This window comes from Leptosomus discolor, chromosome 11 (genome assembly GCF_034619465.1).
Source record: "Leptosomus discolor isolate bLepDis1 chromosome 11, bLepDis1.hap2, whole genome shotgun sequence".
Classification (NCBI taxonomy): Eukaryota; Metazoa; Chordata; class Aves; order Leptosomiformes; family Leptosomidae; genus Leptosomus; species Leptosomus discolor.
In genome coordinates, this window is record NC_141401.1 from 11,988,222 (window position 1) to 12,060,310 (window position 72,089).

Below are 72,089 nucleotides of genomic sequence, written 5' to 3' on the forward strand. Positions count from 1 at the left end.
GGTTCCAAAAGACACCCGGAAGCACATGCATCTAAGTACCAGAGAGAACAATTAGAAATGGTGAGGAAAAGCTAGAAATTATCATGGACAATATCAGAAATTAAACTTTTGGCTCATATAATGCATGAAAAGTAGAATTTACTGATAATATAAAAAGATATGATTTTTAAAAATGTCTTGTTTCTCGTTAAATACAATGATTAATTAAATACTAACAAATAATACTTTATTCTGCATCCTAGTTTGAACCCTAAGTGAGTTTAAAGTACGTAATTTGTTGAAATCAGTATCCTCCAGTTCAGGCTTAACTGGGAACTTTGACTTATACATTGATGAAGCAAATTTTAAAGAAGTGAATTCCCCTATTGTTGCTACAGTTGCCTAAATTTTCACACAAATAATAAAAGGTTATACTGTTTGGTTTTTTTTTTTTTTAGCAGAATGGCTTTGCAATTATTGCAGTTCACTTGAATATTTTTACATTAACTAAAAAAATGTATTATGAAATGTCTTTTGTAGCCTTTTTAGATACAGTGTTCTTATTTTGGCAGGTATCTCCTGATTGTCACAAGTCATTTATGTTGCTTTCTATGAAGCATTTCTGGAATCTATTGAATGTTTTGATGATGATTTTAAGGATGGATTGATAGACTTAATTTTTCAGTGGATAGCAGGTACTGGTAGGTTTTTTTTTTCCTTCCTGAGGCATAGTTTGTCCAGGTCTGCATTTCAGTGAGACTGTTGCTTTTTCTCCTAGCAATTATATACATAGATATAAAATTCAGTACTAGGAATGCTATTGTCAAAGCTGCCTTTCTCTGCTCAATGTCAGTAATGAGGATGATGATGATATCTTAATTCTGATTGTTGGTATGTAAGTATGGATAAATATTTTAAAACACTAGCCTGGAAAGGAGACAAAGCATCTGAGCTGACTATCCATGGCATTATTTCTCTTTAACAAAAAAGAAAACTTGATCGGACATTTCAGAATGTTTTTGGCAAAAGCATGTCAAGCAAAGTATGTAACCTGCTTTAATTGTTAAACTACGCTGTATAAATCTGCCCTGACAAACCTGTTTAGTATCCCACAGCTGACACAGTGGAAGCTTACTGCTTTCCAATTATTTATTTGTGTAGCAAGATTAGCTGGGCTGGACCTCCCAGTGTACAATAGTGATAAAGTCTTACGGCAAATAGAAGATATTTCTGACAACCTGCTTGTGTTTCTATCTTTCTATCATGATACATGTTAGATCCAGTTTTGGAAATGTTGCTGTGTAAGACAGCTCAGGATGAAGCTAGATTGGCATTTTTCAGTTGAATTTAATTATATATTTTTCCCCATTAAATTAAGCTCTGATGTCACTCATGGTTAAAAGCTTATATGCCTCAGAGTTTGAGCGGAGGGGAACTGATAATCTCTTTAGAGTTAGTATCAGGATGATACTGAAAAGAAAGTATTGTATTTTTGAGGTTATATATAGGCTCTAACCCAGTCCAATGGTTGCCTTATTGCAGTGACTGTTCTGCAGTAGCTTTTTTAGCTGTAAAAGTACTTAACTATTGCAGAATTAGCCAGCAAGGATATAATCATACCCAAAGACATAACTCATAATTGAACTGATGAATGCAGATTTCATTTTACTGCTTGCTTTGTGCTACTGTGTAGGAGAAGCATTCTGGAAGAATCTATGGTAAGCACACAAATGCAGTCAGGAAGCAAGCCTTAAAATTCAAGCTGTAAGCAAAACTACACTAATTCCTGGGAAAGCTACTGAACATAGCGAGGATTTTTTTGTTGTTGTTAAAACAGAAGATGAGGAGATCTTCCCCAGTAACTGTTTGTAGGCGGCCTTGAAGTCTGTCTCTGTAAAAAATGGTAAAAAATTTGTAAGAATATTCTTACAGGATTCAGACTGTACCAGTCCTAGAAGTTTCTATTGGAAGTATTATTTTATTCCCATTAAATATCTGCATGTTTTAACAGTAACAGTTTATGATTTTTAGATTGTATATGCAATTTAATATCCATTCCAAAACTTAGATTTAGAGCAGATTTCTATCTTTAGTGCTCATTTATTTAGATCTCATTACAATGTGGATTTCATTATCTTGTATGTTGAAGCCAATTGACAAATGCAATAGAAATATGTTTTTGAAGTAGATATAAAATACAGAAATATTTTCTCAAAACATTTCTCTGTGTCAGTCACTGTTTGTTAGGCAGAATTTTCTTTTTAGTTACAGGCAGAGAAAATTGTATGTAGAAAAAGATCACCCTGAAAAATTTAATTTAGAGAAGGTTTACATACTTCAAAGTTACATGTGCACCAAGCTCCAAATGGGCCCTTAACTTGGAAGAGCTGGGTAAACCCACAATATACTCTGTAATGTGTAACCACTATGAACAGATAATGGATAGAATTAACTGAAATTTAGTCAGACCAGAAAAAAATCCCAAGAAACTAGGAGACCACTGCTATGGCACAGTTTCTGTATCTGCGTGAAACTTAGTGTGGGAGCTGTGCAAAATTCTACTGGAATGAATACTGAAAACCACAGAATAAAGTAAATTATGTGTTGCTGCCAGAATAATTCACAACCTCAACAAAACGTATGCAAATGTATTGAATTACCAGAATTGGAACAACCACAAAGTAAGGATATTCGCCCATGTGCAGAACCAAGCAGAAGGGAGATAGCAAAAACTATCCTGGTTAACTTTAAGTATATGAATATAATTTTTTCGGTTAACAGGCTTGGATCCCAAGCCTAAAGTTGACCAGGGGCAAATTTTTTTTTTCTTTATTTTCAGGTCTAAAACCAAGGAAATGTGTATTGGGGAAATGGAATCTCGAAAGCTTTAAGTCTGCCACAGTAAACCATACTAGTAAAGATGCTACAGCTAACAGACAAGCTAGTGCATCTGCCAGTTCTACAGCAGCCAGTAAGTCTTGCAAATATTTTTAAAAACATAATGCATGTTACTTTATGCATTTTGGAATGAAACTTATGGTACATTGCAAAATCTAATTGTCAATGAGAATGATTAGTAATATTTTCAGTTTGTTTTGCACAAAATCAAAATGTTGCAGCAATTAAAAATTAATTGTGGATTTTGATCGACTAAACATATATCCTCCCAATATACTGATACTTCCATTTGATTAAGCTATAAATGATATTACAAGGTATTTAAAGAAGCTGCTGATACTCTATCTAGAAAAATCTGATGGTTTTGATTTGTCAATTCCTCTAATACTAATGACAGCTGCTCTTTTTTTTACTCCTTTCTGTGATACCTGGCTCCCATTTTTGGTGTGTCTTGCATTCTGGCCTCTAACTTCTACCCCTTTGTCTTCCCTGTCCTGATGGATCAGATCTTGACTTTTATTCTTTCATACTGGCCTGCTTTTCTTTCTCAATGCCACTGTTCTAACATCTTTTCTCAAGGTTTTTGTTCTGATGTTGCTTCTAGTTTGCTCCCTTTCTGAATGTTATTAGTTTTGTTTCTTCAAGCTAGCCAGCTTTTCTCTTCCCCCTGCCTGAAATTACCTTTTTGCTTCTAACAACTACAGCCATTATTTTATGATACCAATCTTCTCTTACTCCTTTTTATCTTCCTTCTGCCCCAACCATAACCAAACAACTCTTCCCATGCTTGCCTTTTTTTTACCATCCTGTTTTCCATGGGGTCATATGCTTTTTCTGTATTTAGATCATTCCCCAGTCACCAAGGTAGGAAAACCTTATTTTTGTTGCAAAATAATTCAGAGGAAAATATCTGAGGGGAAACTCATGAATTTACATCGTAGATGTCATTTAAGGCAGTGAAGTCTCTGATTCTTTGATTTGTCCATTTTCTAGTGTATATTTGGCTATATAAAACAGGGATATTCATTGCCAGTCTTAATGATAAGCTGAAGAATGATTTTAGAAATTCTTTAATGATGAATCTACCTCAATGGGATAAAATATGTCTGTGCAAATTTCCAAGGCTACTCACCCCGCTCTGTTGATAACAGTCTTTGCACGCCCCAGCCCCTCCCATTTTCAATGATATCACTCGGATATGTTTTCTCTACAGTTATGTTAAGTGCTTAGGAGAAGATAGAGGTTGTCTCTTGTATCTGTCAATGTTAAGGAGAGAAAGTTTGGAACATACTGTACTCAGGAAGTCCTGAATTAGTGAAGTACTGCAGACATGTCAGAGGAAGGGAAGTGTTTTGGCATGTGCCATGATTCCCACAAAGCTTTCTCTTGTAATGTAGATGTAAGAGAACTGCGTGGGTTTTTCCTAGTGGAACAGGCTTTCTAAGTAAAGAGGAGAGTTGCTGTTCAGACCTAGCTGAAGGATTTGGTCTCTAGAAATGAATACAGCTTTGTAGAATCTTTATGGATAGGCTATGCACATCTGGCTTAATAAACTGAACGATCTTACTGGCTTTATGTATAGCCTGTTACCTTTCTTGAATAATTTCCCATTTTTACTTTAGTATTTTTTTCAAGTACAATTAAAAAAATTAAATGTGGGTTCTTTAAAGTTGAAAGTCAGTATTACTCTCATCAAATTACAGTCTTGAAAGGAAATTCTTGTTTGTAGAATCCATTTTTTATGTTGCTCAATTTGCAGTACAGTTTTTAGAAACAGAAATGTATCTATGTTTTTGAACAGAGGAACATTTGGGTTTAAAAAATAATATGCTTTTACAAAACCTAAAACCAGTGGAAACATTTGCATGATTTTTATAAATTCCAATGGTTTTATTCTGGTATAATCATATTTCCTTTTGGATCTGGGTCAGTGTAGCACTTTACTAGTATATTAAAACAATATGAAACCAAGTAGAAAGTGATTACTTGTGAAGCAGGTTCAGTAAATCACCTCAGCTGTTGATTATAATAACACTTCTGACCTATGTGAGTCTGTTTTAATGACAGTAATTTCTGAAGTCACCGAAGCTATTGTTATCTTGATGTGTCTCACCAAAATAGAATGACTTGGTTTTTTCCTATGATAATAAAATGAGAGAAGCCTTACTATTTTAGCTCTTCTAGTTAATATCCTATTCTGTGATCTACCTTACTGCTTCATACTTGCAGGACGCTCACAGTTTTGTTCAATAGTAATTTGTACAGCAATAAGTAAGTTTACAACCCTGGACTTCAGGATAGCAAACTTTGGCCTCTTCAAAGAGCTACTTGGAGGAATCCCATGGGTTAGGTCTCTAGAAGGTAGGGGAGTCCAAGAGAGCTGGTTAATATTCAAGCATCGCTTCCTCCAAAGTCAAGATCGATGCATCCCTATGAGGAAGAAATCAAGCAGAGGAGGCAGAAGACCAGCATGGATGAGCAGGGAGCTTCTGGAAAACCTCAAATGGAAGAAGGAAGTGTACAGAATGTGGAAAAAGGGACTGGCCTCTTGGGAGCAATATAGGAATGTTGTCAGAGTATGCAGGGATGCAATGAGGAAGGCTAAGGCCCACTTGGAATTAAATCTGGGAAAGAATGTCAAGGACAACAAGAAGGGCTTCTTCAAGTGCATTAGTAGCAAAAGGAAGACCAGGGAAAATGTGGCCCTGCTGCTGAATGGGGTGGGTGCCCTGGTGACAGAGGATACAGAGAAGGCGGAGTTGCTGAATGCCTTCTTTGCTTCAGTTGTTACTGCTGAGGCCAGCCCTCAGGAATCCCAGACCCTGGAGGTAAAAGAGGAAGTCTGGAGAAAGAAGGACTTTTCCTTGGTTGAGGAGGATCGGGTTAGAGATCACTTAGGCAAGCTGGACACCCACAAATCCATGGGCCCTGATGGGATGCACCCACGAGTGCTGAGGGAGCTGGCAGATGTTACTGTTGAGCCGCTCTCCATCATCTTTGAAAGGTCATGGCAAACAGGAAAGGTGCCTGAGGACTGGAGGAAGCCAGTGTCACTCCAGTCTTCTAAAAGGGCAAGAAGAAGGACCCAGGAAACTACAGGCCAGTCAGCCTCACCTCTGCCCCTGGAAAGCTGATGGAACAGCTCATTCTGGATGTCATCAATAAGCATGTGGAGGAAAAGAAGGTAATCAGGAGTGGTCAGCATGGATTCACCAAGAGGAATTCATGCTTGACCAACCTGATAGCCGTCTGTGATGGCATGGCTGGCTGGGTAGATGAGAGGAGAGCAGTGGATGTTGTCTACCTCGACTTCAGCAAGGCTTTTGACACTGTCTCCCATCACATCCTGAGAGGTAAGCTTAGGAAGTGTGGGATAGATGGGCGGACCATGAGGTGGACTGAGAACTGGCTGAAGGATAGAGCTCAGAGGGTTGTGATCAGCAGTGCAGTCTGGTTGGAGGCCTGTGGCTAGCAGTGTTCCCCGGGGATCAGTACTGGCTCTGGTCTTGTTCAACATATTCATCAACGACCTGGATGAAGGGACAGTGGTATCCTGGGGTGCATTAAGAAGAGTGTGGCCAGCAGGTCGAGGGAGCTTCTCCTCCCCTTCTACTCTGCCCTGGTGAGGCGATATCTGGAGTACTGTGTCCAGTTCTGGGCTCCCCAGTTCAAGAGGGACAGGGAACTTACTGGAGAGAGCCCAGCGGAGGGCTACAAAGATGATGGGAGGATTGGAGCACCTCTCCTATGAGGAAAGGCTGAGAGACCTGGGGCTCTTTAGCCTGGAGAGGACAAGACTGAGAGGGGACCTTACAACACATAAATATCTAAAGGGTAAGTGACAAGAGGATGGGGCCAGGCTCTTTTCAGTGGTGCCCAGTGACAGGACAAGGGGCAACGGGCACAAACTGGGGCACAGGAAGTTTTGCCTCAAGATGAGGAAAAACTTCTGTACATTAAGGGTGACGGAGCACTGGAACAGGCTGCCCAGGGGGGTCGTGGAGTCTCCTTCTCTGGAGGTATTCAAAACCTGCCTGGATGTGATCCTGTGTGACCTGCTCTAGGGTAACCTGCTTTAGCAGGGGGGTTGGACTTGATGATCTCCAGAGGTCCCTTCCAACCCCTGCCATTCTGTGATTCAGTCTGAAAAGACTGTAACCTTTATGTGATAAGTTTATGCATCTTCCTTCTAATTCCTCTGCTTTTCTGGTTAGCACTGAAGGAAAAGAGTTTATTCTCATGAGGAAGTAATTTCCTCTGAATTGAGTTGGGTTTTTTCCCTCTGTGTTAAGAGTCAATCTTTTCAAGTGCCAGGCCTCTAAATAAAAGACTTTTCTTAATGAAACAATCAATCTTGGTAAGCTAGGATCTGTCTTCCAAACAAAATTGAAGTCTCCCTTTTTAGGTCTGGAATGTAAGCGGTTAAATTTCGGTGTCTGGAATGCTTGAGATTTACAAGCTAGCTTTACTTGGCCAGGTATCATGAAGTTACTTACAGAGCTCAAGTTTTAACACTTGGTACTTTTAATACTAGATGATTGATTGGGGTTTTCTGCCTTTTTTTTTTTTAAATAAATTTTGCAGTTGTATTTTATGTAAGACTATGAATTTAAATGTATGGTCTTAAAAAACTTTTTTAGAAATTTTGCTGTGTGAATTTCATTAAAGTTAGTGTAAATTCATGTTAAAAACCTCATGCAACTCCTTGAATATTTTCCTATCTGAGTCTCTGCTTTAAAGACAGTCCTAATCTTCATTCTACTAACAGCACAGGGAAGTTAGCTTTTTTTTTCTGCTAATAGATTCACCTTCTTCCCTGTTTTAAGTAAACATGTGATTTTAATAACTTACCTTTGAAAACTTATCCAGTGATGTAAACAGTTGAACTTCTTTTTTTTTTTTTGTTATTAAGTGTTATTAAAAAAAAGTATAATATTGGTTCTAAGTATGGATCTCGACTATGATGATGACTATTTCCCTGATATGGGGAAAATCTTCTAACCTGTCACTTTCATTTTCTTCATATGTTAGATGTTATGAAATTACTATGTTTTTTAAAAAGTTAGTATTGAGGAGTCAGATTGCATAAGCTTATGAAATGTTTAGACTACTCAGATACTGGTCATTCAGTGCAGTGAAATACTATTGTTCTTACTTTATTGATTTAATGTTAACTTACATTTTGCTTCATTTCATTCAAAAACAGTATACATCTTTTCTTCAAAAAGTAGTTTAAAACACAGACAAGTTTATTTTCATAATTACTCCATTGATTAATCATTTAGTCAGCTGATTGTTACTGATGCTATGCACAGTGGTGTTTTAAAGTACTTGCAACAGAACTGAAAGTGAGACCATATTGTATCATATCATGTCTTTTAAAGGTCATGGAAATTGCCCTTTTGTCATGTTTTATTGTGTTATGGAATATGTTTACACCATTTTGCATACCTTTAATGACATACAAGTTATTACGGATAAACTGTGAGGCAAATGTGTAGTTATCCGCCTAACATGGAAAAAGCGTTTTGTGTAGTTGTTCAGAGAGGTTGAACTACACTCTAAATGGCTGTTTTAAAAAAAAAAAAAACTTTTATGTGGAATCATAGACTCATTTGTGTTGGAAGGGTGCTGCAGGTCTCTTGTCCAATCTCCTGCTTAAAGTAGGGCCTACACTCATTTTAGACTAATTTGCTTAGGGTTTTGTCCAGTCAGGTCTTGAAAACCTTGGGAATGGAGATTCTGCAGTCTTCTATGAGCTTCTGCAGATGAGATTACCTCATTTCTGTGCCACAGAGTATTTACCAGCACTAACACAAAAGATAAGTAAGTAGGACCTTGTTAATCAAATTTAAATAGCCTGCGTAATGGAGTAGTTTTAGGAAATGTGAATGGTTATTGAAGGTGGCTAAATCGAATGGCTATTTAAACCACAGAAGCTTGTATTTCAGTTTTAAACCACACTCTCTTAACACTTAGTAGTATCTGTGGTAAACAAAGAAAAAAGCTAGATGGAAGCAAATGCATCTGAAAGAAAACCAAATCAATTACAATTGAGAGTGGCTTTTATAGCCCACTTTGTTTGGATTTTCTTGAAACTTTAGTATTATAAAGGTTAGTAACGAGCCATACCCAGACAGGTATATCTGTTTCTTTTCATACAACACGTTTTCCTCCCATGTGGTGTGTTGCATGATTGGTGTTAAGATTGGATTGTGATATAATTGATATAAAAGGCTTTTGTGAGCATTTCCGACGTCTGTTTGAATAATACCTGTTAAAATATAATAGATTATTTTTTTATCCTTATCTTTTCATACTTTGCTACTGTAGATCATCACTATAAAATTTCTGATTATTATTCTGTTTTTAGCAGTAAACTGATGTTTTGAGTCAGCTGAAATGTATTTTATTTCAGAAGAGATTTTCTAAGTTAAAGATACACTGAAAATTGCTCAACGAGGATGATCTGATCTTCCTTTTCCATTATGTACTGGAATAGAAAAACCCAGGATATGTTCTAACCTTTAAGTCTGTTTGACTATTAAAATGCCAGAAGAAATTAATGAGAAAACATTAAAAAAAAAAGGCAAAATACCCATTTTTTCTCAAATACAGCCCCTCCTCTGCTAAGTCAGTGTAAGGAAGGTACTGCAACATGTAAGGCCATATGACTGTGGTACTGAAGGATTGTATCATTTGCAGTCAGGTGTCTTTTTCTGAGCCATTCACTCATAGGATGCATTTCAGATATGACAACTGTCAAATGTAAAGCAGCCTTGGCTTACCTGACAGTGGAGGTGATGTAGTGATCCATTAGATAAAACCTATAGCAGTAAGGGCTAATTACTGTGGGGGTTCAGGACTTGCTTGACTGTGTTCCTGTATTTTTGAATTACATACTCAAAAGCTCTTTAGAGGAGCTTGTCCATATCTGGATTTGATTTTAAGCATTTTTTGGCATATATATTCATATATTAATGTGCATATTCACATTTTAATTCAAACTTCAGTAAAGCTTTTAAGCACAATGAGGTTTTATTCTTTTAATTTTTATTTCAAAGCTTCAACTAACCTAGTCTAAATCTAGAAATTTTTGCTAGTATGTTAATGTTGACCATGAGTGTGAACTTTGTTTCAGTGTTTGTATATTCACAGAAAATAGCGCAGTTACCAGCAAAAAAGTTTCTTTGATAGCACAGTCTATTGTGTTCAGTGAAGAAACAGATGAACTAGCAAAAGTATAGTGAATGTTTACTGATACAGCTGTATTGGCAAATTTTTCTGCATAGACCTGTTTATATCTACATTTTGATGTTTGATATTAGCAAGTCAAAAATAAGAAATTATTTCCAAATTTCAGTATTTGTTAAACAAGTGTTTTTTTAAAAAAGGAAATATTTGTTAGAGAGAATTGTTGCCAATTTCTGTGAGTGCTGTTATAAAGAAAGCGTCTCATGCAGGAAAAGCGGTTGACTCTAGACACTTGTAATGAAAAGTGGAGCATTCAAGACCTTTAGTAGTTAACTTCACCCTATCCCAGTCATATAGCAGCTGTTTTAGCTAATTTTTTGGTATCTTTATCTACGTGCAATTATCACAATACCGAGAAAACTTGTAGGCAAACTGAACAGAATGAAACGGTGTAATGCATTAGTCGTGTAGGGCTTAGTTGAACACTAATAGCTAGAAAAATGAAGATGTCTTTGCTTTATCAGGTCACACTGATTTTAGCTGGAGTTTCAAACTAGTCATATAGGCTCTTACATGTTTCTCTATCTGTGAGTATAGGTTCTACCATCTGAGGATTAGTTCCAGTACCTGCTGGAACTGTAACCTTCTTTTACCTGGTGTAACTCCGAGCATACCAGTAATTCAATTAGCCAGAGTATGTGGCAAAGATTTTTTACATTTTTGCATTGTTTCTTTTGAGATGTCCATTGTGCGATTTGCTGCAGGCTGTCATTTTTGTCTGCCATCCAATGTATGTTGGCAAGAGGGTTGTGTACTAGTCTTTGTGTCTGGTTGCAGAAAAAAATTCATGCATCTCAGCCAGACCATTTTGTTATTCCTTTAGAATTAAAAGCATATGAAACAGATGCAGCTTAATAAGTATTTTTTTATAAATAACATTTAAATAACTTAGAACAATAAAGTTCAAATACAACTTAAAATAAAGTTTAATGCTGTAACAACAGAAAAAGCATGTATAAGGATGGAAAAACAATATTGAAAGCTGTATGCCCTAACAGGAATTATACAAAAGATAGGATATGTTACATAAAAAACCTTAATATGTCTGAATTTTTGCTTCATCGTTATATAAAATGTTAATTTGTGAAAAGTGAGATGAAGTAAAGTATTTATTCCTATTCTTATTTTACATACACTATTTGAAACATCTTTTAGAGCAGCATTAGGTATTTGTTTCATTAATAGATAGGAACATTTTGTAGTAGAGTAAACTTAATTTTTCCAAACTAACTCTTTTATCTGAATACAACAATAAACATTTACAAGATTATAATTTTTTTTTGATCATATAGTTTATGTGTAGGATATCAGTTTCCTGGGGGAAGTATTTAAAATACTGCTCAGCCTCCACATTTACTATTGACTTGATAATCTGACAACTCATTCCAGCAGCCTTAAAGTCTGACATATTTTACACAACATTATCATCTGCTTATTATTATTATAGCAGCCATATTTAAGAAGCAGATCAGTTTTTTTAAATAAAATATTATCAGATAATCAAGTAATGACTTATTCTTCAGGGTAAATTAATTTAAGAAACTACCCAGTTACAATGACTAAGATAATGATTGTACAACTCTTTAGAATTTTATACAACTTTTAGTTAGTAAATCTGGTTTTGTGTATATTTTCAAATCTTTTTCACGTAGTCTCTTAAAAATAAACATAAATGCGCAAGTCCAGCTTGTTCAGTTTCTCAGTAGTATTCCAGCCTCCTTTGATACCTTGTCAAATAGTCGTCTTAGAAATAATCTTCCTGCTGGAACTAGTTCTTTATAGATCACTTGTGATTAGGATATTGCCAGTGGAAGAAAGTGGGATGCTCTATGTTCTTTCTTTGTTTTTTTACCTTTCATGGGGACCCCTTTGTGGTTTAATGTAACAAACATCTCCTTTCCTTTGTGTGTCCATTTTGCAGAAGCGTATGTGTTATAATGGTTTTCTTCAATCAGTTCTATGAAGTTGCAGTCTTCATTGCATACTTTCTGTTGAGAGTAAATAATAAAATAGAGTAAAATAAGTACAAGTGTTTTTTTAATGCTTAGATTAGGGAAGATGGGAGAAGGATATGCATTATAAACCCCACGTATTATTAATATTTTTAATAAATAAATTTGGCTTCTGAAACCTGAGTACTGAATATTTTAGCTTTGTCTATTCCCCCTTAGTGTTCCATGTTTTTAAAAAGTATGTAAGCTCTAATCACTGAATTTATTAAATGGACATAAAAGCCTAGTATGGGATGTATGGGAAAAGTACAAGATACATTTTAATTTATTAGGAATCTATTTTATACAAACTGTACGGGTGCTACAGCTAAAAAAAGATTGTACGTGATGATTGTATACCCAGGAGAAGTTTTCATCCATACCTTTCCATAGAGTCTTCCTGACTTGTTCATTGCCAGAAAGTATTCACTTTCCACTCCTTTGATTGCCACTATTCCAACTGCCACTGTTCGGATTTCTAGAATACCTGCAAAGGCACACAGTAAGGGCTGTAAAATGGTTGTTTGTTCTCCAGTCAGCTTAGAAGGTTTGGTTGAGCTAATATTCGGTAACACTTCTGTTTGTAGAAAATCTGCAGCAATCGTTCTTAGAAAACAGAAAAATTATGTATTTATTCGTGTGAAGAAAGGGCTAGACTTTAAAAATTGTCTGTATGTGATCATATCTGCACACAGCCACTTAAAGTGTATGGTGGTAATTTTGAAGTATATTCTGAAGTTGTGATGTTAGCATAAGTCATTTTTCTATTTTCAAAGAATCTTAGAATTTATCAGGCTCAGGGTTTCATTTAGAAGAATTATATACATAGCCATCAAGGTTCACAGAATTTGTGTAAAGCCTTTATTTTGAAGACTAGTGTAGCAGTATCATCTCCTTGAAAGAGTGTAAACCTTAGAACTTGCGAGTGATAGAAAACAGACCACAATGTCTTAAATAAGATAAAGTATTTGCTTGACCTTTGTATGCTTTTATGACTGATCAGAGCTGTAAAGATACGTGTATTTGAAAATCATTAAAAGCTGCTCTGGGAACTTATTTTTTTCAAACCCAGAAAACGTTTAGAGTTGTTTTCTATAAATTTATTTTCATCTCGGTGATGTATATCTGCAATAGCTTTTTGTAGTCACTATGATACTTCTAAGTTACCTGCAACATAAAAAATATTCTTACATTAATAAAGAAAACAACAACTGAGCAAAGGCAGGGGGATGGTGCATGTTATTAAGGAACACCAGGTGGTTTTCAAGCTTAAATATTATTGTTGTTTTAAGGAGAAGTTTAGAGTTATGCTTCTGAGTTTGAGCCATTTCTTCCTGAGTCACCTGCAGAACTGTGTGCAGTAGCATCTGTACCGTGACTCGTTCTCCAAAATGGGGTCTTTCAAAGCCAGCCAACTCTAGGCAAATTCCAATAGCTAAGTATAGGGGAGAGAAGTGAGGGAGGGGGAGAGAGAGAGGCTTGTGTTAGTGTCGCCTGAAAGACGACCTTGCTCTTGAACAAAACATTTCCTTTTTTTAATCTTTCAAGTTTGTATTGACTCTTCACAGCTGCCACACGTGATAATAATTTTTCATTAATTAGGTTTTTTAGAAAGGCATGAAATATTTGTGTTTCTCATTGCTTATACTTTTTTTAATATCCTGATGTCCTTGGCTTTCTTTACTGTTGTTTTTCTTTCTGCCGTGGTGTTACTGATATTTCAGTCCTAGCCTGTATTGCTTACTTTTTTCTTCCTATTTTCCCTGCCAGAAAGTCAGTTACCTCTTCTCATGGTGTGTGTCCTGCTAGGTGTTCATCTCTGAACACTTATACTTCTGCACTTCTCTATAATGCTAAGCCAACTTTCAGTAAAGCTTTTACAATTCTTTGACAAGTACCACTCTGCTGCAGGCCTAGCAACAATTCTTACAAAGGGTAATTTCTAACTGAAACTTACAAAAATTACATTAACTTTCATTTAAATTTCACTTTAGAAAAACCACAGAGAGGCTGAAAAACAGATGAACATCTGCACAAGGCCAAACAAAGAACATAACAGTGGAAGGGATCTCTGGGTCATCAAGTCCAGTGCTCTGCTAGCCTGGGAATTGCATCAGATAATTCTCTTCATAAACTTTGCCAATACTAAATTGGAGTTGTTATTTCTTTGCCCCCAGTGTTTCCGCCGAAGGCTGTTCCAGAGTTTGATTTATTTTAATGGCTAGAGACTCTGTAGTAACTTGCAATCTGCATTTTTTCAGCAACAGCTTATATCCATTTGTCCTCTTGCCTATGCTGGCCATTAACTTAAGGAGAGGGTTTTTTTTAAATCTATGTTTTTCTATTTATACAGAATTAAAAAAAAAGTAAGATTCAAAATGACTTTTTAAAATAAGTCATGCTAACAGGAATTGAGATTTTCTTGAGTAAGCTGATGTTGGCTGAAGAAATACTACTACTTTTAAAAAGGAAATGCCAAAAGCTTTTGTCCAAGGCAATATTATTATTAGAATTTTTATATTATTTTTCAGGTTTTTTATTCTCTGAAGTATTTGGTGACATTCATACTAACTTGTAGGAATTATTTTAGTTTGGTTTTGGGTACTCGTTTTTCTACTTTATTCTCAGTTGAGACATAAACGTCTTTCATGTAGAATTTGGTATAGGATAGAAATTGGGGATGTAAAAATATTTTAAAAGCCTCCTGTATAGCAAATCTAAATTGCTAAATAAAATGTTATCTATCCAAGTTATATTCTATTTATATTTTACAAGGGCACTACTTGTGATAGATTTGTAATATTCAGATCTTTACATGGTTATTCCTCTTACTTGTTAAAATCCCATTGTGCATAAAAAGCAATGCATTCTGATTGGAGACACATAATTTGAGATTTGTAAATTGTTATGCATATTCAGTACTATTTGCTGTATTATTATGTGCTTTTCACAATTTTAAGCAATTATGTACCCCCAGAATTAGGGCTAGTTCTCACATAAAAAATATTTGACACCCTCACTGAGAGGTGATATGAAATCCGAAGAATGTCTTGGGTCCTTGAGTGGCACTTTTCTGAAGATACTCTGTCTGTGCATCTCTCCATAAAGTTTAGTGAGGGACAGCACATGAGCTCTCCAATAACTATGTCACATTAAAAATGTTGTAACATTAGCAATGTTAAACAGAAAGAAAAGAGACCGCAGAGTTCAGTGGAAATAGAGCTTGTGTATTCTTGAATGGCTCAGAACTAAATGGCCTATTATAAATGGCATGTGCTCGTTTTTCTGTTCCCAGTTCTAGATCATGTCACAGCTGTTCTAATGTGTCTTAACATATCCCTGAAGGAGAAACAAATGTATGTGATTTAAATCTCTGAGGCCACATCTCACATGCAGTTTTGTATTTGGTGTGCATGTGATTCATCACTGGGTTCCTCTCTGTATTTTAAGCCATATGACACAAGTTCCTTAAGCAGCAAGACAGCGTACTGTAAGCTCCCTTTTCTTCTTCTGGAGGCCGTGCCTCAGTAATTCTTCTGTTCATTTCAGAAATGTAGTATTGCTGTAATTCATTGCATAATTTTTGTTTAAAATTATATAAATTATATCGGAAATGGAAACATGATTTTTAGCAAACTGGGAAAAGTAAGACTTTGGTGTGTAGTTAGAACTGTGATAGCTGATTTTAGCTGAGAATTTGACTTATGGGCTTTCAGTATATAGCCTTTTGTGTGGAACTCACTTGTTAATTACAAAATGTTATATACATATATTAATTTAAAATTTCTTTCTTTATGTACAGAAACTATGGAAAAAGACTATTAAGACTGAATAGTCATACACTGAAAGTTTATTAGTTTATATGTGTCAGAATTGCAGTTATATCAAATGCTCAAATATCGTATCCAATACCAGACATTTCTCACAGACCAGGAAGAATGATTTTTGAGTAATACTCAATTTAATACAGACAGAGTATTGCTTGTGAGTAATTGATGATATTAAAATCAACAACAAAACAGTAATATACTCTAAAGATTAGCTTAATAAGGATGGTAACTCACCAAACTCAAAGCTAAAGAGTGCCTTTTCTACTATAAGATTTTTGACTGCCTTTAAGATGTGAATTGAATTAAAATGCATTTGTTTCATTGCTCCTCTACTGTAAACTTAAGTGTAGCTGAGCTTCAGTGTTCATGCTAATTCTCGTTAGCTGGTTCATTGGAAGGAGGTAAATCTCTGTATCTGTATAAAAACGGTAATAGAAGTAAACCTACTATGTTGTGTTGTGGTTTTTGCCATTTTATACATAAGGCAAAAATTCTGTCCTCGTTAAAGTGAACAGTAAGATTTCAGCTAACTCAGCAGAGCCAGGATTTTATCCCTAGGTAGTTCCTTTGGTAAGGCTGGAGAGGTATAGTAAGCTAAAATCTTTTCAGAAAAAACCCACACAGAAATAGAGAAAAATGCTGAACAGGCACACGTGAGATTTGTCTGTGTCAGTTTCAAAATGTTAATGCAGCACCACATGCTTCAGAGAAGTTATAAAAAACTAAAATTTACAGTCAAAAATTCTAAGGAAAGCCTCTTCTCCTCAGTCTAACACTATACCATTCATTGTTTTCTATTAGCAAGTCCATTCTTATGTGCTTCCTTTCGAAGTAAAAAGTTCTAATCCTGTCAGTGTCTTTTCATGAAAGGGAAAAGGTCACCAAGATAGCATTGGAAAGAGAAAATTCTTATATTTATGTAGATTGTTTCATTTAAATACTCTTTTAATACTTTAATAACCAACATTACTTTAAAGACATGCTTAAATTGATCAGATGCTGATGATGTGAGATTCAGAAGACCAAACTTCAACAAGGTCTTGAATATCCTCAGTTTGAAAATGATAATACAGACTATGTTGTTCAGCTACTTTATCTAAAGCATTCACATAAAAGTTCAGAAGAGGTTTAAGAGAATGAATACTTGAATATATCACAAAGTAACTGGGAAAGAAATCAGATTAAAGCCAGAAAGAGAAAAACCCCTGAAAATGTGCATATGAAATTGAAAACAACTGTAATTTCTATACAATCAGCATGAAATTCCAAACAATTTTATATGGTTCCATGGTCAGTGTATCGAATGTAGTTTAAAATTCCTGTAGGGAATGAAGTTTCCTACAGAGCTGAAATTCTGTCCAGTGTACGTAAAAGACACTCAGCTGAGATGGGCTATAATTTCTCCTTAGAAAGGATGACTATAAATGCTGGCAGCAGTCTTTTTAACCACTTGGTGCTAATTAGATAACAGACAGTTGATATAAAATTCAGTAGAAAAAAACCCAAAGAACAAAACAACCCTGTAGGTCGACACAGCAGTTTTAGTGGGTGAAATATATACCAGTTTTTGGAGACAGTTTACATAATAAATGAGGTGAGTTTCCTGGCATTCTGGTCTGGAATGACAGTTGCTCAGTACTTTACAAGTAGAGACTTTTGTCTGGACTTACTGCGTGACTGTGGCCTGGAAGAGAGAACACTACCTCAGGCTGGAAATTTATCTAGAAAAACTGGCATTTAGCTATATCATTCATACCAAATTGAGAATTCTCATGTGAGGTAATTCTTTCCTGGCAAGTGGTATTTTTTGGGTTTAGTCAGCTGATATTGAGTACTTTTTTCTGATTTAGTAGTCACATTAACATTTTCATCTTTTAATTTGTTAAAGTTTTTTTGCTTTTACAGCACAATAATGCTGTGACAAACAAAACTTTACTTTTATTGCTACACAGTTTACAGATTATATTAAACTAATTTCCAACTGTATGCAGCCATCGCTGAACAGGCAGAGTTTCTTTGTGTTTGCCCATATTTGCTCAAATAACAATATCCTATCTATAGCAAAGTAGTGAAAGCCTTGTGATTTAGCAAAATTGGGGCATTTTGTCTTTAATTATTTTGCAGCCAAGAGGCTGAAAGAGCAATTGCAATTCTTGCTTCTGAGAGCTGTAAGGAAACCAGTAACTGCAATACTTTACTGAAGATCCAGCAGGTGGTAACAACCTGTCCAATGGGTCTAGAACCACGGAACTAGATATCTATTCCCATGCTAGGGAATTGCCCCAATATTTCAGGTGATAAGATTGTTCAGGAAGATTTCAGAAGTTTTAAGTACACATTGTATTCTGTCCCTCATCGCCTGGCTCTTTTTCCAGACATTTTGTATGTTGCTGCTATCACCTTGGTATCTGTCACATAATGTTTCTGGTCACTGCTCCTCGATTTATTAGTATCAGAGTTTCTGCAGACATCAATGCAAAGAGAAGTTTTGGCATCCATTACATTTTTCAGTAAGGCTGACAGCAGTTTCATCCCAGTAATTTTCTGTTCTGTCAGGTACATATGTCATGAGAAAATGTTTAAGGGTAAAATGGAAACTGCAAAGAAGACTTCTGTAGCCTTCTAAATGCTGAAAAGAAGAGAAGAAGAAAAGGAAAAGTATGTTTTTAAGGAAAGAAAAGCAAAAGCAAGTGTCCAGAAGCTAGTTGTTATTTACGTTCTTATTATTTCCATTTAACTAAGTAGCTAACAGATAACATTGAATGCTGATTTTTAAAATACTCTAAATGCTTTACAATACCAAATTTTATGCGATATTTACAGCATTTTATTTCTTGTGGCCTCTCTGTGCACTGAAGTTGAAAAAAATCGCAACAGTCTGTTGCTGATTTTTAGGGGTAGGGAGGCTGGCACGGACAGTTAGGCCCTTGTGAGGAATGTGTTTGTGAAACGCCCTTTCCTAGGCAGAATTGTCTTAAGATAAAGTATGTGGAATCTCAAAGAGGGAAAGAGGGGACAGAAAAGACTTGGATGGGGAATGAGTCAAAACAAAATGAAGCTTCTAAATGTCACCAACTTGTGTTTCTAATTAATTAAATTAGGAGCATATATTTATGAGTTCAAGTGACCTTTGCAGATGATTCAAGGTCAAGAAAAATACTCTTGTCATTGCTTACAAGAGAGTGTTTAATGGTATTTAATGTAATTTGTTATTTTGTTCTGGGATTTAATAAGTTAATGTTTGTGCCTCTTAAAGCAAGAAAATACAAATGACTATGGTCAATCATACAGTATTTTGGAAAACTTTCATGGTGTTATTAGTACACGCATGCATTTGGTGAGCCAGCACCAATAAATGCATCCATTAGCTGGCTTATTACACTTGAAGTGTTTTTCCAGAGGAGTCTATCAGTATTTGTTTTCTGAAAGTAAATTAATGCTTTCATTGGATAGTTTTCTAAGTCACTGGTTTCAGGAAACATTACCTCTTTCTAGCTCTTTTTAAAAAATAGTGTGTATGTGGTGAAGTATTTGTGCTTAAGTTATTTTGATTTTTAATAGTATTTTTAAATGCATGCATCTTAAAGTTCATTTTTAGGTAGACCAATTTTTGTGCTCATTCTCTCTCAAATAAAAAAATGTAATGGTAAAAAATTAACTGCAAATAAAGATATTAATTTAAGAGATATTGGAATATAATTTATTTTTTTGGTATGCTTCCCCAGTACTAAATTACAATTGCTAGAAAGTAGAATTTGCATTTTGTACTTTCCTTAGCAAGACAGTGAGAGAGTTTCCCAGATGGTACCTCATAGAACTTATGTTCATAAACTTTGTAAGTAGGAATAGATAAACAAGTATAATGGTTTTCAAAGCAGAGATGAGATTGTCTTCACCTCAGGAATTTTCTGACTATGGTTATGATTTTAATAAACAATTAATTATTGTAACAGAATAACAAGCTGGTACATACACTGCCACTTTCTTTTTTAACCATCATATATTTGCTTCTCCTTGTGCTACTCAGAATTTGGATTTATGGCACAAACACATATAAAACATGTTGTTTACAACATGGACCAATATGAAAGGCTAAAAAAGCTTTTGTTTAGAAGCTTTGTGCTGTGTCCATGTGTGCATTTGGTGTGCATGTGTAGATTATCTGAAGCACTCTAGATATGAATATAACTGTAAAAAAGATCTGCACATAAACAATGGATCTGTCAAGGATTTTCAGCAGAACAGTTGAAACTACTGCTGCAGTGAGGTGCCAGACATCTGGATATCACGGTCAAATATTCAAAGCACTCAAAACTCCTGGTTTTGTCCTGTGTGTGATTTCCAAGAAGGAAAAATTGTAGCTGTCTGGGGAAACATGATTAACGGTAGATATTCCTTGAGGACTTGATACAGCATATTGTTCAAGCATCCTCAAGTAGCAGAATTTCCGTATAGGATTTAGTCCGTGTGCAGGACATGTTTGATTAAGTGTAAGTAGCTGATGTTTAATTACCTTTTTGCAATTCAATAGGCACAAAAACAGTAGGCAGACTGTATTAAAAAAAAAAAAAAGAAAATGAACTAATTGCTGATCAGAAGTCCATCAAAGTGGGTTTTTTTTTGTACTTCAGTGGATTTTCATTTATTGATCATTTTAAAGATTCCTTGATGTTACATTATCCATAAATTTCTCCACTGTTTGCCAATCCTACAAACTGATTTAATACGTGCATTGCTGGATAAAACATCTTTATAATAAACCATTGTCCTGGTGGTATTCAACAGTTGATAGATAACTTAGTTACGGAATTTGAGCCATGTCAAGGTTTCTCAAAGAAACTGCTAACTTGGTAACTCTGTGGTTATCCAAACTTCAAAACCACAAAGGTGAAAACCAAAGAGAAGAGGAAGATACAACAGGGAACTAAAATCACTGTTTAGAAATGCTGTTATTTTACTTACAAGATCTGTTCTTTGCATGTGTACTTGGACTTGTGGGTGTTTACCTTTATGACAGAAAAGGAAGGGGTAAGCCAAATTCCACTCTTAAGTCTGCATTGTTCAAAGTATTTACGCAGTTTCACACGCATCACTGAATGCATAATCTGGTCTTCTGAATATGTATTACTGGCACCACAGCACGGAAAAGTCTGGTTTGAACTTCCAGATTGATGTTTAGGAAATACACCTTCCTTTTTACTTAAAGTTACCACATTTGATCTGCAGTGGGAAATATTAAAAGCCGTAAGACCTTTCCTAGTTATTTTTCAAAGTGAAAAAATGTAAAGCAGTGCTCATCAGTTTACAACACTCAGTAAAGCTTACCTCCACTAATTACTGTAGTGAGGATTTTAGTGACCATATTGCAATGAATTATTGTTGAAGAGAAATAGCTTAGGATTTCTGAGTATTTTTCCTTATTGTACAACCTGTTTGGCCTCAGTTTTATATGAACTCTTTGCTAGTGTTGGCGAGTTAGGTAGGTTTGTAGATCAAATGCTTCATTCTTCATTGAAAATGGTAGCGTAATAAGAATTGGTCTAGGATATTCTGACTCTAAATTGCCTCCTCTCCTTCTGTGTATTTGTCTTGGGAACATTAACACTTTGGACCACTGTCTTTCCAATATTTCTCTTGATTTGATCTTCAAAACCAAAAGGCTGAACCAAAAGGCAAAATCACTGAATTAGGTTGTAAAATTATGGAACTTCTCAATTTAGAGGTCTGACTTGTGAATAGCAGTATATAGTAACGACTGAGTAACATGCTCCCCCAGGCAGTCAATCGCTTGTGAATTTCTCATTAAACTTATTGGAACCCTTCACTTCGCTGATCTCCACTGTGCATTTCATATAAATATTTTCTTGATCAACCCCTTATACAGCAAGAAGTCATTTCTCATTTTTACAGGAAACTACATTTCCCTCCAATAAAAATTGCCTTGGAGCTAAACATATGTTTATAATGAAAAATAATATTATTTTATAGAATTAATAGTGTCATGTAAAATCCAAGTCTTAATCCTCAGTCTAAAAAAGTACTCTTATTACAGCATTAATAATTTGCTCATGTTAAAAATGGAAAAATTGATGGAATGACTGTTTACAAAATAAGCAGTAAGAAGATTAATGATTTAATAGTTTGGAGCTAAACTTGTTAAACAAATACTTTCCCTACAGCTCAGATGAATGATATTTCTAGTATTTAAATCTCTTGTGCCAATTTCTATAAAATAAATGATCTTTTCAAGTTTTGCAGACTTTCAGAATATAGCTTCAAAACAGCAAAAGTAAGTGTAAATGCTACTAATCAACCTTTTCACAGCAAAATGAGATATATCCATTTAGTAATGCAAAACTTCCCAAATTTAGAGTTTCAGTGCCTACAGCTATTTTGATTGTCTGAAACATGGAAAATTCCACATAGGACCAGAGCCTCCTGTCTCTCCAAATTCTTTCGTATTGCAGAAGTCTTTAAATATATTAATTTGTTCTTTCATGTTTGTTCCTATGCTATTTTGCGTTTTCGTGTAGTAAGGAGCCAGTGTTTTGGTGTCTTGCCCTAGCAGCGTTGCTGATTAAATTTCCTTCCCCCTTTCCTGGGTAGAATTAGTGATCATAGTTATCAGAAAATTAGTCATGTAATTTCTATGGAAGACTTTTTCTTCTGTTTTTCTAAGGAAATCAGGAGTGCACATTCACATACCTTTTATCTGTATAAGAAATCAAATGATTCATTATCTGGATTGTGTTCTGAAGAACTTCCACTCCAGGTCCATTTCATGTACTATTATGGCTCATCACCTATATAAGTAGGCTGCAGGCAGTTGCAAAGATGGCATAAATATAACATGGCGCTGAGTGCTCGAGTTATTCAGTTAAAAGGGACAGAAATACATCTAAAACAGAACCTGTTCTTTTTTATATTAAGTATTCCCTCACCCTCGAGGTCTAGCTGTTTTATTCTGCATATTGTACTGTCTCCAGCTGTTCTGTGGCAGCTTTTCTGGTCCCTGTAAGAGGCTTGACAGAAGAAATAGCAGAGCCGTATTCTAGGGACAAACTGAATCTGCAAAATGCCTTCCTGTTCCTTCAGGATGATTTAGAATTATACACTGTTGACAAATATTACTAAAAGCTATTATTAAATGCTTGTAGAATGATCATAATGACATTCTCGGTGCTCAAAACTGTATTATCAGATCAAATATAAAGTAAAATGCATTTTAATAGTGAAAATGCTCCCAGAAGTAGCTACTAACCAAATTATTTTAAATAAGTAAAATTCAGAAAGTGGCTGCATAAGAAAGTGGCTGCAGTGTTCCAGAGCTTGAATGTATACTTAGGGGCCTCTGGCACAGGAGCAAATAGTTTTAAATAGTTTGAAATTTTGGACAGTAAAATTTTGTTCCATGCTGTTAAGAGAGCATTTCATTCATGAACCCTGCAATCCTTATTGTAGGAGATAGAAACCTTTTCCCAGTCTAAGCAGTTATGTAAAATGTAGGGCAAGCACTACCCAACCAAATACATTTTAGTTTGATTTCCAAATCAGACGTGCTACTTGGTGCAGGAACAGCTGAAGCCAGACATCAAATTATATATAAACAAATATATCAATTACAGCATCTACAAGAACACAAGCAGGCAGTACATAATTCCTTTCAAGGTATAAAAGGCAAGAAGCTGCTAAGAAAGTCATACTAACCCCTTGCTGTACCACAGAGTGGGAATTGATAGAAACCATCTGGCTCACTCTTTCTGCCTTTGTAACACCATTGAACATATATTTATATGATATGGTCTCTCAAATTGTTCTGGTTTGCTGCCGACAAGTAATTTAGATGTAGTTGAACTTTCAAAAACTATATTAGACCAAACGCTGAAATATAAGCTAATAGAAGGAGAAAATTTAAAACCACTCTAACTCAACACCAATCTAATAATTGAATCCAATTCTGATAAATAAATTAGGATTTTTGTACCTGATGTTTCTCCTATCTTGCTCAGTATATCGATCAAAACATGTGTCAATTATCCAACTTTTTTTCAAATAACTTAATTCTTTGTCTTAATTTTGCCTAATGTCATTAATTTACAGCTAGTTACACACTGGTTTTACCAGTCTAAAAATTTTGTCTAAGATGAAAGCCTGACTTCAGGGAAATCAATAGAATATTTGCTATTACACACAGGCAGAGTGAATATACCATGGGAGCTGTAGCCAAATCTCTCTTTTAATTTGTATTTATTTGTGCACTTTTTAATATGCCTTTTTAAATTCAGCTTGTTTATGTTTAGCTTGTAACCAGGGCTAAACTCTAACAGTTGCTCTATCACCTGATGACCCCTCACCAGCCAGGGAAGGGAATCAGGAAAAGGAGAGCAGACCTGCGGGCTGAAGTGAAAAGATTTAATGAAAAAGCCCTAATCCCAACAAAGGTGTACAAAGTTATACTCAGGCAAATGAATATGCAGCGGTCACAATCAACAGGAGACCAGTCCTCAGAAGCAGGGAGATGCCAGAGGAGGAACAAGACAAACCTCAGCAGGAACCCCACAGGAGCTCCCTCTCCTCAGCAAACCTTCCCCCTTTGCAATGACCATGACATTACAGCATGGGCTACACCTGTAGCTGACTCAGGTCAGCTGCCCTGGCTGGCCTGAGCTTGCTTGGCATGGCTGGCCTGTGATTCTATCCCAGCCAAACCACAAGTTGAATTATCCAGTTTGAAAATCAGAGGGATTTTTTCAGTTTTGGCTTCTAATGCTAGGATGTAGAGAAAATCAGATGTTAACAATTTTGAGTTTGATCATACAAATATTTGTGCACACATTAGTGTCACGTAAATATTTTCTAGAGTTCACAGCCTTTCTGTGCTTTGCTTTTCTCGAGTGCTACATAGAAATAGTGTCCTAGCTTTTTAGTGAAAGTTAACTTGTACCCTAGAAGTAGAAAGAAGGACTCTGGAACCAAGGACTGCGCACATTCCAGTGCGTTGTGATAGAATAGTATGATGTTATCTTCTGAACAGAAGTTAGCAGTCATAGCTAACATGTAAAAAGTCATGGGAGAAAGAGAACAGTACTGCACAGCTAACAGAGCATAGGGTTAGCCAAATTATAAGAAAAGTTTCTTTAAATGTTTTTATTAACTTTAACACATTTTTATTATGTGTTATTGATTTGTGCACAACCCAGTTTCCCATTGCTTTTGTTCTAGTTTTTATATCCCCATGTGTGAATCAGTGCAGTTATGTTTATTTCAATTAAATTATCATAGTTTATATTAGCTAAAGATATATAAAGGGGACATACAAAAAGGAAACTATGCCATTAGTTAGAAAGCTGCCTTGGGTTGTTATCCGCTGTTCCTTTGCATTCTCACCAATAACCCCACCCACAGACTAGTTTAAAGGAGGATTTTCATATGCACCTGATGCTGCTTAACTCCACCTTTAGTTACTGAAACTGTGCCTTTAGTGACTTAGACAATCAAGTCTCTTAAAAAGATTCCATAAACATTTTGACAGAAATTGCTCTAAAACAATTACATTAAATTTTAAAACGTTAGTAGTATCGGTGTGCCTTAACAGTCATCTCTCAGTTAACCAGAGGCAAGTATTTAAAATGTGATAGAAACTACTTCACTTTCTTTACCAACTAAGGAAAGTTTCTTATGGACCTGAACTGCATAAGAAAGGATCGAGCTCTCCTGTGCCTGTAAAATGCAGTAGTTAATTTTCTTGTCTCTCAGAGCACACAGGTACTACTGTATCACTATATGGTGACTATTTATAATAAAGTTATCTGTGACAAGTCTGCTAAAGGATTTAATATCTTAAATTTAGATTCGTCCTGGCAGCTATATTATTATATTGGCAGAATTCCAAATTTCCATCTCTGACAATAATGGAACAACCTGTTTGAAAGACTACAGTGTAGTGCACTGGCATAAGCATAAAGACATACTTTTCTCTTGATCTTGAGACAAATGGAAGATTTCATACCACTTAAGCATTTGATAACAGCTTCAGACCAGGGCCTTTGGGAATGCTTCACTTTTCAATTTCTCTGCTACAGTTCGTGCAGTTCTTATGTTGCTTTTATATGTATTGGTGTCATGAAGTTTTGATGAACTCCGTAGAAGTAATACATAAGCAATCTGTAGCGGAATACATGGGCTGCTTTAAAATCTGGCAAGCAGCTGGTCTGTGATTAGCCAATGTTTGAAAACATGCGTTTCAGCTAATGGGCTTAAACAAGCACCTTGTTCAAGCAGGGAAGAGTAAAATATTCTCTGTAAGGAAGCAGAGTAACATGGCAGAGATTTCTTCCATAGGTTCATAGAGCTAGAGGACTCAGATAAAGGGCAACGGGTTTTTAATATTAGACTATGGGCTAGGTAGCGGAAGCTGTATGTGCAAATAAAAGGTTTGCAGCTCTTGCATTTTTGTTTTGTGGAGGATTTGCATTAAGCTTGTATAATGTTGTGACTGGCAGACTCAGTTTGCAGGCCTGTTTTGATTCTGCATTGTATTTGCAATCATTTCTACTCCTTATGGTACTGGTCTCTCCTGGTGTTTGTAACACAAAAGTTACTGTGTAACATTGGACTCAACAGGAAATTTTAGAACTGCCTTGAAGGCCATGAAGTTACAACAGCACAGAGCTTGGCTGTACCCATAGTGGTACGTCCTGAAATACATACAAAAAACCTGTTCTTGGTAAAGAACTTGCTATGCTTTTTGCTCTGACTGAAACTGTTCCAAGCACTTATGGTGGTGAAGAAACTTTTTTTTTGTTTCTTTGCATAAAATATTTGTGACTTCAGCTGTATTGCAACAGCAAGCTGGAGAAAAAGTACCAAAGTTGACTGAGAAGACTATTATTTTTTACCACACAAAATGAAACGGAAGTGCTTCTGCTGTTCTCAACTTGGTCTTTTTGTGCTGCCTTAATTGCCCCATGACTATCAATGTATTCTTTGTTCATATGTGAATGCAAATGTTATATTGTAGAAAAAAAATTACAAAAATAGGTTATATTTCTACTATTAAATATATATTCAATATAAATAGTGCAATCAGTTTCTACATAGTATAGGAATGTGGATCTGTGTTTCTTTATACAGGTCCAAAAAGAATAAACTTCCATGTATATCTTTCATACAGAAATATAAATTTGCAATGTATTTGAAAATTAATATCTAACTATTTTTCGAATCAAATATCCTAAATTTGGAATATTCTGGCATATTGCACTCTTAAGCCTGTATCTTGAGTCAAATAAATAGAGATAGCAACATTACTCCTAGATAGATGTCGGTAAGATACAGATAAGTCATTCTGACTTGGAAGTCAGGAAGAGATTAATGACGGAACAGGAATTTCATTTTCGATTATGCTGTCTGTATTATCAATATTATGAAACCATATCTTAAAATAGCACAGAGGTTTGCAGAAGAAATAATTGTTATTTGGCATCTTTTAAAATTAACTCCTCCAGCCATTGATAGGCATCAATAACAAAACTCTCACTGATTTCAGTAAAGCCAGGCTTTGACAAACGGCATGTATTTGTCTCTTTCCTAATATGGGTCTTTCAGCTCTTGAGCAAACTTTTCCTAATGAATCACAGGGTTAGATAGCTTTTCCACTAGTCAGTAGCTTAACTCCTCCACAGCTGTGCAGTATTTTTTACTTTCAACAGCAACTATTTAGACTATAATGACAGTTCTCTGTAGTTCATCAGTCAGTCAATATGCATAGAACAGCCATATTTTGACTGTATGTTGAAAAGAGAGCTAATGCTGTACTTTCCTCAGTGATTACTTTCTCATGTTGATTACATCTCTGTGTTGCTGAGAATGCACTTCAATCAAATACCTTTCACACAGAGAAGGAAATATTTTTGAATGTAGAACTCTGTGTTAATTAAATACATACAGTGCAGTCTGACAGGGCTCAAATCAGACTTTTTGCGCAATACCACCTGTGATGTAAATTGCAGCACATGTGATTACAATAGATGATATATATAATTCTTTAGGGATCTACTAACAGAGACTAGTTTGGGATGCAACTGCCAGGTAGCTGTTAAGAGGAAATCAAAGAAAGAAATCTGCCCAGTGTGATGGGTCTGGAGCCAGAAAAGAGTAAAGTCATTAAATGAGAGCTGTAACTAGGAATTCTACTTTGCTAAGCTGAGTTGAACTGAAATTACCCATAATTGCATTGTTGACGTATGAACAAGAAAACAATATAATAAGTTGTGATCCAAAATCTTCAATAGTTACAGTGCCGTACAGAGGCAGAAATAGTCTACATTTTCCCGCGTCACCTACACAGGGGTGATCACCTGCATTCTAGTTTTGGAATTCATGTAGTTAGTTCTTTGGGGAAATAAGCATGATTACTTTCATGTGCAATTTTTGTACAAAACTAATGTTTGTTAAATTTTGTCATGTATTGATAAGGCTACCCCAAACAAAACGGTATCACAGACAGAAAAAAGTGAACAGCTAATGTGAAGAGGGAGAAGGAGAAGAAAGATTTTTGCAATGGCAGTCATACAGTCTAATTTAGCCCTAGCAGGAAAAAAAATGTGTATCTTATGGTTACAAATGATCACTTGCAAGAGGTTAGGAGAAAGTCAGGAAATATGGGTTCTATTACTTGTTTTGTCTCACGCAGTTGCATAACAGCAGCTACTTGCACATTTTTGAAAATATCATCTGAAGTGATTTAGAAATAAATCTAAGTACCATATATATGCTATGGGGTTTAGGCTCAAGTATTGCTTTTCCAAATGTAACTTGCAATGTCCCTTGAGTACTTGTCAGCACTTTTAGAAAATTGTCTCTGGGATGTCTACAGATCCTGTCTGAGAAGGGCAACGTACAGAGCTCCTACTCGTGTTTATGAGATATTTATAGAAGGCGGAAAAGCAGGATTAGTACTTAGTCTTAGTTTGGCAAAGATGGGTATTTATTACATTCCAAATGTTAAACAGTTCTGAATAATTTCTCCGATAATTTCTAACAATAATTGTGATAAATATATCTTCTATCACTAGATCATTTTCTGCTTAAATGATAAAGCCATTGGAATTCATCACATTCTCTTAAATAATCTGACTGGATCAGAGCTAGGCTGTTCACCACCTTACTAAATTAGCAGGTTTATGCATCATATGTTACAAACCACCTGAAAAATTTTGCTTTTGATCTAATGATAGTTTTATGATTTTGGTATAGACTGGTTTTGCTTCCAGTGTTCCATCTGGATGAAAGTGCCAATTTAGAAACTCATTAAACCATTCAGAACATGTCCTAGAACAGTATGATTAAAGTAGATGAATTCAAATTCAAAACACTGAATTATTTAGCTAAAAAAATTAACAGAGCATGATTTCCTTGAAAGATGTGGTAATAGTTTCCTAGAAAGATGTGGTAATCTTTTTTTTTTTCTTTAATTTTGTTGCACGACAGTTATGTTCAGTAGTATAGACTGAATTTCCCGAGTCACACAAAGCTGCAATCAGAAATGAAGGCATATTAACTAATTTTAGTTTGGCATCTATTATCAGGTAGCCCGAGCACCAGTTTGCTAATTTGAACGTTTTGATTTAAATTGGTGTATAATTATTTAAAAGAGTGGTTTTATTAATAGCTGTATTATTTTCACTGCTCAACTTAAGAGGCGCTTGAAGGGACAAGTATAAATAGCCTAAGACTCTTGCCATTTACTTTATAATTTGAGCAGAGTCTCCTAAGGCTACTCTCAAAATTCATGTAACATTTGGTTTCCTTTGAATAAATATTAACCACAAACTCCAATACCAGTTCACCCAAATACATGGCTGTTACACTGCTAGTAAGGTAGGAAAACATGCCAGACTGTCTTTTACAGCCTCAGTAAGAAAACTTCCTCCCTGACTGCTGAAACATGCTCAGACAGAGTGCTCGGCACTCTAAAGTGTAGTACCAGTGTTGTAGGGGTGGTGGGATGTAAAAGGGAGCAGGAGGCTCAGAACACCTGTGTCGCTGATTACATTAGTAAGTGGGAGGAAGGAGGGCACAGCCAGCCCCTTGCAGCTAGCCGGCAGCAAGAAAGGAGGGTTCCTTACAGGAAAGAGGCTCTCCGTGGGATTCTTACTGGGATTTTCTCCACAAGTCTTATGTTGTCTCTTACCTGATGAGGTAGGTGGTAGTATTTGCATCCTGAGGGGATGAATGATCTTTTTGGAATCATAATTTAAACATGAAGTATAAGAAATTTTCTTTTTTCTGGCTTGTATATGATGTGTTAGGGTGCTCTAAAGAAGAATTTGCTTGTCCTGGAATTTATTATACTGTTTTATTTGGTTTTGGTTTTGATTTTCAGTCTTTGCTGGAAATACTGACCAGGATTTCCATACTCAGTAAAAAGTGTAAAATGTTCATTTAAAAGAATAGAGCTTACTTTAATTGGAAGAATGTCTTTGTGTCAGCAGTTAGGTTGAAAATAGCCTCTTGAAGTTGTATCCAATCTAGTTTTTGATTAGTGCCATTTGTAGGCAGAGTACTGTTTCAGTATTTGTCACACTTGCAGTTCATATGTTGTCAGAGATGTGCTTAGTGTATGTCAGAGATTTCTTTTTGTACCATGTTATAGCACGGTATTGGTAAGATAGTGCCAAACTGACACAAGCAACAGTGCTGCATGGGGAATTCAATTGGGATGAATCTCACTTTGGGCACAGGTATTTGTCCCCATCCTTATGTAAAGGTAGCATTACCGTTTTTTTGCTGTAGCATTGGAAAGTGATACGGTTGTGATCACTTTAAGGCTTCTCAAGTGCAGTATCTCCACATAAGCAAACATAAAGGACCACTGCTGAGGAAGATGTTGTGCTGGACTTTCCCACAGCATAAATCTGTCTCTTGTAACAAGGTGGGCCTAACAAGCCAGTCTCGTTACTTGAACCATTGTGTGCTGGATTTACATAGCTAGTTCTTTACATCCTGGTAAAACCTCATCAACAAGCACTCAAGAACTGCTTGGATTTCTTTGTGTCATCTTGCACGTTATGTGTAGTCCCAAAGCTTCATAGGCTATTCCAAAGGAAATAAACTAGCATGGTAGAATTTAAGTTGCTTTTCCTGGTGGATGTTGCACTTTCCAATTGTACTACTACTGGCTGTACTCTCTAGGATTCAGTCATCCTTTCTATTTTACTTAAGAGTTTCTGTCAGGGAGTACAACTCTAGGTTTCACAAGGTCTTTGCAGCAGAAGCTACACTGGGAGTAATCTGTCCATTCCCCACTCTGTGCTGCCTTCTTCCCTTGACTTGGCTAGATCCTCATTTTCTCCCAAATCCATCTGCTTAGTGGCTAGCTAGAGAGCCTGAGCATTGCCACCCTTAGAGTTCATGTAGACCACTCAAAGGGCAAACCTACCATCATAAGGCAAGGTTGTGCGTGTGTTAGGCAAGAAGCCAGAAAGCTCCTGTAGTGTGCATTTCCACCCACCTGACAAGCATCTGAAACTTCGCATTTGCCACTACGTTGCTTACAGCTTTGTGTACCAACAGCCCACAGAACTATGGCACCAGTTCACCTGAGCATCTCTGGGACTCCAATACATATTCACATGCAAGCTTTTCAAAATTTGATGTTGATTGTGACTATTTTCCCCCCCTAATATCTTCAGCTCTAGATAATATGTATGTTCATCTATGATAATTTATATCTTTAACAATCATAAAGTTCTCTATTTACATTTTTTTCTATAAATGGCTACTTCTGATTGAAATATCAAATCCCACTTGACATTTAAAAGTCATAATAATAACTTATAAAATTAGCTCAGGTTATCAATGAAAATCTGCTTCTTGTTAGCAGGTGGGTTTTTTCCCGTTTTGAAATACGTTACCTTCTAGTTAGATGAATATTAAAATTCCAGGGTATCAAAATGGTCAAGGACAAGTCTGATTAGCTTCTCTTTATAGTCTGTGGCACCTCCCAGTGTCTATTAACGTGTTTAAAAGAAAGCCAGCCAGCTGACCAAAAATGGAAGTGAGGTAAAAGGCGTGTATGCTGTTAAAGGTTGAAGTACTAATGCTAGTAAACTCCTTCAAAAGAACCCACAGGTAATGGGGGTATTCAAAAAATGTTTTGATTGAAGTGAAGATGAGTGGTGTTTGTTACTCCCTGTTGGAGTTATTGTGGTTGTAAGTACTATGAAATGGTCATGTTTTCTGTGTTTTTGTTTATAGTTTTGCATTGATCTATCAGTGTTCTGACTGTTTAATTTTGGAAGATTGCATACTGAAGGAAAATTCAGTGTTTTTAACAAAATACCTAGACTTTTTAATAATTTCATCCTGTCTTTGAATTGTCAGATTCCCACCCTAACTTTAAAAGAGCAAATGCTCTGTTGGAATAAATTCACATAGCTTTGCTGATGTTAACTGGGATTTACCTGTCTGATTGTCTGATTCAGCCCGTTCAGAATATTGTAGTCTTCTGTTGATAAACTATGCAGGTACTAGATTGGCGTAGGCAGTGTGTGCATACTGTAAAAAAAAAACCCGTTACAATTTATTCCTCATTTTGTTCTTGGTTTCAAAAGCTGAATAATAGTCAAGAGAGCATATTGATTGCATTGGTATTTTTATTGCTTTTTTTGGTGGGTTTTCATGAAGTTGTGGGCCACATCTGTGAATATCCGCTTCCAACTTTTCAGCACCAAATGTTATAAAGAATTTTTTCCATTTGTATAAATGATGTCATGTGTTATGAAAGTTTTATAGCAGTGAATTGTCACACTTTGATTGTTAACCTCCATTATGTTATTGCCATAGGAATTTTCACTGTTAACTCTTTCTTAATAATGTTTCTAAATTACACACACCAGAAGGCTAACTTGACCTTTCCGTCAGCTCATATCCAGAATTAAAAATTAAAGTCAAAGGTCAAAAAAGACAATTGAAATACAGTTGCCAAATATAGTCATAGACAGTCAATTATGCAATGAAAGCAGTGTGCCACCCAAGAAGAGGAACAGCCTTCATTTGCCTAAACTTACTCTGTTTTGACGAGGAAAGCGTTCCAAAATATACTACAAGTTGACACATCTTATAGTGTAGGACAGTTTAATTATATGCTTTAGGATATCTTGGTCTTCTGGAGCTTTAAGGAAGACCGAGGGGGAAACTAGCTTTGTTCTGTACTCCAGGATCCTAGAAACCTAAAAAAAAAAATCACTTTCAGATACTCAAATGGTACAGAAGGCTGGAAGCTGTGAAGGGAGACAGTCTGGATTTTGGGTTTGTTTTGCAAGACTGACTGTATAAGGAGTTAAATTTTCTAGCAAATTTTGTTTGTGTGTATGTAAAATTGCTTCCTTAAGATTCATCTGAGCTCTGTGTTTTTCTACCTAGCTACTGACTTCAGTTATTTTAGTTAATATTGTATTAGTCAATATTCTATAATAAAAGTATTTAATACCTATAACATTAACACACAATTCTTTTTGTAGGTTTGGATGTATTTTCACTAATAATTTTTAAAGCTTTTTACAGAGGTGAATAATTCTTTTTAATAGAGACACAGAATTTGAAGAATTTTCCTAAAGTCTGTAAGCAAATTGCTTAAAAGTTTGGATTAGCCTCAAGTCTCTTGAGTCTCAGGTCAGGGCCACTTCAGCACATTTTCTTCAGGATGGAGCAATAACATGCTTAATGATCCAATACTGAATATTTCATACATTCAGAAGTTGTAAACAATGGAGGGACAAAGCTGTGAGGGAGAAAGGGCTGCAATTTGTCATTTTTAATGTATCCTGTACCTGCTTCTGCAGTTGGCTGCTAAACTTGATTGATGGTTCTATAAAAATGTAACATTTCTCTTTTCTGATATATCTCAATATTGAGAGATTCAGAAAAACTGACAAACCACAGCTGAATTATGAAGATGTAGCAAGGTCAAACGTTTAAGCACAATGTGTATAGATTCAGTATAGATGTTTTTCACTGCTTATACTGGTTTTTAGCTCATACCCCAGTTTTGAAGAACACACAGGCAGACATAGCCCTGTTGGTGTACATTAGCTTGCGAAGCTGCTGCCTGTGCCCCAGCCCAGAGGTTTGATTCTCTCCTCCCAGAGTTTATGCAATCATTTTGTGTTCAGAGTGAGAAGAAAGTGAGTATAAACTGCTATGTTCTAGCTTTACACGTGTTTATCAGCTGAAAAATACCTTGGAATAGACAAGGTGATGAAGATTCAGGAGGTAAATTCAGAAGTGATGCAGAATTTTAATTGTGTTTTGTGGCACCCCTGTCATACTGTCAGTTGAGCACTGACCTGGACATTGATATGCGAGATCTGAAGAATTTTGCTGCAGTGGTTCAAGACTTTATTCCCTCCTTTCTTCTCCTCACTTCCCCCAAAGGGTACTCTTATTAACAGCAGGCATCACTCGGCTGCTTCTGTTGTCTGCATCTTTGCTAAAACCCATCCTCGTCAGCAGTTGATGGGGAAAAGCTGGGATTTGTGATAAAGTAGAGGCTATGTTATAGACACAGAATGTCTTCTCCTGCTTGGAACTGGACGGGTGGTATCTACCACCAGTGCTAGACAAAGAGCTACAGAGGGAGCAGGGAAATCTGTTTATATTTAGATCTGATTAATCACTGTAGGAGAGAAAGTCATCCTTGGCACTGTAGGCAAACTTTGAGAGGATACGCATATATTGCCTTTTGAATTAAATCTCTTTCTGTTAAAACTGAAAAGATTAGCAAAGTACTATTATGAAGCAAAAGCATTTTCACATCAGTGAAGGTTTGCTTCTCATGACACCAATGTATTGGTTGAACCAACAACCTCTTAAAATTCAAGAATGCAAAGTCAGACTTTCTGAACACATGTAACCCTTTAACAGAATCTGGTATGTCAATCCTGCCTTGACAGATCCGATTTTCGGATACTGAATCTTCTTTCTCCTCTATGCAATATGTATTTAAGCTATAGAAATAAAATTTATATAGTGGCACAACATACATAGTCCAACATTTGTTTACACTAGGAAGCGTGTATAAATGCTACTGGAAATAATTTTGATTTCTAAGCAAGTTTGAGTATTTAACCACTAAGAAGCATAAAAAGTGTAGTTTGTCAGCAGTTAGGGTTTAGCTTTAAACAAAACTGAGTTAGAGTTCATTTAATATTGCTGAAAACTATGACTTATTGGATTTTGATCAAAATAGAAGTAGTTTTCCAAAATAAAAATTTCAGCCATTTAGTGCCAAGATGTCACTACATTATCTTTTTTTTTTTTTTTTTTTAACCTTTTATTGGTTGTCTTATCCACTGAAAAGAAGAGGAAACAGGCACTTTCTGGGTCTAGAGCACACATGGAATATGATAGGATCAGACATCTTAGGATTCAGGTTCCAGGAAGGCTTTTCTAGTAACTAAGAGACCCTTTGAAGTCTTTAAAATGAGATTCCAAAGGCAACAGAGCGTGGAAAGTCCTAAAGCATCATCCAGTCATAGCTGTAAATCCTCTTGGATAGAGTCAAAATAAACTCTGATTTTTGCGGACTTTTTTTCTGAACAAAATAAAATCTGGCAAAATTCATAAACACAAAATGAAATTAAAGAAGTAGTAAGCAGTAATAAAGAGAGATTTGTTTTCTATCAAAGATGAAGAGTTAACAAATTGCCATATTATATCCAAGATTTGTTTAGTCACTCTCACTTTTTACAATCATTAATTCAAAAAGTCTGTTTTGTGTGCCCACTTAGATTATTTTACATGAATACGACACAGTTTATTTTTTAATAAAAAGCAATAATTTAGGCTTGGACAAGGTATAATAAGAGTTTCTCAAATTTTTATGAATAATGACAGATTTTTCTGGGTGACCTCATCTCTTGGCTGCTTCTTAATTCTTGCTTTAGTTTTTCAGTGTGTGACTCTTGCTTCTCGCTCTGCCTTTTAGTTTTCAGAATGAAAGCAAAGCTGTCAGGTGCAGTTATTTCCTCTGCTTAGTGGAGATCACTGTCCTCTGATTTGCTAAGTTTACTCTTGAGTTATCACCTTTATGTCCACCAGAAGGCTCTACTGCTTTCTGTGAAATGTGCACGGAATAATAATGTTCAGGTACGTAACAAGGCCATCACTGTTGTAAACAGGATTCAACAATTTGCTTTCACTGAAACAGTACACACACATTTCTTGGACTAAGCAGTTAACTTCTAATGAGTTTTGAAACAAGGGAATGATAAATATAGACTAATCACAACTGGTGAGTAAGGATTTGGTTCAGTATTTAACTTTGTCACGGAATTTCAATCCGTGTACATTTAATACAGTGGCTTTTGAATTAAAATCTTAGGAAATTTTAACGTGTTATTTTTGCTGTTACTTTCATAGGGTGTGTATATATATCTTATTCTGTAGCTTACTAGAGAATTTTTAAATACAAAGACCCTAATTCCTCACCGTCTTGGCATTCTTACATTTATAGTCTCGACTGATGAGAGAAGCTCTGTCAATTTTGGCACTTACCTAAGTTATGATGAAGTTACCATTCTACAGACATTTCTCAATGTGAAGATTGCTCTTCACATTATTCATGGGCTGAAAACAAGTAGTTGACTCTGTCTGCAAAACTGTCAATGCAGCTTCCTTTATGAAGCTAAGTTATGATAGTTAAAAATACACATTTGTTCTTGTTCTCCTTTTAGTAGCACATGTTAGTGATTCAAAAGGGAAAAGAATTCCTTTTATTATGTAAATGGCAAATTAGGATAAAATAAGAAGATACTTCTCGAGCAACACTTTTCATACCCATTGATTAATTTGACTGCAACTGTTCTGGGATTCCATCCTGAGAAACAGGTCTGATTTACCTTTTACTAACTTTCAGAACTGGAAATCACAGAACAAGAATATTGGAACACCCAGAGTAATACATCTTTGTAATGGGTATGATTTTGAAATTATGCTTTTCAGAGGCTGGCAATAAAGATAGCCTGATAGTCTCTTAATGTTAAAAGTTTGCTTAGGGAAACTCTATTAGTCCAGGTGGGTTTGTTTTGGGTTTTTTTTGCCTCACGTCATATAATTTTCTTTATGGCTGTTTTAATAGAAAGCCATAAACATATCTTCAAAAAGGCTTCTTACATATTCTGTTGAATAGAGAGTATGACAAAAAAAGATTTTCACAACACTAACTTTTTTCAGCTTAACAGAAAACTCAAGTTATCAGTGTTCACATTTTTCCAGTCCTCTTTGTCTATATTTCATTATTCTACTTGTCCAACAAAAGCTAGAGACAAACTTCAGATGGTGGGAGACTTCCCACATACTTTAGTTAAATTTAGTGGAGACAGTTCATCATAACGCACATCAGTTACTGAATAAACGATTCAAGTATTGATTGGTTTTTTTCTCCTGATACTTTTTGCATTTACCAAAAAGTAATTTAATTTTTTTCACTGTAATATAAATGTAAGAATTTAATGTCACAAGGTTGCCTTTCTGTAATTTGTTATAAATAGCTACCACCACTAAATATTCATAAACTGTTCAGAAAACTACAAAAGAAATGGATTGCCTTTAGCACAAGATGACCTGATACTTTCTAATAGTTTCACTACAGGACATTTCAGGGTGTCATTGGTGTGCTTCAGCAGCATGGTATCCTGCAGAGATTTTTTCACTTTACTTGAATTTGAAATAATGCTAAATTACTATCAAAGCATCATGGAAGTAAAAAAAAAAAAAAAAAAAAAAAAACCAACAAACCACCAAAAAAAAACACACCAAACAAAAAGACCCCAAAACAAAACCAACCCAAAAAAACCCCACAAATTTATACGATTATTCAGCTTTATATGCTATCATAATTTCTTTAAAGTCTTTGTAAATAATAACAAAAAACGGGGTACTGTGGATATTCACCTATCTGGAAAAAAATAGAAGACACTATTTCAATAGTCAGTAACAGTTTTTTCCAGTGACTTTTATGGGAGCAAGATTTCACTTCAAAACTAACCCTATGGATCTCTATTGTAGCAGTGTCCTCCTGAAACTCAATGGAAATTGTCTTGAATGTGGACCAAATAATTTATTTGGCTGCTGGCCATGTGTTGTCTTTCAGAGGAATATGGTTATTCAGTACGTAATAGTGTAGGAAGAAAGAAGACATATGGAAACAAATTTTAAAGAAACAGTAACATTAGTCAATGATTTTTGAGCCGTGCAAGTTGCCAAACACTTAATGTAGTCATGAAGTATAGAAATAAATTATGAAGCCCACTAGCCAAGCGCTTAGCATGCAAAGGTGCTGTTCTTATAGAAAATAAGCAGTCAACTCCAGCTGAAAGCTGATTCACACTATCAGTTCTTGAATCTTGATTTATTGATTTCTTTCGCTGTTGCTGTTATAAAAGCACAGTAACACATATAACCTACATTAAAACTGTTCTTAATAGCATCCTTAGAAATATATTTGTCCTTTCACTTGGCTATAAGCACTAGACCAGCAAGTGTCTGGTCCCTTTTCTTTATAATTTTGTTTTGAAATATGCAATAGTCCTATGTATTTTCCTGTTGTATCTTAATAAAGTAATGTCTTTTCAAGTAGATGTCATCTTTCTCTAAGTAAACAATATGTTTGTAATAACATGAAAGCCAAAGTGGTAAAAATAGTGACTGTAAAATTGATGCCTTCAGGTGAAAATGGGAAATATATAGATGTTTGTGTGAAAAATACAGATTAATACAACAATTCTTTTGCCAGTTCAAAAATTGTATTTGGTACAGCTTTGCAAAATATTATATGTCCATTCTCTCTAGATGAGTCATGTTTTTGGAAGAAAAGGGAGAGAATATTTTTTCAGCATCATGATCATTGTAATAATGAACTGCAGAAACTATAATAGATTTTGTTCCTGGCTTGGCAAACTATCTAAAAGATTTTGCAAGAGTTTACATAATTCTTTCCATTGGACTTTCTAGTATTGCATATGTTTTAATTGTTAACTCAAACACACCAAACTTTTAGGTAGTTTGTGGACTATATAAATGTGGTTTAATGTTTCATAAGTATTTTATGAGCAGAGTTTGTGGTTATACATTTTCATACTTACAACCTTAATTCACTTGTTAAAATAGGCTCTCTGTTTGCTAATAGTTACCAGCTGTAACTAATACATTTGCAGATCTACAATGTAGTATTTAAAATGACGCATTTCAAAATCAATAACAAATGTCCTGCTGTAGGATTAATTAGAAGACTTGTCTTATACAATGGTCAGTACACTATACAAAATTCTCTTGAAATTACAATAAATCAAGGAATAGGAAACAGTGACGTGTAAATTTCTAAAAAACTTAAAGTAGGAAAAGCAAAAATACTACTTACTGTAGTTGTTGTTTGCTTCTCTTGTCCCTTTTACTTTGCCTCGTTTGTCAATCCTCATATACCACTGAGTTCGACAGAAAAGTCTTCTCACTCTTACATCCCCCCCTTCCATATAATCATAGCTTCTGGTATGTCGCTCAGGGCTGGAACAGTTCACATTTGTAGCCATTTGCTCTGGAGTCATGTCATTGCAAGCTAAAGATATAGTGCCCATTAGAAAGATAATGTAAAAGTATGATCTGTAGAGCAAAATTGGCAGGATCCATGTCAGTATCCATTTGTGCATTATAGTGCAGTGTTCTGGGTGTTCATGAACAACATAATGAAAATTAATTCTCAAGTAGACTGTTGCTCTTAGGTCACCGACCTGCCTTCTGTCTTTATGAGTTACGGATTCATTTAAATGAGACTGTTCCCTCTTCTAGAATTCTGATCGTTATTCCTTAATAGTTAATGGCGAAATAGAAGAGCTTCTTAAATATCTCTTCAGTCAGATTATCCTTTAAAGACACAAGTTATAAAAACCTTTGTTGTCGTGACCTTCTGTACTACTTGAATTTGCTGCTTGCACTGAAAGTAAAAGATCTGTGAGAAAAGGTGCATGTATAAGTCTTTATGCTCAATTGTTACAAACGTGCAAGGATACATTATGCTACTAAAAAGTGCTATACATAAATGTATGACATGCTAAGCTGATTTCTTAAAATATGTAAATGTATATACAACAGATATCTCTCACACAACTTTTTACATAAACAGTCATTTGATCTGATTGTAAACATAGTTCTGTCTTCAGTTTTAAGTCCTTCCAAAAATCCCCTATTGATTCAATTGAACTACTTTCTCATGCATGGTAAAATTCTGCTGATTACTTCATGCCTATGTATTCACTATTAGCACAATCTATCAGACATCTTTTCTCTAGTTCAAATTTCAGCATAGATCTCAGTGTTAGCCCTGCAGTTTTATTCCTACCCTTTTCAGTTTATTAGTAGAAGTAGTCGTCTTAATGCCTTTTTAGCGTTTAGCATATACAATTGAAGATAAAAGTTATTAGCTATTAGAAACTGCTGAATATTCTTGTAAAGGACAGAAAACTTACTTGTTCCTGTTGATAAGAGCTGGATAGCCAAGTACTCCATTTCTGTTGTCTGCTTTTTGCAACATGAGACACTCTAGCTACAAACTTTCTCAGCTCAGAAAGACTCCACCAGAATTATAATTGTTTCCATAAATCAACACGCTGGAGAGATGGTGTGTATGTGCTTATGCGTGCATGTGTGTGTTGAGCCTGTTGTTCAGTCCTTTTCGATAAATACCTTTGCTGACCTCACTTGGAAGCAATTAGAATTTAACCAGTCAGCTGTCAGTTGAATGCACGAACAAAAATAAAAGGAGACTTGCATTGTATCGTGTCCAATGGTCATCAGAGGGAGCTATGTACATAGTTTATACTTTAAATCTCCAAGAATCTACTTTCTAAAAACATATATTCTGTGGTGCGTGGATAGAATTGCTTCGCATGCTAGCTAGTGTTTCTGTGCTTTGATTTAGGTCACTATTTCTGTCCTTAAAAAATTCCTCCTCTTTTTTTGTACACACACCCTTATCTCAGTTTGCTTTCAAATCTCTTCTGCAGTTTGGTGGATTCATAGGCTGCTTAGTGCCTTTCTGATGGATATATGAAACATGTGGGTCCATTATGTACTGTGGAGAAGGGTGTGCTGTGGCCATTATAGATCGTGCAGTATATTTTTATACCACAGACTTGAAAAGAGTAACAACTGCACTGAGATTTTTATTTGATCAGCCACTAGGTGAAAAATGAGAATGTATATTCATATGTTTCAAAGTCTGACACTCAAACACAACCTTTATCGGCATGAAGGAAAAATTAATCTAGGGAACATCCTCCTTAGTATATGTAGTTATTAATTCATGGATCTCACAACATGAGAATGAAAAGTGACAGCAATGCAAGAAAAAACCCTTATGCTGCATACCAACCAATGGGTGACCAGCAGTCTTAAAACAGAGAGAATCAAAATAATCGTTAGATATGACTTGTTTTCTGCTTCAGTATGCTTTATTTCCATTTTTGGCACCAAAGTCTTGCTATCCAAAGTCCATGTTGCGTTTCACTCTTAAATTCTGTTGAGTTTCTAGTGAACATATTTGTAAAACATACTGAAGTTAAGTTTTCAATAGCTCCTTATCCTGTTTAATTTTCACACTGTTGATGTGAATACATCTCAGACCCTTTAGTAAATAGTAGTAGCAAGGAAAGTTTGGAATTAATCCACATATTAAGAATAGTTTACTTACCTTTAGCTGCCTGTACTTGACAATACAATGCAGTGTATCATTCCCTGCTTTTATCTCACCCTCACTCCTTCCTCTCTGTAGAAATAGATAACAGTTACTTCATTTTAAGAAGTAAACTGTAGAGGAATTAAAAATCGTAGGGAGTACGTATGTGCCACCTTGTGGTGAGGGAGACATAATTAAATTGGAGTTTTTCACTGGAGTGATCCAAAATGACCATAAAGGTGTATGGCACCAGACAGACAACCTTGTATTACTCAGCCTTTCCTATACACAAACACAGACCGAGTCATTTCCTTCCTTAACATCCTCAACTTCCTTCTTGGTGCTCACTTGAGTTAATCCCATTTGTCACTCTCTTTGCATTCTTTTTTAACCATTTTCACTCAAAGTCCAAAGCTGATCAGCTTTTCTTGTCATTGTCTCCATTTCAGCATATTGGGCTATTCCCCATATTCTGTGGTTCAGCCTGATTGTCCTAGTTCAGCAAAAGGTGAATATATGCACCTTTAGGATATGACAGGTATCGGACTTAGGGCTTTTGAAGGCTGCATGCCTGCAGTAGATACACAAAGAAGTGACTTTCATTAAGTCAGCCCCTGTAAACTGTGATTACGGCTATGTCCAGTTTGACTTGTATCTTGTCGACCCATGACCACTGTTCTGACAAGAATTGAGGACTGAAGTGATTTATCCCAGTTGTGGTTTTTGCCAGTACATTTTCTGGATTTATATCAGTATGTTCTCTGATCCGTTCCACAGCCTGAACTCAGAATGATAGCAATGAAAAAAATCTGTGGTATTCAAAAAGCTTATCTGTTGTGTATTATAAAGAAAGCAATCGAGGATAAAAGGTAATCTGTGTTTTACTCTGCAAAACAGATTGCAAGTAGAAATGTTTTTGTAAATATTATGGGTCTTTTATATACAATACCAACTTTCACTTTTGGATCCATACTCTTTTTAATTTTTCTTTTTCCTTCTTAACTTATTGTTTCTGACACTTAGTCAACAGGAGAAAAAATACATACCTGAGACTTTGGTTCCACAAACCTGGAGATACTCATGGCTCAGGTATAGACGTGTATTTCTCTTGGCTCTGAAAGAATAAATCATTTTCTGTAAGTGTGTTTTTTTAAGTGGTGCTTCAGTTCTGATCTTTATGAAGATTTGTATTCTCAGTTATTGAAAAGCAGTTTAAATAAGGCACTAGAGATGTTTAGTCAGTGAATAATGCAGTTAATCTTTAATTACTGCCAATAACATTTGTATTTTTGCATTTTCTAATTCTAGAATAACTTTTTTTCCACAATGCTTTAACTGCAGTTTTATTTAAACACAATTTTGTCTTGCTATACAATTACAACTGCGTATTTTTTAAGGAGAGGATGATATCTTGAGCTGCATGTGCAAGTCGGGATTCTTTGCATAAATCTCTGATCCCTTGAATGATCCAAGCCACTTCTGTTTAAACCAAGGATAACTAATATCACTCTCAAATTGAATGGGTTTAGCTCTATGGAAGATATAGCTTGACAGGCACTTTCCTCTATCTTCTTACAAAGGCGTATGCCCAGGGCTTTGCAAATCCTTAATGATATATAGAAATTGTCCACCTAAAATGTTAGTGATTTTGCGTTTCTTTGGTCAGATTGTGTTTGAAGAAATAATTGAGGTATCAGGACCACATGAAAATGTGCAAAATACAATGCTGTAAGCCATCCTTTAATGTTTAAACCTGCCCCCTTTACATTAACCTATGCATTGGTTCCTGCCTCCTAGTTGATAGACAGCTGTCCGCAGCGTTGCTACAGTGCGCGTGCTGAAACGAAAAGTGGAAATGAATTGTAAACACTTTGCTTCCAATTATGAAGATTGTGAATAGGCCTCCAGTTCAAACAGAAACAGCTTAATAAAGTCTATTCCCTTTTCCATCATGTAGGAAATTACTTTTTGTCCTTTTAGATGAAAACAAGACTATAGGGATGCATGCTTTCCTCATCTTCAGGCTGGCCTGTTGTAGTATGTACTGCCCAGGTTTGGCACTGGGTCATGAATGTGACTTTAAAAAAACCCTCCATTTTGTACAGCTTGCCCTCAGGGCAACACGTACCTGCTAGAAACTATCATTCTGCTGCTCCTTGTTCCTTGATCCATTTCAAATTTGCTTTAGAACATCTTCCAGATGTTCTTACAACTTTCAGAATTTAAGACAGTAGGAAGATAAAAATCTCTGTATCAGACTTTAAGCCTGCGGCAGCAGCTAAAATGGGCTTGCAAGGTCCTACAGAAAAAATTCCACAGATGTGAAGGTGCTAGATGTTCTCATGTTTAAATCCATATCCTTAGTTCCCTGATCTCAGAAATCAGCATTAGATCAAGGTTGACTTTTGCTGCATGTAAAAGATACAAGAAAAGTGCTACTGTTTGTGCAGGTCTTCTGACAACGTTGATATCTGAACAACACTGCAACATGCATGCAAAATAAACTAGTTTAACAAGGTAGTAAAAACCAAAGAGAGATGAGGAATGTGGCATTTCAGTTTGGATTTATCTTTTCAGATTGTAAACTTAAGTGTAAACATAAGATTAAATACCATAAGTATGAATCCTTTGTCTGCTTGACTATAAGAATGTCTTTTTGGTTTTGGTAACTGGTATGGGTTATTAAAATCGTATTGAAAAGACAACAATAAATTTTTCCTAGCAATTTGCAAAACAGATCCCTTAAACATCATTCATTTATTCGTTTCCTCCTATTCATCCAGATCATATTGAGCTGGTTTAAATCTACAGGAAAATTGGAATGGGATGCGGTAGATAAAAACAAACAAAACCAAAACCCCACAAAAAACGCTGCTATCAAATATTTGACAACTAACAAACAACTTCCTTTTTTGTTAATTAGCTACAGGAAATGTTTTCCGTATAGCTTATTTTAGGAAAAACAAGGCTGGGAATACCTTGGCTCATTCAGTGCTAAACTTAAAAGGTAAAGCCATCCAGGCTGTTTTCACTTAGGACAATGGACTATCATGATACTGAATTTTGAAGGAGATAGATCGAAAAAAAAGAATGTGATGGCAGTCAGACAAATCCTTCCTTTCTGAATGGAGTTTGCACAGTATATGATTATGACAGGTCTCCTTGTTATTCATAGCTTGATAACCCTCAAGTTCAGGGAATCCTACTTGCGATGACACCAGGACACTCAGACTGTGATTATCATAACGTAAGATGTTGTTGCAGAATTGAATTGCAACAGTACATCTTTGGTGGAGATACAAAAACTATAGAACCGATATGAGAAAATACTGAGGAGAACTATTTGGTTTATCTTATTCATTACCAGGTATGAAGTTCAGAGGTCTCTCTTTCTAAAACGATCCATACATTTGTATTCAAATTTTACTTTTACCAGAATCCCTACCATGTAGTGATTTCTTCTGCCTCATTTAAAACATGTTCTTTTTAAAAAACAAAAGATAATGCGTAGCATCTTTTTATACACACAGATGGTTGGATAAGAATCAGCTTTAAGACCTAGATTTGTGGAACTTTGCTGAAGTATCTCCTTAAAAGCTCACAGAAAACGATTGTTCCTATGACTTTACATGTAATCATTAAATTTTACATTAGTAGCAATAAATATAAAATAAAGTATTCATGTTTAGTTTTTAACTTGGAATGTAGCTATGCATAGATATGAATATTGCATATAATTCAAGACTGCATTATGCAAAACTCCTCTGTGGTTATTTTTTCTTTTATTTTCAAATGCTCAAACAAGCTAACCATTTTTAACCCTTCACATAGGGCTATATATAGCATAACTATTATTGTAATTTACGGGGCAGTTGAACGTTTTATGGAGCACATACAAATAATTTAGGAGTAACATCTAAAGCAAAAATAAAGCTTTGTTGCCCTGATAATACAGATCCGTTATTACACTGTCTATCTGCTGCTCTTTTAATCTTAGAAAACAGGTTTAATTCCCTCTAATTGGAGCCCACCTGAAGGCAGATTTTGGAGGACCGTTTTCAGCCTTTTTTATATAGTTTTGAAACTGTGGCTTCATTGATCTGCTCGTATACCTCATTGAACAACAGTTGCTTGAGAATGAGAACAGAAAATTATCCTCTTATTCAAATATTTCTTCATATCTATAATTAAAATCTAGTTGTGGAAAACAACTAGATTGTGCAAATTATATGGACCTTTCATCGATTTGTACCACAAATTGCGCTCCTGGATTAAACCACAATAAAGCTGAAATTATTAGAACAGTTCCAGTTAACTACCTGTTGGCATCTAGTCAGATGGCAGCACACTAAGCGCTGCATTGTCTGATGTAAAGATGCTACCAGATAAAGTCAGAAAGAAAAGACTGTTAAAAGGATTAGCAAAAATGTACAGCAAGTATAATGGCACATGACTTAATGTCTTACGTGGATATATACCTGTACATAATGAAAAGACTTGCAATATCACTTAGTGGTAGGTAACCTTACACGTGTATGTTTGAGGTAGTCTATCACTCATCTGAAAGTGAGCTGGCTGTGCAAAGAGAAGAGATAGTGACTGGTCAGAATTTGGGGGAAAATGCTTTTGGTGAGAGAGCACTAGGATTTAATTAGGTGAAAATGAAATGAAGATTTACAGAGAAGCAATTTCTTCAGCTGCCCATGGGCTTACATTGCAAATCCTTTGGCATGGCCCAAAATATTAGGTGCCTCTGTGTGCTTACAGGCACCTTCTACAGCTGTGAGTTTCTCCAATTAAATAGGCATGATAGATCAGACACATACTGCCCCTGTTGCATACTGTAGGTGTGAAAGTGCTCCTGTGATGGAATTTTAAAAACCTAGGCTCATGCATAGACCCCCTCTACATTGAAACATTATTAATGCTGTGAAGTAAAATACTCAAAAGCTCAAAATGCTAGTTATCTATCTCGTGTGTTAAATTGGGAAGGGAAGTTGTGATGATAAAAATTAGAGTCTCTATCATAGTACATACTCACAGACACAACCAAACCAATGTTGCCAAAGCAAGCTCTTGGCGTCCCCATGTACTTCGGCAAGTCCAAGATTTTACATGGGGTTTAACATGTATTCGTTCTCTAAGTTTCTATGATTCTGTGATACTTGCAAGTGTCTTGTCTTGAGATTAAACTAGACATTTTTTCAGTGGCTTGCTCTTTTCTATACAAAGTAGGCAGTAAAGCAGGTCGGTGTGATCAGTACAAACAAATGCAAAATAACAAAATGTGAGAATTATGGCAGAAATGCTACTGGATTACTACTGTGTATTTAATATTTGGTTTTAGGAAACAGCTGAAGAAAGACCTTTCCCAACCTTCAGCTAATTATTTGGCCTATTATTTCACATGTTCTAAAAGCAAAATAATGTAGGGGAAAAGTGCCCTGTTCTCATGCAAAGCTGTGCTGTTTTCAGATAAAAATTCAGATTCAGAAGAGCAGCAATTCTCTGTAATGATTGCATTATTTATTACCTGTCTGTCAGAGACTGGGACACCACTTACTCACAAAAATGTAAGGTTTTCCAGCTCCTTACCATCTGAATGGTAGATGAGCATTTGCTAAACTGAGGGAATCTAATAAAAGGGTGTCTTTACTAGAGAATCTCTGTTAGTAATCGGTGCAGTAATCAAGTGCAGGGTTGGAACATGCATGGCAGCATCATTCCTGAGGCATCTAGTGTACATTTGGACTGGTGAGCCAGTTTTTCTAATTATAAAAAGAAGACAAGAAAGTGTCAAAATACCTTTGCATTCAAAGTAGCAGGGCAAATTGAAACTTTATTGAAACTGCAGTTTCTTTCAGAGCTCGTGCAAGAGTTGGGCAAGATGGGACAGTATTGATTTCAAACGGACTGTAATTTAAAGATGCCTAGACTGAGGATTACCAGATAGTTTATATTGCAAGTAAATAGCACCATCCTGCTCCTCTGTACATGTAGTTCTGTAGATTGAAGGAGTGATCCCTTCTGTCTGTGAACAGCTGTACTTCCAAGAGTTTCCCACTGCAGCTGTTGCTCTGTCAGACGGTTATTTGCCTGGCTTGTGGCATCAGCAGGGATTGAATTTTGTCAGCAACTGATGAAGGTCAGGCTTTGAAACAGATCTTAATCAGAACTGATGTTCTGATCTGCCTCTTTACTTCTGGCTTGCTTTGCTTATCATAACTATCACATTACTAACATAATTTCCACCCTTTTAACGTTAACTCCAGTTGCTAGCTTTTCACACTTACTTTTGACAAAGACTGTCCGTGGCAACTAAAAAATTCTCCACCCAAACCTAAATATTGCTGTTATGTGAAACTGGAATGTAGAACATTTGAGGAGGGGATAGACAGAAAAAAAAAAAAAGGGGGGCGGGGGAGGGGGGGGCAGGGAGAAAAGCTAGGACTGAGGGATCTATGCATTTGCTTCTCCCCCATGGCAGATAACTTTTTAAACCTATAAAAGAGGAGGGAAAACTTGGTTACCTGCTAGGCATTTGTCTAGTGTAGTGGTAACTTATCAGCTTTCTATGATATTGGGTTGCTGCATCTGCAGCGTCTGTCTAGTTTGTACCTCTTGCATCTCTGTTGGCTCTGCCATACTTGACAGAGACTTTTTCTGTAGTAAAAAACTTTTTTTGACCTGACTTTGTCAGCAGACTGTATGAGTGCAACCCTTTTGTTTCAGGGGCTTAAATGGTACAGATTGCCTTGCCTTGCACATCATGGGTGAAAAACTGTGGCATATCCATGAAAACAAGTTTGAGGAATAGCTGTTCCTAAGAATGCTAGTTATTCACTTAGGCACTAGAAATAATGTGATTTTGGAGGCTATTTACCACAAATAGTTAAGTCCATAAAACAATTAATAAATAACCAATACCCTAAAAATTGCTTTTCATATCTGTTCTGTAAATATACATACATCAGGATTTTTCCAGATACTTTCTAAATAATTTAAAAAAACCAAAAACCTAACCCCCTTTTTTCCCTGAGAAACAAAAGGTTTTGTGAAAACTTGTTTTCACAGTGAGTAGGTGTATCAGCTTCAGTGAAGCTGTGCTGAACTACGTCATGCTGAGGTACAGAACATGGCAGTCCCTTGACATGGCAGTCAAGTGGACATATTGTTTTTTTTCTAATCCAGTTGACTGAAAACCATGGAGTAAGAAGATATAAATATTCAAGTTACTGAAAAGCTTTTTTTAAAGCATTTTGACAAGCAGTTTTTGCTAGTTAACCACATTTCAATAAAATTCCTCTCTGAAGATCATGCCGCTGTTTTGTTTGTTTCGTAGTATTGTTAGACATGAACAATACATTGGCAGTGCCTGCTTTGAATTCTTGGTCTCTAAAAAGTCTCTGGTGTATAGTTTATCAGATTTAAAATGTATTCTATAACCTTAGATATAGATTAGATTTTTTGCTTGAGTAAATGGGCTGTGCCCTTCCCAATTGTTCCTGTTGGTGATTAAAGCTTTTTATGTCTTTTTATGACTGAAGAGCCTGTGGAAGAAAAGACAGCTCTCAAACTATCCTAAAATCTGGGGGCTACTTACAATTCTTAGACTCTTTTATGAGGATTGTGAGGTTTTATCAGTAATCCCCAATACCAACAGGATTTTCATAGCCTAAGGGCTATCAACAGCAATACGAAGATATCTTTTATAGGAGTCTCTAGTTGTAAAGCTGTGGAAAAAAAAATGTGATAATGCAAAGGAAGATCACCTCTGTACACACAAACTTGAAGTAAGGTTACATGAACAATGTTAATTCTGGTATTTCCCAAATTCAGAGTTCTTGACTTTGTGATCTTAGTTTTCTTTTGATATTGCACTAGTTGATAGTTATAAATGTTGATTTACACAGCTTGTAGTGTAAGAAGGAGAAAGTGTAGGATCACAAAACTTTTACAAAAACCCCAAAGCTGCTGTTTATTCTAATACAAATATTTTGCTCTGTGGAAATATTTTTTCTTATGCCTCCAGACAGGTGTTCGCAATGTCAAGTCAAGGTAATTCTGCCTCTTTCTTCAATGCAAGGGGCAAAGAATTTTACTTAATACTCTTCTAACCATCTCTGTAGTAGTTACAGGAACCAGTATCTCAAACGTAGCAGAAGATGTCTCAAAGAATGGAACTTTAATCTAATACCACTCTTCCAACACCCACAAAAGCTGATTCTCGTGCAGGTTATTGTCCGAGTATGCAAGCTCGGTAAACTTCTGCATGAGGGCAGTGATAGGTGTCTTCAGGTATCCCAAGGGGCCTGTTAATGTACGAGCAGGTGCTCACATATGGAAGAGAATGGAAAACCGGATATGGGAAGAGGGAAATTAGGAGCATTAGAAACGGTGGAAGAGAAGAAATAATTTAGGGAAAAAAATTGTGGAACACCCAGAAAGAGGGAGAAAGATGTAAGACCTGGGGAGGAGCAGAGGAAAGTAATGAGGTCCTAATGCATACAGTATGTCAGAAGAAATAAGAGCTAGAAAATAGGGAACTCCCAGAGGTAAACTCTAGTATCCTGGGGTCATTTTAAGAAGGTGCAGTGAGGGATCAAGGAATTTCTCATATAAATCCCCTCTTCTTCTGTCTGTTTTTTCAAAACATATCTAAGAGAAATAACGTTATTTGGCAAATCAAATGTGTATTAGGCTATACTGCATGGACTCTTTCCTTTCTAAGTTTTATGTAAATATATTTAATATTCAATGTATTTTGGCTTGGGTGATCTGCAGTGAAGGACTGCTAGGGATGGAGTAATTACTGTGCCACACGGTGACAAAACTTTGTTCACACAAAAAATAAGACACTCATACCCAGAAGTGCTTTTTCATGAAAACCAGAAATAAATTATCTTGTCTGCCTTTATATGGTGTGCTATTTCAAGCCAAGTTTTGCAGGCCTGATTGAAAAGCCTCTGCTTTTCCCACTGGAAGTGACTCTTAGCTGCAGCAAAATGACCTGGTGCACTTGGGACAGTAGTCATTAGAGTTGGTGCTGAGCAGGGCCAGCCCAGTTTCTCTTTTAGCTCTTCTGAAATTAAGGTAGAGAAGTGAGAAAGACATCCTTTTTTCTCCATGCTTGTCAAAGGAGACTGCCATCCTGCTGCCCTCTTCAGTGGTCTCCTGCTCCTGGCCTAGACATAAAGGTGCAGAGAACAAAAATATGGCTTCAGTAGGGCCACACTGATATCTACATTAGCAGCTGCGGCATTGAGAATTGGTCCTGTAATTTCCTTCGTGATTTGTGATCCCTGTTCCTTTGTGAATGGAAATGTTGCTCTTTTCTAACACATGTGAAGAAACAGCTGGTCTACTCTACAAAACAGTACCATTAAGTCATACTTGGTCTTCAAGATTGCAGATGCTGGCCTGCATTCAGGACAAAAAGAGCTCCCATCAGGATTGGCATGAAGATAAGGCTTCCATTTAGTGGCTCTCTGGAGTTGAAGATAGATAAATTTTTTTGGAACCTTCCTCTCATACTTACAGGCCAGTAAAGCAAAGTGGTTCCTGTAAAACACTGAGGTCAAAATGTAAATTAGTCTCTTTTTCCTATGAGTTTTATTTCTTGTGGATTTATGAGCAGAACTGAAAATACTGATTTGTCTTTGTTTTAGTGTTGGCTGGTGCACCCAATTTTAAAATAATGGTGCGCTGGAGTGTAATCAAAATAGGTGTCTGAAGAACTAGATTGTTTCATGTTTCTTGGGGATTTTTTTGTGAAAGAGGAGAGTTCTGGTTTTGAGTGTTTTTCAGTTCCTACCCCACCCTTCTAAAAGATACATACGCTCTCCCTCTTCAGTTTTGAGAAACACCCCCAGGGCATTCTTTTTATTTGAATTGATTTTCTGGTTGTTTATCTTTTTCAATCTGGTCATGAAAAGCACATCTGGTTCCTATTTTAATCAGTATTCCAGTGGGAGCAACATCATATTATAGAAGGCTAACAATGCTAAAATAATAATCCATAATGATGCAACTTCTTGTAATTTAAAACTGTTTTATCCACTGTTTGTAGAAGTGTGTTAATGATGTAGGCCAACTGATCTCTTTGTAGATTAAACTCACCCCGGGTCCTAATAACAGAGAAATACCTGACATCCGCATAGGCAAATGCTTCGAGCTGCCAGGAATTCCTGTTTTTTCTGGTGTCTGAGCATTTTACTACTTATGGGAAGTGCAAAACCAACAGTTGTGGAAACTAAAGCAATCGGTTAACAAAGAGATTGGGTAAAGCAGCCTCAGTGCTAGTTTACATGCGAACTTGTTCTGCCTTTTATTTGATGCAGTTCCGCGTCTAGAGGTGATAGGGTTGGAGGTCTTTGTCTTGTTTTTCTTTGCTTTGTTAGTTGATTCTGTACTTGGCATGTATGGTAAGACTGCCAGAAAGTGATAGTGGTTGTTTTATTACAAAACTGTGTGCTAGCAGCTCAACTGAGACCTGCTGTTTCCAATAGGTTGCCAAACAACCTTCAAGTGGTAGGACTCATTTTCTATATTTCTTGTCTTGGTTTGAGCCAGCAACAAAGGTGAGAGACTGCTCTTTCTCTGACTAATGCACACATATGTACTTTAGTAATTATATAAAACTGGAACATGGTATCTCTGCAGTTTTCACATGGGTTTGCAAAAGTCCAGTGAAGCAGCAGACTCCAATACCTTATGTGACAAGGCAAGGCTTTGTTGAAGTCTGGACCTATCTCAGTTACATTCATGTTTGCATTTCTACTTACTTTAAAGTATATCCATTCTGAAACTATCTTCACACTAGGCTTTCACAATAATACAGAATAATCTGAAGAAGGTCTCCTTTAGAAATAACTTTGAGAAGTGAGGAGAACGTACTCTTATTGGTTGAGAAAGCTCTGATAACAGAGTACTCTACCTAAACCTTTCATTCAGCCTTCAAATTATTTCTTGGAACTGTCGCTTTAATATATACCTGCTTCTCCCTTGACTCTGGTTCAGCAAAGTTCCTCACTGAAGCAGGGTGTAGCATATTTTAAATTGGAAGGTCAAATTTAATACTGGTATGATCAAATCAGGAGTGACATTCTTGGCAGGATGACGGTGTTATACATTAATTATTTTAGAGACTAAACTTCCAAGTGCAAGTTGGAGTTCATGACCTCTACTTCTTTCTGCTCTAAACTGGTTTTAGGAAAAGCTAAAGCCTGAAATAAAAAGAAAAATTAATATTTTGCAAATTCAGTTTTTAGATGGGAATGGTTATGTTTTGGAGCTGTTAGTGGAACTCTCCTAAAGGTCTGTGTTCTTGGTAGGAAAGCATGAAGGAACTACAGAGATTAAACTCAGCAGTAGATTTCTCTAGTTTTCTAAGAAGCACTGCTCTTAATTTGTTTAATCAGCTCACTTTCCTGTCTTGAGACAACTAATTGATGCATTAATATCTTAGCACTTCCGTGACTTCGTTCTTTAGAGCAAAATAAGCTGGTTTTCTTGCAGTTCTAAAAGAGTGAATTATACAAAACGTCAGAGCAAAGCAATGCAAATTTTAGAGGAGCTAAGCTTTTGAAATGCTGTGTCTGAACTTCTGTAAATAATCTGTGCTTGAGGTCAGACTATCAGGTCAGGGATATCCAATGACTACACATTAAAGCAGGGGAGCCACAGTATCTCCCATCACTACAGTTTTTGGTTTGCATTTTTAAATAAACCAGGAACAAGTGCAGGGTATACGTAGTACCACAGCCCTGTGTTGGCAGATGAAATGTCTTGAATAGCTTTGTTCCATCATCTTCAACATGGAGTTAGTTAAGTTGGTGAAATGTTGCATTTTCCACTAGCCATTTACAAGACAGAATCTCCATAAGATTGTCAACTGCTATTCACTGCTTTCATTTGAACTGATGCTACATTCCTGGTAGACATGGACATGTTTCAGTGGTAGATAAATGGAAATATTACTACCTACTACGTGCAAAAGTACTTTGGTGTCCTCATCGTATAGTGGAGCTATTGTATTTCTCTGCCAGATTTTATAAAAAGCTTTGCTTAGAGGGGAATTTTAGGATTGAAAAGAGTGGAAAGATGGAAAATTCTCTTAAATGTTACTTTGGAAAACTGGATTTTATTATTTATTTGACTCTTATTCCTATTTTGACTCTTATTCCTATTTTGACTCTTATTCCTATTTTGACTCTTATTCCTATTTTGACTCTGTATCATTTCAGAATTTCAGCTGTATTTTATAAATCGTTCTCATCTTTAGAATGTTCCATTTTGAAAGGACTTTCATGAGTCAAAAAATGTTTTTATTTCTACTGAAGAAGGGGGTGGAGAATCACTCTACTGTCTGGCACTTTTAGATTTCCCTAATAGTCAGTGTCAAGCTGTGGGTACTGAGACAAATTTCCAACCTTGCTTTTAAGTAATGAATGGTGTGCATTGGTTAATGTTTCTGGTGTTGAAATTGTACCCTGAATACAAACCATATTTGTCTTTCCAGATCTTTGGCTTAATTTCTATACCTTGTGGTCTAATTTCAAGGGCCTTTCTCTGGTGTTTCTCACATATATCACAATTTAACTTCTACACAAGTTGCAAAAATACTTTCAGGGTACTTGGGCATAACTGTGCAAAATAATAAAAAAGTGAAAAAAGCTTCCCAATATGTAAATATATGGTTTCCGAAACCTGGCAGTTTTCTTCAGAAAAAAGTTTACCAACTCCATACTGAGAGGCATATGCGAGCAGCAGTCATTCTGAAGTAATGGAGACAGTCCTTGTAACTTGGGATCATAGCTGGGAAAAGTGAGGTATAAAGAAGAGATGTATATTTTGCAAGGCTATGAAATGAGGTAGCCATCGATCTTGGAGCGGTGTCTGGTGGCCTCACTGAGGGAGCTTTTCAGAATGAGAGCAGCAACCACTTAGGCTGTATCTTGGAATGTGGGTTTTGCTTTCTAGTTTTCCCTCTTGTCATCATATTTTTCTTTCTTTTTTTTTTTTACTATTTACAAAACAACAAATATGTTCAGTTTTCTATGTACATGTATCTAGGAACAGTATATAAGTAGTCAAATAAAACACATTCCTAGAATGGGATAAAGGCTCAGTAAACGATGAGAAGTCATGGAACTTCTGTGACTTTTGAGAACTACTTCACCCCAGCCCCCCCCATCAGCTAGTTGCAGCTCAAGCATGTAGTTTTTCACAACTTGCTCCTTGACTCCAGTACCAGAACAGATGCTCTTTTTGCCAAATTTTATCAGAACGCTTCCCCTCCCTCTTTCTGCCCTAAAAATCATTAGCTCCACCTTTTATTTTGGAAGATGCTACTGCCTTATTTATGGAAGCCAGTTCATTTTTCCCTGTGGCTCAAGAAATGGCTGGTTTGCTAAAATTGTTCTTTCTGTGCGCATAGTGCCAATTTGGAATTTTGCTGAATAAATGAGTAAATAAGATTCAGGGTGGCTAGGAGAGAGGCTGAAAGAAATATCTGGTGTGAACTCACTTTCTCCGAGTAGTTAGTCAAGAAAGTCAATACATTTTAATAAATCTATGATAGAATGAAATGTAAATAGGTATAGTTTATAAAGGAAAATTTCTCATCTTTTCAATGGGTAAACTATTTATAAAGCAGTGGCATAATACAGCCTTTTCTGTTTCATTTTATACAGTTATACATCATTAGGGTTTTTTCAGTTTCTCACTACAAGTAAGATGATACTAGATCATATAACTCCTCTGTTCTGGAACAGAAAACCCACCTGACTTCAATGATTTTGCTTAAAAACTGATGGCATGATAAAGTCACTCTATTTAACATCTGATATTATAAGATAAGAATATTAAGAGCAGCTTTATTGAACAAAATGAAAGCAGATAAATTATCTCTGCTTTATCAAAGCTTTACACATTCTAGAAACAGATGCCTTTTCAAACCAATACAAAATTCCAAGATATTAACTTTTCAAACACTAACAGCTGTCAGAAATCAATCCCTTTTGATTAACTAACTGGGAGGAGGCCAGATTTGTTTTAAAATTAAACACCACCACAGAATGAATTTCTAAAATCAATGTATTGGTTTTGTGCTTAGTCCAAGGAAATTGAAGTTAATTCAGAATTCATCATATATTTCATCCCATATTTCATAATGTGAGAAATCTTTTGTAACCTAAGTTAAAATGTTACTTTTGTCTTTGTTCACAGTTTAAAGACAGTGTAAGGCAGCTAGCTTTTCTATTTATTTTTTTTTTCTGGTTGTTTTAATATATTCACAAGAGTGACAAATGAATTGGGGCTGGTATGGATTCAGTCAGTTGAATTGCTTGTCACGATAAATTATTCTGGCACCTTCTTGAAGAGATGAGTCAGTTCAGGAGTTTGACCTAGTTTGGGGGTTTTTTTAATTGCAAACAGATAAAAGTGTAAATTAAATATTTGGAGATAAAGTTTCAAATTGTAGGAGAGTGCCTGATGTCATAGAGCTGGTCTCCTGCTAGATCCTCTGCCGCATGCCTGCGTACGCATGCAATTCCCTGCCTGACCGCACCTGTTCAAGCTTTTTGCTATTCTGAGAAGACATTTGTGTGTGTGGCAACTAGTCTTCTGTTTAAATGGAGACGCACCTCTAGTGCCTTCTGGGCAACAGTAACCAGTGTAGTCAGACTCAGATAACACGGTGCTTTCCCAGCCATGATTCCATTAAAAAAAATAAAATAATAAAGTCAAACATTCTTCCCTTTGCAGCTGTTACTGCAATTTTAGACCAAAAGGGTTTGGGTATTCAGATGTTCTAATCTATAAATTGATAAACTGATGGTACAGTTTAGTGAGCAGGTCTAGACATAAGGAGCAAAGCTCAAATTATTTCTCATCCATAACTCTCATTTTAGACATTAATTTTTATTAACAAAAACCGGCTTTTTGTATTTTAGGTGATTAAAACCAAGATGCAGTTTTACATAAAAAAGGGTGATCTGTGGTTTATTGTCCATCTGTGGAAGGATTGCAGTTCTAACTTTCGACTCAACTTAGAAACAGCAATAACTGCATAACTGCAGTAATGAAGCTGCTAATTGTCACAGTCAGGCATACTATTATTTGCAGGAATGTAAGTCTCTGCGGATTAACTTTCTCACAATGCTTTCCCTTGCCTTTGACACTGAAGAAAAGTACAATAAATATTTTATTTAACATCTAGTGCTATCTTGAAGCATGAGACCCAGTAGCATAGATACAGAAGTACGTTATCTTTGCTCAAATGTTGATGTCTGTATTCATTAATTAATTACATATGAACTTAAGTGTCAGACCCTCAAAATAATATGAATAAAATTGTAGTGTTCAACTTGGATGCATCTTTACAGCGCGTAGTTTTAATAAACTCTTGCTCTAATCGTGATCTACTAAAAGCACTCAGATTGCCATCTAAGTAGCAATAATTAATTAACGAAGGATTAGGAATTATAAGCTATCTTCTGGTATTGAAGCACACGGGGACAAAAAAAAAGCAGGCTTTCCGTTACCGTGGAAGAGAAAATGATATATAAGACCAAATTTTCCAGACTTACATAAACATTTTCAGGAAAGAAACAGCTTTAGGTAGTTTTAGGTATTTACACTGACTAAGAAAAATAGACTTCAGAAAGATGAGTTCCACCCACAGCACAGTTCTTTTCTGCTTCCATTTTCAAAAATCAGGGAACGTGTTAAAGTGCTACAAGGTCCTCATCACCTGACAGTTGTTCATTCAAAAATTACCGTAATAATTAGAACCAGAATCTTAGCTTCTTCCTCTTTCTAAGCCTCAAATAGCCTCCAAGAATAGAAAGGCCTTGGAGAGTTTCACCATTTATTGAAAAAATAGAAGCAAGCTGAATTCCTAAAGCCTCTTGGAAATTGCCATTTCAGTCAAAAGTGTCTTGAAATCTGAATGGCATTACTGAGGAACAGAATTTCCATACCTGTGTTTTAGAGTGGGAGGTTTTTGCGTGCATGTTTGAATGACCAAGATAATCTCTAACCATTTTTCAAGACTCATGTATAAACAAGTTTGCCACCATGTTAAAAATGCATCAGCTTTTTCTTGCCAATACTGTTCCTGCTGTTAGTCACAGGTAGTATTTAATCAGAAAGAAAGAATATATATATTTTCTACTCCTCTGATTTTTCTGTCATGCAAAAACATGCAAAACACTTCATATGGATTGTTTGGTGGCCAATAATAAAAGGAGCAAATTTATTTTCATTGTGGACTGAGTCCAGTTCTATGCCTTAAAATCTGCTGCTCTAGATCGTTGAAATCTTTTTCTTAGTATCTCCCTAGCTGAAAATAGAGATTTAAAAAAAATTTTTTTTTCTTCTTCCAGCATGCAAATACTGCTCAGAAAGGTTCTGGAAGTATTCATCCACCATGTAATCTCTCTGACAGTGCACACACTACTCATGGAATTTCCTAGATATGTGTCCAACAGTCATTTGCCTCATCTCATAAAAGGGGGGGAACGGGATCCATCAAAATTGTGTCATACTTTTTTGACTAGGTAATTATAAATAAAGCCTCACTTTCAGTTGTTAATATTTCTTCATTTCTTACTATTCATTTGCGGGTATTTCCTGGCATGCTATAATAACTAATGACAGTCCAGATACTCTGTTTTTTAAATCAAAAACATTTTTTAAGAGTTAAATGCTTTCGTTTAAGCTGGAAAAAACAGCAGAGTAAAAGCTTGTATAGTACAATCTGTGCATGATACTAGAGCAGGCTCAGAGTTCAACCTAAGTTTCTGCACACTAAGTGTCTACTGAAATCAATGGCAGCTGCACATGAAGACGTATTGCAGAACCCATTCACAGCTTAATGATTACTTAATAGTAAATATGAGAAACTTACTCCATTTCTATTGAGAAAATTTGGAATCAGAGTTTGGGATAAAATTATACCTATAAACTTCTATATGCGTTTATAAGATGTCAGATGTCTGAGTATGTCCTGTATAACCCAATTAGGTACTCATCTTGAGCAGTTTGCTCATGTGGCTTTTCCTCTACACACCTTCAATTTATAAGTCTATCTTCTAAATCAGCTCTTTGTAGATATGAGATATTTTCAACAAATTCCTCTGACAATCTGTTGTAGCAAATGTGATATTGTTTCCAGCTGTTTCTACCCAGAACTGATACTAAATACTGGAAGATTACACAACCAGATCACTTTCTGTATCAGACTTTGACACTAGGTCATGGGAATTAATAATGTTCAAAATGTATCTCAGATTGAAGGCCAGTCATGATGTTTGGTCTTTCTGGGTGGCCTGCTTGTCTTCTCTTCAGCTGATCTATTCTGAATATTACTGAAGACACTTTCAGGTCATTCAGCTAGCATTTCATTCCTTCCCTCCATGCATTAAGATACTGGGGAGACAAGATGCGGGTAAGGTATCGAGAAAGACAGTATCTGACCTGATACAATCAGATTTGTTTGTAGGCCAACTGATCTCTTCAGTTCCTCAGTAACAGGAACTGTTACTGCTGTATTTTTTTTAGGGCATAATACAGCTGTTTGGCAAGTTTCTGTACTATTTCCTAATCGTGTATGGGAGATAACACTACAGGTGATATAAAAGTACTAATATTGAAAGCACGTGAACTCCCAATAGCTTGTTCACCAGAAGGGGCTGATTCAAATGGATGCTAAGTACAAACCTTATAAGCGCTTCTAGTTATTACTGATATTTCTGGTATGATGGAAAGATTGACAGCCACTAATGTGTGGCTACTTAGACATTCATTCATTCATTCATATGCAGCATCTAATTTGCAGTGGTCTCTGAAGACTTTAGACTTATAGAACCCTGTTCCTGAAACCACTCTCCACTTGGGAGCAGTGCAGTAGCTGTGCTGCTGTGATTTGGCTTATCTAAAATAACCTAGCGTGAAAGACTTCCCATACTTGCTGGGAGGCAGAATTTTTTTCAAGTATCAAGGCAATCACTTAACTCAAAGTGATTTTTATGAATTCATTATGTCTTGTACAGTAAGTTTTGGCTTCTAAGAAACAAAGTAATCAAGAAAAAAAAAAAGGAAAAGGGGAATAAATCCTTCCACTGATAGCAGTAATATTGGTTATGTAGAAGCAGAAGTCTGGGTGGAGGTGCTAGCAGCAAGAAGATATTATATTGTGGTAGCTGGCTTACACCAGAACATTCTAATGATATTTGATTACTAGTTGATTGAATCTCCCTGCATGCCAGGTAACACACGGCTGTACACCTTCGGCAACAGAGTAGTTTGTCACTCCGTTAAGTGGCCTTTGTTTTCAGGGTGATGCGTTTCTGTGTAATTTACTTTCTAATTTTCTTAGGCAGAATTGTGAATGTCCAATGTTTTGTTGAAATAATGTCTGCATAAAGCTGACAATCCAACAATGCAATAGTTCTGCTAGGAACAGGTCTAGGTGAATCCTGAACAATGGTGGTGGATCAGAGCTGCTCTGCTCTTCTGATCCAGTTTATTTGGTCTTTCTGCCTCTTCTCAGTATCCCTAGTGGGAGGAAAAGAGTAGAAATTGCTATATACCGGCAGTGCCTCAGAGTGCATACTTACTGAGAAAAGCTGTTTATTTTAACCTCTAAGTTATTTGTTTTGCTTAAGGACTGAGATGTGATTGCGTGATTGAAGGACTGAGATAAGTGAGGTACATCTTGGTATCTTGTACTGCAGAAAAGCTCATTGTTAATGTGATTTATAAAAAGGTAGGGAGAACAGCTGATCTTCATCTGGCTAAATAGTGTAAAATCATGTCTCAGAAAAATACAGTCTAACATGAAAATATTTGACAAAACTGCTATTAAAGGTTTTGGTTATGGTATTAGAACTTGAAAATATTGAATCCAGAAAATAGAAGTTCTTAGCCAGTAGTTTGGGACTATTAAATGAGCAGAATCAGGAAAAGGAACCTCAGTTCCTTCTGCCAGAGGACATTTTGGAAGAAGAGCTTTCTGTTTGCAAGATGTCTTAATATACAAATTCTTCAGCTGCCTATTGCAAGATTTTATATATTATGAGAAGTTCTCCAATTGTTTCCTAGTTTTAAAGCAAACAAGATTAGCAGAATGTCAGATTAAACCAAAACAAAATAGAAATGGCTCTTCATACAATATTGTTAAGCACCAAAGGACACTGTAGATACTAAATTTTAAAAAGTTTCAAAGATTACTGAATGAGTTAGAAAAAACTTGTACAGAGCTATTAAATAGAATGACTACTTCTGGTTCCCGAGCCGCAGAATGCTTGTGGCCAAGAGAGATTTCTGTGGAAATATCACTATGTGCTTGCTTCTTAGTCTTCCTCAGGCGTCTGATGTTGGTCAGAGCTGGAAATCAGATACTGCACACTCTGTACCTTTGGATTGACTGAGTATAGTTATTCTCATATTCTGTTATAACAGGAAATAATCCAGATATATGTCTTATTTTTTTTTTCTACTGAGAGGAGTCAGATTTTTCAAGTATAGTAAAGCAGACGCAGCATTTAGTGCTCTGATGACTTTTAGTCATACAAGCTCTCAATATGTTCGTTTTGATTTTTGAAGTTTTCTCATCCAGTGATGAGCAGAAAACCTGATCTATACATTATATTTTTAAATAAGAAGGAACCGATAGCAAATCTTCTTGACTTTTAAATTGTCTAATTCCACAGTTACTCAGAACCTGCACACCTTAGCTCAGACTTGCTTAGAAAGCCATCTTTTTCCTCATTTTTTTTACCTCAAGATTTTGAGAAGATTCAGATGAATTAAGTGGTACCTGATGGTTGTCAAAGCTGTTCTTTTGTATTGGTGTTAGAATGACGTGTTGGTCACATTTTGAAATATCCTCCTATCATTGACCTCTTCTTGAAGATATAATTTTGAATGTCCAGCCTCTGTCTATCACCTTGTTTTGTGGTTTACTTGTCTTGCACTCAGTCCCTTTAATACTGAATGTCTTTCCCTTTAATCCTCCTTGGGTCACCAATCCTTATGACTTTTAACAAATCCATTTTTCTCTGGTGCTTATAGGACCAGTAAGGTAGATAGTTTCAAATTGGAGCAGCAGGTGACATGGTGTTTGCACCATGTCTGATTTTTGAGCCCCTTACACAGTGAGGAAAGAGGATAAGCTGTTCAACTCTCTTCAAGGGCAAAATAAAACTATGTGGAACTTAATGTGGTAAACCAGGTTCTGCTCCATAGAAACCTTACCTCATGTCTCTGGACCAGGATGGCAATAGCACTACTCCTATAAAGATCATAGAATCATTTTGGTTGGAAAAGACCTTTAACATTATCAGGTCCAACCATTATCCTAACACTACCAAGCCCACCGCTAAACCATGTGGTCCCTAAGCACCACATCTGCGTGTCTTTTGAACACCTCCAGGGATGGTGACTCCACTGCCTCCCTGAGCAGCCTGTTCCAATGTCTAACCACTCTTTCTCCTGGTTCTTCTGTCTCTTTCTTTTTAAACTAATATTTTGAAAAGTATTTTCGGAAATGAAAGCTTCAAAAGTTAGAAGTTACATCACTTTATACAGCCATGCAGTTCTCTGTTCAGATGATCAGAGGCTGTGTTTCTCGTTTTAATGGCAAAGGTTGGTCTAGTTTTTCTTATGTTGCCATGGCTGTAAAGAACTTGCACAAATTTGAGACAGTATATTAGATTTCTTGCAGCAGTTAACAGAACAATTATTTTTAATTTTATATCTTTAAAATTTTAAATGTATTTATAGAATATATTTAATTAGCCCTCTAATGCTACTGTTTTCAAGTTATTTATTTTTGTATTTGGAAAGAAAGGATTAAAAAAAGGTGCATCTCCAAGCCTAGTCTGATAATAGTAGTGTGTGACTCGCCAAATCTGTTGCCAGTCATGATCCAGAAAAACAGATTACAAATTAGTTCACAAGGCTGTCATGAAAAATAAGCCAGTTGCTTTTGAACACCAAAAGGGTGCAAATACTTCATGTGACAAGAACACTTTAAAATCTCCAAAGCTACTTTTGAAGATTTCTTTAAGAAGTGGTCTCATGAGAAGCAGAGGCTGGTCTCTTCGCTTACCGTTGCATCTACTAGATAATGGCCTGGCTATATCGGGTATCTGTTTGAGGCTGATTGTTGCAGCACGCTTTTAAAGTTGACTTGCTGTAATTTTTTGCTTTCTTTTCAGAATGGCTTTTGTCATCCTGAACAGAATTTAGTAACATATTTCACGAAGCAAATCAACTTTTCCTTCTCCTTTCACCCCGCTTCTTTCTCCATGTTAGGAACTGAGTCCTGTTGAAGAGAAGGCACTGATTCCTTAGCAGTAAGGGGGAAATCGGATAAAATGAAAGCCTGTGAGGCTCTTCTCTGTAGGATGACATGTTGTAAAAATACAACTGTATTCTGAAAAGCGACTGTAGAGATGGCATCTTGGGAGTGAGTGGGGGAAGGTTATGTTTATTATCTGTTAATGACTTCCAGATCAAGTTTGCTCAGTTTGCAAGTAAAAAAACCAACCCTTTTTTAACTGCCTTCTCTGCAGACACAATTTGAGATTTAAAAATCATGCTGTGCTAATTCTAATCCAAGTATTACTGTCAGCAATTAAAAGGTTCTTCGGGGTATATTGTGCCTTTAGTTAAACTGTCCATCAGTGGACTGTAAATGAATGTTAATTCTGTTGATGTTAATTCTGTTGATGAGAAGCTTGTTGAAATCAGGATTTGTCTAGCCCTGGTTAGTCTCGATAAAGTCTTCCTTAATTAATTCTTATTAACTCTTTTTAAACACCTACATCTGTCTAAATGGTTTCTGGACTTACCTATTGTGGAGGAATGTGAAAGGAAAATGAATAAACCTCAGAGCTGTTATTTTTGCATTGCTCATAAGGATTGACGGGTGAGGTCATAGGAGTTATAAAAGAAGTCCTGTTGACATACCGACCATCTTGTTATGTTCAAATTTCTCAAGGATTTGAGCATCTAGTTTCATGTGTAACACAAATGAGAAAAGTTTGTGGGAAGAAGCAGTATTTTTTATTAAACCAACGATGACGACTGCAAAACGTCAGCTTTCAGACATGCAGGTCCTTCTTTAGATCCAGTTGTAATCATACAGTTATCAGAGACAGAGCCAGCATTTCAGGAAATTGAAGTGTGGATTCTGGTGCTATTATGGCAGCACCACTGAGCTTGGTGGTTACAGCACAGGGATAAGAGGTATCAGTTGTAACCTTGCACTTCTTCCTCTTTCTGACAGATATTCAGTGATTCAAATTGTACTCAAATCTTGTCAACAAAGACCTTGTGACTTGTCAGACTGCGGGGCTCAGCCATGTTCTGAGACATGATTTTTCTCACTGGGCTGGTAAACTGGGCTGGATACTGCCTTTCCTTGTCTTGCTCAGCCGAGGACATTGGGATCCTTTGGGGATCAAGGTAGGAGGAGAAAGTGTTCATGTTCTTTTGGCATCCTGTTCTCCTTTTATTCCTCTCTGATCGTCTGGCATTGCCTTTGCTAGTAGCTTTTCTTTAGCCTCGTCTTGTTAGCTACCAGTCCTATTCCACTCTGTCCACTCTGTTTCCAGGGGGAACACGGCTGCACAGCAGGAGAGCACCGCAAGGGTTTGAGATTGCTCCTGGTTTCAGTAAGCAATAAAACTTCTGCCCTCAGTACCCCATCACAGGAGCTCTCCATCTTCTCTATTCCTGGTGTGAGGGCGTTTCCTTGTCAGAAGTACCCTGCACCAGTGACATCTAAACTGGTTACTTCTACTGATCAGCCTTTCAGGCCCTTATCTGCCTGCTTGCTGCTGCATCTTTCCATGGAGGTATTTTTTCGTGCCTGTCACTTCCGCATGCGGTGGCAGATTTTTTGTACAGCACACAGATGTTATTCCCAGATAGCATGTCTCTGAACACCATGTTGTGAAAATGGTTAGATTATAATTCAGTTTGAGTCAGGACATTACTTTATCCATTTTTCTTCCTAAATTTACATCTTAGGACTAAAGTGTTTCTGCGCTCAGTGGTTTCAGAAAGACCTGAGCTATGTATGAAAACCCAAGCCTTTTCAATGATGTCCTCACTTGGTTTTATTGCTGAGACATGCGACAACACGCATATCTGTAGAGGGAATGACAGCTTAAATGATGAGCCGTGGAAAGAATTGCTATGAGGCAATGGAAATTATTTTCTTCACTGGTAATTAGACCTGTTTCAGGAAGATTTTGCTGTAACAAGGACATGGACAGAGAATTGTTCCACCTCTCATCTCTGCAGTGCAACTACCTGGAACTGCATTCATGCTTTTCTGGAGCTCTGGGCTTGAATACGATGCCTCCTTCACACGCTTTGAATCATTGCTTTTGCTAAGAGAACTCTTGGAAATTATTAGTGAGCTTCTGGAGGGGACTACTGCCTCCTCAGTTACAGTGTGGAAAAGGACAAGTAAAAAAAGGGAAGAGTACTTTCCAGTAACTATGGATTTTATATGTTGCCCAAATAGACAATCACTGACACAGATCTGTCTCTCTTTTTCTGCAAGTCTCCTTTAAATGCTTCTGAATCTGTGAAGAACTGAGTATCCCTATGACTGTACATAGCAGGGCTTGAAAAAGGTGGATGATGCTACATAATCTGTGTGTACTGCTAAGGCAAAAAGAAAAGTTGAAATGCAGGCTCCCAGAGTAGGTGTTCGCCCATGAATATCTCAGTATGAAGTAACCTTTCTTCCCATTTGTATTCTAACTTCTTTCTAAGAATTCAAATTAACTGATCTGGAAGTGCTTGGTACCTCCTTGCCCCTTTTGCTAATTTTCAGCAGTCTGGAACATTATTCTCACGTGTATTCTTTTTGTGAGTATATAAATTGTTTTGAAGCCCTTTGGGATAATTGTCATTGCTGGAAAACTGTTGTTGAATGGTGTTTGTCTGCCAGCATCAGAACTTGAGGAGGTTATTTCATCTTGGCTTTCATTTCAGTTCTATTTTAGCAGTTCTTTGTCTTCAACTCCATCATCTTCTCTGTGTACTGAGCTGCTGTGTTCAAAGACATTTTTTTGAAATAAAATTCTTCACTTTGTGGTTCTTATTCGATGATGTTATTTCTCATTTTAGGAGCTTTTGTATTTCTTTAAGGCAAATGAGGCATGTTAGTGGTTATTTGTAATTCTTTTTGTTCAGTGGATTTCCTGTTATGCAAAAATGTAAAGCTTTTCTCGCTGCTCTTCCAAACCTTTGTTTTCCTGTCTTGATAGTTTTGTACATCTGTGTCTGCTTTATAACCTGTGGCTAAGATGTACTTGCCCAGTTAAGATCTGGCTTTGTCTTCATGGATGCCTGACTGCTTACTGTAAAACTGCAAGTTAGAACTCACTTGGTTTTTTGTTTCAAGACCTTCAAGAAGTGAACAACTTTAGGAGCTTTTCTGAATGGACATGAGGGCACTGAAGATCTGTATACAAAATTCAGCATGTCATGCTTATGTACTCCATTTGTCCAGTAATGGTTTTACTCATTTGTTACTGTAACTAAAAAAATACAGGAGGAGCTTTGTAGAACTTAAGGCTTGCACTTGGACAATATGTGTGCACTGCATAAAGTGTTATGTTCCTACATGGGGGACAGGCAAAAATCCCATCAGCCTGCTTCCTGTTCAAGCTGTGCAAAGCTGAATACGCACATGCCCCTCTCTTACAGCTTATTTTTCACTTTAGCAGGCAGGTGGGGTGGGGACAGGCAGGCAGGACATCAGTCTTGTGAGACTGGATGTTTAGTCTCTACTTTCTACCACCCTAGGAATCTAGGATTATTAATAGTGGCCTTTTAAAAACATCCGAGATAGGCAGAGCTAAGGATCTGTGTTATATGGCCAGTATTAGTAAGATGTTGTCTAGTTTCCAATAAATCAACAGATCAGTATGTTCCCAATAATGTAGTTTAATCTTTGAAGGGACAGAAAGTGGATTAAATAACTTTCTTAGCACCATTTTTCATTAACTGATTCATTATCTGTGGTGAAATCTCTTTGCATAGCATTTTTGTCTGGGAAAAAATTGTGGAAAACATACTAAGGGGAAATTTGGTTTAGTAACATTTCACAGTACCAAGAAAATGCTACAAGATGAAAAGAGATGTAAGAAAAATAGGAAGACGGCAACATTTATGTATCGCCAGTAAGTGAAGCTGTACGATCTTGGTATTTTTGTTAGCAAAGGACAGAATTTGTGAAAATCTACTTGAAGATAGGAAATATATGGCAGATAAAGAACTAAATGAAGATTTCGAAGATAAGTGATATGCCAAAGGAATCCAAAACCATAACAGAGGTTTGCTTCACATACTTCTGAAATTAAAAGGAGCATACTATGGGTAGCTCACTAACAAAAGCCATGTTTCTGTTAATAAACTATGCTACTAAAGTACCCTACAGAGTAAAGTTGTCTACATAGTGGCAATACCAGAATATAGAGGGTTAGGGGGAGAAAACAATATGTGTAAGTGGAGAAAAAAACCTGAAAACCAAGGGGATTTTTCTCTACTGATTTGCAGTTGCAGTAATTTTTGGTGCCATTTGGGTTTTTTTTTTTTAAAAAAAAGTAGACAATCAGACATAAATGTAATCTTTAAGTTTGTTGTCTATATTACACTGTCAGTGGTTTTGAATAGTGCTGCATTTATGTTGGACTCTTCCTTTTAATAACCGGTATTTGTGCTGGGATGTTTTTACATGGTTTATATGATTTTTTTTTTTTTTTCAACTCTCCTTTCTACTGTATTTTAATGCTTTCAATGTTCACAAAAGCAAAACACTTTAACCTTGGGTAAGAATAAGTGAGATTAAGGTAAGAGCATGATTGTAGTAAACTGCAGTTTAGAATGGGATTCACTAGGCTCTTTCGTGATAAAACTAATTTATTGCACTTGACTTTTTTCTTTTAATTACTGTGCATAAAATACTGCATTGATTTTAAAATAACTCAGGCATACTTGCAGGTGTTTATAATCCATGCCAAGGACTTGGTCTTGTGCCTGTTGTACTCTGCAGTTTTCTTGCTCGAAATGGAGAGCGGTCTCCTGTAACATCAGACCATTGCCGTCAGTCTTTGTCAGAAACTCAGATCCCTTCTCATCCTGGTATCGCCATTATGTAGCACACAATGTTGAGGGATTTTTTAAACTAAGAATTTTTATTTTTCTTTTCACCAAAACATTCTCAGCAAAGTTTAACATGGATGCAGAAGCTCCTAGTCGGTTCTGTTGTTATTTTCAGGCACTTAGTTTGATAATATCCTTTACTGACATTTCTCCCATTTTTGCAGTCCTCTTGTATTGGTTCAGATCCAGAAGCATGTGCTCTTTAGACTCTGGTGGCTTTTGGTCTCCTACTGTCTTAAGACACATGAAATAGATGATGCTGTGTCATATTCCTTGACTTGCAGGACTAATTGTACTGAAGTTTACAAACAACTGTATCCTTTTTGACTCCCAACCTGTGCTGTGTTTAAAAACCTTTCCTCAAAACTTTTTGCCAAGACGGTTTAAACCAGCTGGGGCAGGCAGGAGAAGAATGCATTACTGAAGTCTCACCCACTTATTTTGTTTCCTTTTTCTGCTATGATCCACAATAGCTGGGACAGTTTTCTCTTTTCTAGACTGAGACAGACCACAGTAATGCAGACAATCTCAGCAAGTGGTTTGCCTAAAAGAGAGAAACTTAGAAATACAGAAAAAGGGTTTGATTGGTCATTCATCTTGTTATCCTTTAACCTAACATATGATTTAAAACATCGTAAGTGAGACTGCACTTCAGCTTGGTTACTTTATTTTATTTCTATTACATTTTGGGGGAATAAGGCTGAACGAGAAATGTAAATCAAACCTCAAAAATGTAATGAAACTCCTATTGTATCTGGATTCTAGCTTTATGTATTGACTTGGTTCTATTATGGCCCTGAACTATGCTCTTTGGATCCAAACATCTATAAATCTTGAGGCAGTTTAGAGTCTTTCTGAGTTTTGGACGTATTTCTGTCTGGCATGTATCCTTCCAAGTGTAGAGAGGGTTCTGTAGTACAGATATTCAGAGCCCTTTGTGTCTATATCTGAAAATAAGGCGTTTCAGAAGCAAAGATTTCCAAACAATTTTGTTCTTTTCCTGATGTATATAAAATTGTTATAGCTAGACTGTTTTGGGGTGATTTAATGAAGAACTACTTGAGTTCCCCTGAAATGTTTTCTGATGGGAATTCTTAGCATTTTAATCTTCTGTATATTGAACTGTTTGTACACAACACATTAAAGAAAAACTAGTTTGCCACTGCTTTTCAGTGTAGAGTATCCAGTATAGGGAAGTCACAGCTTGCTTGTCAAGAATACTGTCAAATATACAGCAGCTTTTGTTACAACAAGGCGACTCTTATTCGGTATATTTAGGTGTCAGATTCTGTGTCACAGTAGTTTAACTTCACAGGCTTCAACAAATTTCACAACATCATATAGAGGAGTGGAAAACTCCTGTCTTTTTTTTTTTTTTTTTTTTCCCAAAAAACTTTCAGTGTGGTATTTTTATATTTGACATATTGTTTTTATGAACTTTACAAGGAAAAATTGTAAAACTTGTTATTAGGCTGACTAATGGGATAAAAAGAAAATTTTAGACTTCTTGTGAAACCGATTATGTTTTTCTCAGCAGATTTTAGGTGACTGTTCACATTATGAGCAGATTTCTGTCTAAAAATAAGTTGTGACCACTTCTTTATGGGTTTATTGAGAACAGAAATTTCCACACCATTCTCCCTTTAATGTGACCACAATGGGCAGTCGTAATTTGTCCATTTATATAAAAAGAATAAATTAGCAAATTAGCCACCATAAACTGTTAGTATATCCACTTTTGCTGACATGTTTATTGTAATTTGCAATATGCACGATGCTGATCTTCAAAAATGTTCCGTTTTCTGAGAATATGAATTATAATTCATGAATCACAGAAAGCAAGACTGTCATGATACTTAAAAGTTAGAAACACTACGTGGCACTTATCTATGTCATCCTCAAAAAACCAGGATGTTGAAATTTTTCATAGTTTGATTAAGAGCCTAAAACCTTCTAATCATTTTGTGGCTAAAATGGAGCAAGATAGATTGTTTTTTCCTGCATTTATGTAGTGAGCAAAAGGCAGCTAATGAACATGTCAGGAAATGGCCAGAGAAAACCTAAAAATGGTCAAATAACTAAATTTCAATGCATCACTCAGAACATTACACAGCATAGAATCTCATAAGATAAACAAATATCTTTGTCTAAAGACTTAAAGTAATTTTAATGTTGGTTTTTTTTTTTTTTAGTGGTATGTATTTCAAAGGAAAGGAACTTATCTCTGAAAAACACATCTAGGAATTAAAGATGGCCCCTAATGAACAGACAAAGGGAGTACAAAAAGGAGAAGCCTTTGCAGCCATAAAAGTAGAGTTCAAAATATCATCCCTCTTACAAAATATTTCCTGAAAATAGGCTTGTGGAGCACAAAACTCAATTCTGGAAACTCTAGAACTATGAAAGCAAGTCCAGTAGTCGGCACTTTCAAAAATAAATAAAACCATCAGGCACCAACTGTATGCTAATTGCATTTAAGAAATAAGAGACCACCTACATAGACATAAAATAAATCTCATTAGTGGAGCTAAAGCAGAGAGCTGAGATTCAGACTGTTAACCCAACCCCTTAGGCTCACTCGAAAGAGCTTACAAAGCCACTGCCATTTTCTTAGCGATGGAACAGAAGTATAAAATGTGCGCCGACATCTCAAGGCCCCGAACTCGAGTGTGCTGCTGTCGTTGATGTGCGTTTCTTGGTACAGTTGTGCCCTCACTTTCAGAGGATCTGACCAGGTTTTTCTTGCTGAATGAGCACAGCTAAGACAGGGAGAAAGAAGGTCACCAAGAGCAGATTGTGTGCAAGAGGCTGCTAGTTTAGTATGATACTAAGAAATCGCACAAAACATTACACTTTTCTGTCAATAAATTCTTATTCGTTTAACCATTTAATCTGTTTTACCACAAACCAGCTTTGTGAAGGCAAAACCCTGAAATCTCACACTCCAGAAAGTTAAATATTTTATGAATTTCAGACAAGACAATAAATTTTGGAGTTTTTCAACAACAATAGCGAGAGGCCTGTAAGTCTGTCTCTTGAAGCAGCTTACATTAGCCATGCTATTCCCTCTAGAGGAAGTACTGAAAATCATTTGCAACAGTCCCCCCTCTCTCCCCATTGGCCATCATCAGGTTATAGATCTTCAGAAACAAAAGCTGCCCAGGCCTCCTCTTACTCTCTCAAATAGCCTTCTGAAAAGAAGGGGGGGAGGGAAAAAAAAAGAACCAAGGCTTTTGAAAGCTCATCATCTGTTCTGCTGCTAATACAGTTGGATTTGCTGTAAAAAGAATTGCACAGGAATTTAACTGGGTATATTCTTAAGGTGAAGGCCTGACCACAACTAACTTTAAAAACAGAACAATAGGTGTTTTCTCCTTGCTCTTTAACCCTTTGTCCCCAAATCGTTCCGTTCATAGCCAGTATTTGGCTCTGATTAGGTTTATGATTCAACTGTGGAGCTTTAACTTTATCCAACAGAAATTCTGTAAATCCTTCCCAGACTCTTGGTTCTGATTTTAACTCCTGTTTTCTGTAGACTTTTAAGTTGAGCTATAAAAGTTAGAGCTTTATGTTTCTAACAAAAAATTAGGCTCAGACCTTCATAAAAAAATTATTATTTGTGCAGCTGCTATTGCTGCTTCAGAGTGGCTCACTGACTTCTTCCTCAAAGACAGGGTCTTCTGGTAAAACTGTTGTCTTAATTCTTCTGCAGACAGAAGCCTAGACAGGAAGGTAATGGGTACAAAAAAGGATGTTCACTGGAAGAAAGCCAATAGAAAGCTCTTCAACATTTAATCAGAACAACTTAATTCTGTTGATAATTGATCAGCAGAAACACAACCAAAAAATCCCGCTCCAAGTCAGAACAGCTTAGCCAACAAAAATAAACAAACATGTTTATCACACGAGGGACAGATAAGAAACAGAAAATGTAGAATACAAATAAAACTCTCCATTCTATGAAATCTAGCAAAAAATAAGGCCTTTAATAATAATCCTTAGGAACTGCTGTAAGAGTTTCATATGAACCTGCTTCAGCGTCCCTTGAAAAATGAATTTGGATTTAAAAAAACCCACACACACATCTGGCTTGATCATTGGCTAATTGAACATATTTTTATTCCCACCCCAAATTGCACACAGCTTGTCTGGAAAGAAGACAGCTGCCTGGGCATTAGTGTGTTTCAGTTCGAAGTACATCTA

The 72,089-nt window shown here is 36.2% G+C and overlaps 1 protein-coding gene across 1 annotated transcript; it reads right to left on the reverse strand.

Moving 5' to 3' along the window:
* Positions 1-11,924: 11,924 nt before the first annotated feature.
* FGF7 (fibroblast growth factor 7) lies at positions 11,925-39,660 on the reverse strand. The gene is made up of 3 exons (XM_009948127.2): positions 39,375-39,660; positions 12,506-12,609; positions 11,925-12,119 (listed from the first exon to the last, which is right to left on the reverse strand). The coding sequence occupies exons 1-3, from the start codon at positions 39,658-39,660 to the stop codon at positions 11,925-11,927; spliced, it is 585 nt and encodes a 194-aa protein (XP_009946429.1).
* Between the last annotated feature and the right edge of the window lie 32,429 nt (positions 39,661-72,089).

Coding starts and splice junctions, on each gene's coding strand:
- FGF7 (XM_009948127.2), bottom strand. CDS start 39,660: ATGCACAAATGGATACTGACATGGATCCTGCCAATTTTGCTCTACAGA. Junction 12,610..39,374: donor AGAAGCAAACAACAACTACA/GTAAGTAGTATT, acceptor GTGCCTTTGCAG/GTATTCTAGAAATCCGAACA. Junction 12,120..12,505: donor CAGGAAGACTCTATGGAAAG/GTATGGATGAAA, acceptor TACTCTCAACAG/AAAGTATGCAATGAAGACTG.